The sequence below is a fragment of the Lactuca sativa genome, chromosome 5 (genome assembly GCF_002870075.4).
Source record: "Lactuca sativa cultivar Salinas chromosome 5, Lsat_Salinas_v11, whole genome shotgun sequence".
In the NCBI taxonomy this organism is placed as follows: Eukaryota; Viridiplantae; Streptophyta; class Magnoliopsida; order Asterales; family Asteraceae; genus Lactuca; species Lactuca sativa.
In genome coordinates, this window is record NC_056627.2 from 198,218,677 (window position 1) to 198,290,765 (window position 72,089).

General features: G+C 38.5%; 2 protein-coding genes across 3 annotated transcripts; both read right to left on the bottom strand.

The window, feature by feature from the left end:
- Positions 1-19,674: 19,674 nt before the first annotated feature.
- Positions 19,675-20,929, bottom strand: LOC111880585 (protein ALP1-like). Its single transcript, XM_023877018.2, has 3 exons — positions 20,230-20,929; positions 19,953-20,156; positions 19,675-19,871 (listed from the first exon to the last, which is right to left on the bottom strand). Exons 1-3 carry the CDS (start codon positions 20,927-20,929, stop codon positions 19,675-19,677), a joined length of 1,101 nt encoding a protein of 366 aa, XP_023732786.2.
- Positions 20,930-22,494: 1,565 nt separating this feature from the next.
- On the bottom strand, positions 22,495-30,137 carry LOC111880562 (protein VARIATION IN COMPOUND TRIGGERED ROOT growth response). Of its 2 annotated transcripts, XM_023876991.3 has the most exons (16): positions 29,644-30,137; positions 28,461-29,562; positions 28,296-28,364; positions 27,945-28,169; positions 27,102-27,851; positions 26,134-26,722; positions 25,948-26,045; positions 25,437-25,568; positions 24,808-24,897; positions 24,482-24,534; positions 23,857-24,338; positions 23,500-23,660; positions 23,214-23,414; positions 22,994-23,129; positions 22,776-22,845; positions 22,495-22,611 (listed from the first exon to the last, which is right to left on the bottom strand). In XM_023876991.3, the coding sequence occupies exons 1-15, from the start codon at positions 30,090-30,092 to the stop codon at positions 22,778-22,780; spliced, it is 4,605 nt and encodes a 1,534-aa protein (XP_023732759.1). In that variant the 5' UTR covers positions 30,093-30,137; the 3' UTR covers positions 22,495-22,611; positions 22,776-22,777. The 2 variants fall into 2 exon arrangements, with proteins under 2 accessions (XP_023732759.1, XP_023732758.1); XM_023876990.3 differs by having other exon boundaries at positions 22,599-22,845.
- Positions 30,138-72,089: the final 41,952 nt, after the last annotated feature.

Genomic DNA, 72,089 nt, shown 5'->3' on the forward strand with positions numbered 1-72,089 from the left:
GTTGTAGCCCTTCAACGTATGCAACCTTCCTAATTAAGAATTCTCCATTTGTGATCCTCCCACAACCTTTGATTGTGCCATATGAATTATTCTTGTATTTGACACAACCACCATCCTTGAGGGACCGAAACTCCCTTAACTCTTCCTTCCTTCCTATCATGTGACGTGAGCAGCCACTATCAATGTATCATTCGTTGTCAAACAGCTCGTCACTTATAACCTGCAAAAATTAAGCAGATTTAGGAACCCAAAGTTTCTTGGGTCCTCGTGAGCCTTTTACAGGACATGGAATAGCAACTGAAAGATCAACCATATATGTTCTCTTTATTAGTGTGGTTTCATCTTTTCGTTTAATAGTAAAAACTTTGCTTTTGTTATTTTCTTGATTTGGTTTGCCTAAAACTATTTTTTTGTTTTTGCTTAGATTTTCAAATAAGACTGTCTTTAGTTTTGGATTAGTGTCTAAGTCCATAACTATTTTGGTATGTTCTTGACCCGATGGTGCATGGTCCTTTTGGGTTGCCTTCACCAAAGCAACTTGATAAGATGAATTATGGAGAGAGAGAGAGAGGATTAATTATGATTTATTAATATATTATGAGCATAATATATTAAAGGAGAAATCATATTGTTTAATTAATATTAGTCAAAAATTAATAAGAATTAAGTTTGTGGCTACAAGACATTAATTAAACTTAAGGGACTAGAACTCTCAATTGTGTGATAGTTGAATATTGGGCTAATGGACTCCATATTAGAGGGTGGACGAATTCTATGGGGAAACCCATTAGAAATCGTCCTAGGCGTCTAAGGAAAGGAGTCCATGGGTTGCTTAGGGACTAAGCATCCAAATTAGGGTTTCCTTGTTAGATAACCCTAATAGCCTCACTATTTAAAGGACCCTTGAGACTCAAAAACGTGGTAAACTGGTTCCTTAGGGTTTCCACACGTTTTGGGTAGACTCCTCTCTTCTCATTCTTCATCCTCTTGATCTTAGTGTTTGTGAGCCATTAGAGGAGTGATACTTGTGACTCTAAGCTTTCTAAAGTCATTACAAGGACGATTTGAGATTGTTATTGCTACATAACAATCAAGGTAAGATCTAAACCCCATTCATAAGTTAATTTGATTAACTCTATGCTAGATCTAGGGTTTAAAGTCTTGGATGAATTGCATGTACAATAGAGAAACCTAGATCCAAGCATTAGGGTTTGTATGAGCACATAGGATGTTCTTATTGTTGGGTTTTGAGCATTCTAACACTCCTAAGTGTACATGCAACCCTAAATACCTTGGATCTATGTTTTCTCTATTATACATGCAAATAAGAACATCCAAGGTATTATCCTAATCTAGCATACAAAACAATGAGTGTAACAAGATAGAATACATACCTCTTTGATGTAGAAAGTCTTCATGAAGCTTGAGTGCCTAGCCCCAATAGTGTGGAAGCCTCAAATGGAATTACAATCATCAAAACACTTAGAATAACTTAAGAGAGTTCTACACTTCATGAAATCGGCTAGCCCTCCTCTTCACTTTCTACTGTGATTCTAGTGGCCGATTTTGTCAAGAATAAGATCTTTATATAGTGTTACAATTAGGGTAAATCCTTAATTGTCATGGCTTTCCATTTCCTTGGATCCATGGGTTCAAATACACCATGGAGCATCCATGGACCATCCTATGGGTTTTAGCCCAACTTGATTATCCATGGAGCATTAGCCCACTATATAAGTATGGATGATTTACACAATCAACCCATATATTTAATTAGTCTTCTTTTGATCACTTAATTAATCCTAGATTAATTCTTGATCAATACTAATTAAATAATCTTATTATTCTTATTATTAATATACTAGAACTTATAATATATTAATAACCATAAGTGTATTATTTCTCTCATTATAGTCTATCCAAGTGCATGATGGTATGCAACCCAAATGGACCATGTCGGGTCGAGTCAAGTCTTACCAATTATAGTTATGGACTTAGACATTAATCCAACAGTCTCCCACTTGGATAAGTCTAAAACTATTATTGTGTATGACTTCAGGAACCAACTGGCAATCGTAGCTCTCAAAAGCTTCTGTCGAACTCTGACCTTGTAAATGAACTCTGACCTTGTCAATGACTTGTCCATTAGATAAGGGATCATATAATCCTCTGTTCTCATGATATCAGCCGGACAAATACATGGAACAACGTCGTACTTATTGTCCAACAGTTTGTTTCCCGATTTTCGATTTGTTTGACAAAGAACTTAATCGAACACATCAATTCAGTTCTGACCGGCCGGTACATAGGTCACAACAAAATCATCGAGGGGCCCAGATATCGCTTCTATTTCTAGAAGGAACAGATAAACTTCGACTCATATGCTTGTTCTACTACTTGTTGAATTGTACACAAATGTACGTTTTATAACATCAAGTTACTGATGCGTTTACGTGCAATCAATGCACAACCAACTCATAGGTAACAACTCATATCTCTAGGTTTGAAGATTTATATGATATTACCGTCTCACGATCACTCGAGATAAATTCCATGAAGTGATACAAGTGAGCGTGGGTTTATTCCAATACTCATAACTTATGAGCACTCATGAATGTTGTAGCAACCATTGCCATGACTAAACCCATTTAGCCATCTACAAACCCGATTCATGACAGTCTTGATTCATACTTACTTCCAACATATGAACGACTGTGGAGTGTTTAAATAACATAGTCATTCAGAAAGAATAACCTAGCTATTTTGAAAGTCAAAACATGCAAAGTGAAACACTATAATAATCGAATCTAATATTGTCTCAGAACCCTTCTGAATATAAATAAAACCACCTTTCATTTATCACCATATTGATTACACATTATTCAATGTTTCAAATAATCAACTTAAGACTTGAATAAAACAATATTTATCCCATGCTCCTAGCATGTACACTTTGTTTTTCTAAACAATAGTTATGCCATATTTCAAGTATGCACACTATGTTTGTCTATGATCCTTAAATTGTGATGTAGATCAATTGAACATCATTCCATTGATACTCATTTCACAATCCCAAATCCTTATTGTAAATGTGAGAATCCCCGATTCCTATCATTTACCAAAAAAAACTGTTAGATTTTAAAACTTTTATGCAATGTTCCTCTTGTAATGATTATTCACAAAGTCACCAAAACCTTGTCACCAGTCATTACAGAGTATTCCAAAAAAGGTCAACTTCTATGGAACGGAAGTCTCATATTCAAAGTACATTTCTTTGAACATCCTTCTTGCATTAAGGTTTTCTAATCTTACATAGATTGAATAACTTCCACCTATGGAGACATTTCCATAGTCCCATTTGACTATCACTTCTGAACAAGAGTTACCTCTCTTCAGAAAATGTCAATATGGTCCTACCAAAATTAACACTAGACTTCCAAATTCCCCTGAGTAACCAATCTTTGGCAAACCTCAGATTGTCCTCGACAATTGCTTAATCACTTTAGTCATATCCAGTTCTAGACTTTTCCCTCCTCAATGCCTTAAGCATTTGGAAAATTTAGAAAAGATGAATATTATAGCACATGCAATCGATCCTATATCCGAAGCATATGGGACATGATTCATGATGTTTGACATAAATACATGATACTAGACCAGTCTTTTGCTACAATATTTTTATTTGCCATGTTTTCAAAATTTAACTATGAAGAGGGATGTCGTAAACATAATCGAATTTTGAAAACGCAATATATATAGAATTTCTTCAAGTTGAACCATTCCAACACAAAATTCATATATATTCTTGACTAAAGATGATTAAAATCTCAATCTAAGCTTCTAGAATTGAAATGAAGTATAATTTCCTCTCCCTTAATTATAGCAAAACAATTCTTTTCCCAATTGAAACCTTGTTTTCTATAATTAACATTGCTAACTTGCAATACTAATCATAATTATCATGCTCCCACTAACATGATGATTATTAGCATAACACTTATGCTCCCACTAACTCTAACATATTTCCAGAAATCTGCTGGACTTCTGGAATTTAGATTCATACACCCTTTCTTAGATAGCTCACATGTGTATAAACAATTTTCAGAACTATGAAAAGGGATGCCGTAATCATAGTCTCAATTGCTTAGGCATTTTCCATTTCTCACAAGTCCATGTTAGTGTGCCGGTTAACCACACGCGCTCCACCAACGACTTTTGAAAATGCAAATAACACAATTGCTATCTACGTAAAATCTACTTAGTGAAAGCGTTTCCTCACCATCATTTTCATGAATCGAAGAGAAACCTTATGACACTTAGATTTTATAGTGTATGAGTTCCTATCCATGCGAATTTGTCAAAACCATAATCACAAGATAAGGTTAGTGACAAATTTAGCCTTACATGGATTAAACTTATTCAATCTTACTTTCTTGTCACCTTGGTAGCACAAGGCCCACCAATGCTTCCAAGTTGAACTCTGATAACTCACATGCAAATTCAACTTATTTGAAGTAGGTACAGAAACAAGAATTATGTCAACACGATAGGTTACAAACCTTAAGTCGTGTGCTAGTGATAAATTACAGGTTTCACTCTTGATTAAATCTTGAAACTCTTTCAGGATCTTTAAGGCTCCCACTGTACCCTTGACATATAAGTTTTCCTAGTCAAGAACCATTCGTTGACAAAACAAATATTCAAGGGATAGTGCGGATTCTTATCAAGACTAACACTTCACACAATTGGTCTTAGTTGGTCTTTGTCTCATCCAAGACATCACAACTTACCAATCTCAAATGTACAAGAGTAGAAAACATTTTACTCTTACATTTGACTAGTGTTAATAAATCTTCCTTTATGTCACTCAAGGTTACAATCTTGGAGTATGACTCTAAGAATTGTTTTGGAACGAAGTATGACTCATCTTCTTGATTTTAACCAATCCAACAATTCATGACCTCTCTTCTTAGCCATAACAATCACTAAGACGTCCTTAGAGTATGAATTTGTGATATGGTTTCATAATCATTAAGATGATCATGAAATATGATACTAAAGTACTCTCCCATCCTTTAAGATTTGAGAAACTTTTATCTTTCTGCCTAATTTGATTCTTCTCATTTGTTTTGTCATACATTGTAACCTTTCCAATGTTACAGAGTTATACTTAACCTTATAAGTATAATCATATTTACTAATCTTTAGTAAATCATGACAAATCAATCTTTGTGGTGGACCTTGACCAGCGCACACCCAGTGTACCTAATTCCTTAGTCCTTCAATTGACTCACATATACATGTGATCAAAGAATTAGTCTTAATTTTCAAAAATGAAAATTCTCATTCATCATACAATACAACTTGTATGATTCCAAGTTTCTGTCCAATTGAAACTTGGGTGATGAAAAACTTTCTTCATTTGGTAAATTCAGACACTACCACAAATGAAAGAATCAAATCCACTTTCCAATATTGCTATTACTGGAAACATATAAGCAACAATTTTCCACAGATGTCATTGTAAGGATATTTTTAAAATAAATAAAATTAAAACCCTTTTTTTTCTTTTTTTTTAAACTTTGCGGAAAAACTTATCCTTACAATCCACATGAAAACCTTGTTGTTATCTATTCACAAGCAATATATTATAACTCTTAAGCAACAGCTCAAAATTCTAATTACCGAACCATGCGATCGAAACCCATCTTCGCAATCAAAATCAGCATATACTTCTTTAAGCTTCCTATCTTTTCTTTGATTCTTAAAAGACATCAACATGTGACCCATTCACATTATGTAATAAGAATCTCCAAATAGAAACTTAATAGAGTTAGACAGTGGACTTTACCCGAAGTAGAGTCAAACCTCTTGACTCGATCAACCTTATGACCTTTCAGGTGAATAGGGCAGCTTCGTAACCAGTGCCCCTTCCTTTGGCAACAAAACACATAGACCCTTTGGTAATGGCACATGAGACTATCTCAAACTTAGCCTTTCTCTTTACCATTTGGTCAACCGAGTTGACTATGGCCGATCCCTATCCATTGGGAAGAGAAATGCTTTTCTAGATATCCAAAGCTACCATTGCCAATGTCGATTTAAGATTTGGGAAGTTGATCTTCTAATAAAATTTGCTTTACTAGTGTTCCAAATCATTGCTGATTCCGCAACACAAAGCAAATAGATAAGATTATTAAGGCTCGTATCATAGTCTGTCTCATAGTAGTCCCAAAGAGACTCGCTATGTTACTAAGAAAGTGATTGAACATCCAACTTTCACGAGACTTTGACACCCAACTCTCCCGACTTGTCAATATGTGACTTTATCTCCAAGATGAGAGCACACATAGACTATGCTTGCCAATAGGGATTGAGTGACTTTAAACCTTTTCAAGAACTTGTGGTGAGGGAGAATAATTGGAGGAGATAGAGGAAGTGAAGCATGATGTTGAGGAACATCATCTTCAAGAGATTTGGAAAGATCATAGTTGTCTGAACCAGACATCTATAATGGGAGAAAATCAAGTTAGTTGATTCAAAGTCCTTAATATAACACCCAATATGAAATATTAAGGCTAGGACCCAACAAACCAATTTACAACTTAGAAGAGGTATGCCGTAATCCAAGCTATAAAATATTTGAAGGTAGGTGAATGACGATTCACCAATTTCCACCAAGATAAACGAAATGATTTATTAGGTTTTAATTGGATTTGAAATTCCTAGATCTTTTGAGATTCATTGAACTTTTCAATGGCATGTTTCAATCTCGAGTGTGCCCTCTCAAATTTTGTGACTGGGATGCCGAGGATCACAAAACAAGGTGTGAATAACCATACCAATTCACTTGGTACCCTTAATATTATCACCTAATCAATGTGCCGGTTAACCACACACGCTCCATTGATCTATGACAAACATTAAGTCACCCTTCGTGATCCTTACTAGTCCAAGTTAGTGTGCCGGTTACTCACACACGCTCCACCAACGACTTGGTAAGGTACAAAGTGTGAATTCCATGGGCTAGAACCAAATTCACATTTTTCCTAAAGTAACTAAGATTGGGAATTGAATAAAAATATTTAGTTACTTTATAATATTCATTATACTTTTAATGAGAATTTAAAGTCATTGTCCTACCCGTTTGGCTAACGACCCTCCACCGATCAAGCAAGCGGTGGGTGAGAGTATACACCCATTAAGTCGCCATTTTATAGGCAACAACCTTATACCCACCTTATAGACCGGCTTCGTGAATGAGGCCTACTAACGGTAAAACGACTTGTTCTTATACATATATATGATAATTAACCATTAATGTTATAAATAGTATAAGTGTTGAATTTTAACTCTTTAGAATTCTAAGGGCTAACTTGGAATTAAAGTATTCATAAGAGAAAACTTTTCAAATTCCAAAACTTGAGGGCAAGTTTTGAAACTATTCAAAACTAATTAATTCCATAACTTATGTGTTTAAAGTAGTTTTAATCCAAAAAACTCTTCAAGTTCCATTACTTATGGAAGACTTTAAACTAATAAAAGAACTAACTTTTCTTTATTTTTATAACTTATGGAATTAATTAAGGTTACACTTTTACTCTTTAATGAAGTGACTCCTGAACTTCCATAACTTGAGGACAAGTTATGGAGTCATAAAAAAAAAAATTCAATGACACAAGACTCTTCATTTTGTAACCATTACCAACTTTTATGAGTTATATGAGTCTTTAATGTGACTCTTCATGTAACTTGAGGACAAGTTACACAAACACATTTTATACTCAACTCTTAGATTAAAATGGATTGAAAGCAACTATTTCAATTAACTTTTCTATTAATCTAAGCAACTCATAAGAACAAGATAATTCAAATCAAACTTTTTCATGTAATTAGTCTAAACCTTAAACTAATACAAAACATGAATCTATTGATAATTATCTTTGAAAATGGATTAGCATGAACATTACCACATTAAAAAACAAGTTTATAAGTTCAAAAACAACTTAGGGTAATGTTCCTAGTCCATTTCTAGCCAAAAACCTCGAAAATATACTGTCTGGGGGTCCAACTCGTCGAGTGCATGAACCGACTCGGCGAGTTGGATCATTTTGATCAATTTTTAGGCATGGACTCGCTGAGTCTGATGATCAAACAGCAACACTTTCAATTTTTTAAGCATCTATTGCAGGTATAACAAGAAAACAAGCCTAGGCTCTGATACCACTGTTGGGTTTTGAGCATTCTAACACTCCTAAGTGTACATGCAACCCTAAATACCTTGGATCTATGTTTTCTCTATTATACATGCAAATAAGAACATCCAAGGTATTATCCTAATCTAGCATACAAAACAATGAGTGTAACAAGATAGAATACATACCTCTTTGATGTAGAAAGTCTTCATGAAGCTTGAGTGCCTAGCTCCAATAGTGTGGAAGCCTCAAATGGAATCACAATCATCAAAACACTTAGAATAACTTGAGAGAGTTCTACACTTCATGAAATCGTCTAGCCCTCCTCTTCACTTTCTAGTGTGATTCTAGTGGCCGATTTTGTCAAGAATAAGATCTTTATATAGTGTTACAATTAGGGTAAATCCTTAATTGTCATGGCTTTCCATTTCCTTGGATCCACGGGTTCAAATACACCATGGAGCATCCATGGACCATCCTATGGGTTTTAGCCCAACTTGATTATCCATGGAGCATTAGCCCACTATATAAGTATGGATGATTTACACAATCAACCCATATATTTAATTAGTCTTCTTTTGATCACTTAATTAATCCTAAATTAATTCTTGATCAATACTAATTAAATAATCTTATTATTCTTATTATTAATATACTAGAACTTATAATATATTAATAACCATAAGTGTCTTATTTCTCTCATTATAGTCTATCCAAGTGCATGATGGTATGCAACCCAAATGGACCATGCCGGGTCGAGTCAAGTCTTACCAATTATAGTTATGGACTTAGACATTAATCCAACACTTATGGCCAAAACCCATCAGTGGTATCAGAGCCTTGATTGGTTTCTATTGTATTGATGCATATTTGATCGAAATCAGCACTGAAAATCGAAATTTTTTGCTTCTGAGTGTTTGACTCGCCGAGTCACTTGGTGAACTCGCCGAGTCAGCTCTACTCGACGAGTCCAGGTCCAGACTCGACGAGTCAAAGCGTCTGACAGCTCATATTCGTGATTTTCTTCCTGTTTTGGCTTTGGATAATTACCAAAAACATGTTTTTGTTATAAAATCCAAATTTTATCAATATTTGGTGATTATCTTTACCAAACTAGAAGATAATTGTCAAAATTTAGATAATCACTTGTTTTATTAGATAAAGTTTGATTATTTGTAATTTAGATTTGAATTATCTTGTGAAAAAGTTTCAATATTTCCCCTTTAGGTTTTATAGTTTAAATTTGAACTTAAAAGTTTTGGTTTTGAAATTTAAATAGTTGAAACTCTAATGTTTTGAAATGTTTCAAAACTTGCCCTCGAGTTTTTAGAATTCAAAAGTTGATTAAAAGTTTAATTTAGAAATGTTAAATTCTAAAACCCTAATATTGTTTTGAAAAGTTCAAATCACACCCTTATGGTTTTATTAATTAATAAAAGTGTATAATTAAATGAGGTTTAATAAATCCATAAAGTTTTGGTTTACAATTTAATTGAATTAAAAGTATAATTGTTAAATTTGACCACCTAGTATTTTAAAAGTGTAAAATACACCCTATACTATATATATAACATTAAAAGTCTAACATTATATATATGTATGAGTAAAAGTCAGTCTTACCGTTAGTAGGCCTCATTCACGAAGCTGGTCTATAAGGGGTGTTTAATGAAATTGCCTATAAAATGGCGATTGAATAGGTATCCACTCTTACCCACCGCACTCTTGCCAAGAGAAGGGGCATTGGAGACGAAGCTTCCCTATTTACCTAAGAGGTCTAAGAGATGGGAGAGTCAAAGCGTATGGCTCTGCTTTAGGTAAAATCCATTAACTAACTTTTTTAAGTTCCTATTCTAGATCCTTAATACATGATGTGATAAGATTACATTTGATGTTTTGTAGGATCAAAGAAAAAGAGAGGAAGCTTAAGGGAAGAAGTGAGATAAATCTAATCATGAAGAAATGGATTACGATCGCATTGCTTGAAGATTAGATTCTTGAGCTACTACTCAGAGTTAGAAAAGTTTGTTAAGAAATATGTATTAACATAGTTTTTCGATGAGTTGCATTGTAAGGACAAATTTTTCCGCAATAAAATAAAATTTTGTTTTATATTATTTATTTATCCTTACAATGGCATGCATGAAAAATATTGATGTTTGAAGGTTTCTATTATTAGCAATAATGGATTTGATTCTTAATTATGTTATTTGTGGAAATGTCGAGACTTTACCAAATAGGGAGAGTTTCTTGGAATCATGCAACTTGGTTGCACGATGAATGAGAAATTTCATATTTGGAAATTAGACTAATTCATTGACAAAGTGTCAACTGAAGGACTAGGAGATCCAGTACATAAGGTTGTGTGTTGATCAAGTTTACCACAAGAGTAACAAAGATATTCGTCATGATTTACTAAAGGATTAGTAAATATGATTATACTTATAAGATTAAGTGTAATTCTGAATTGATTGAAAGAGTTTACATCAATGGTAGAATGAATAAGAAGAATCAAGTAGACAGATTGATAAAAGTTTCTCTATTCTAAGAAGAAGGGAGAGTACCTTTTATTATGTTTTATGATAGGTCTCAATGATTAAGAACCATATCTCAATTGATCCTCTAAGTGAGTCTTAGTACAAATGTATGTCTGAGAAGAGGAATCAAGAATTGAAGAAATGGTTAAATCAAAAAGTCAATCATACTTCGTTCCAAAACAAGTCTTAGAGTTAAGATTGTGACAATGAGTGACAAGTCTTAAGAAGGTTTATAACATTCATCAAATGTGGAATTTGAAAAAGGTTTCTTATTACTGCACATTTGAAATTGGAATGTTGTGATGTCTTGGATAAAACAAAGACCAACTAGGACCAATTTCATGAAGTGTTTTGTCTTGATAAAAGCTACACTAACTCTTGAATATTTTTTTGTCAAGAAATGTTTATTGACAATAGAATCTTATATGTCAAGGAGTCAGTGGGAGTCTTAATGGTCTCGAAAAGTTTCAAGAACTAATCAAGAATAAACCTTATCGATCATCACTAGCACACGAGTTAAGGTGTACGACCTATCGTGTTGACACTATCTTGTTTCTGTGACCGTTCCAATCGAGTTAATTATGCATATGAGTTCTATGAGTTCTCATTTGAACGCATAAAAGGCAAGCACCTTAATCAATGAAAAGTACATTGATAGGAAAGGGTTAGCTGTTTAACTACTTGGAAGACATGGTGGGCATTGGTGTTACCATAAGGGAAGAAATCAAGATTGAGAAAGTTCGGTCCATATGAGATTGGATTTGTCGTAAACTTTGGTTTTGACAAATTCACGTGGATAGGAACACATACACCATTAAATCTAAGTGTCATAAGATTCCCCCTTCATGAGAATGACTGTGAGGAAATGCTTTCACTAAGAGAGATTTTAAGAAGGTAGTAATTGTGAAAATTGGATTCTCGAATTCGATTATGGTTACGGTATCCCTTTCCATGATTCGAATTGTGAGATTTGGCAATTAGTCTTAATTGTTTAGACAAACATATGAGCTATCTAAGGCAAAGGTGTATATGCATAGATAAAGGATTATCAAAGCATTAGGTATTAGAAACATGAACTTAAGAAATTCAATAGGTATTGTTTTTCAGTTAAGCTAGTTCTGAATACATGTCAAAGCTAGTGGGAGCGTAAGTGTTATGCTTATATGATAATAATCATCATGATAGTGGGAGCATAAATGTTGTGCTTGTATGATTATTAAGGCAAGTATTGCAAGTTAGCAATATTAATTATAGAAAACAAGAGTTATACTTTGCAAAGTCGTAAGGGTTGAAAAGTTGTTTTGCTATAATTAAGGGAGAGAATATTATGCTTCATTTCAAATCTAAAGGCTTAGGTTGTGGAATGTTAATAAATTTAGTCAAGGATACCTAGTGCGTTCTCAAATTTCGATTATGATTATGGCATCCCTCTTCATAAATCGAATTGTGAAAATGCGACGCATAAAATATTATGGCAGAAGATTGATAAAATATCAGATCTTTATGTAAGACATTATGCATCGTGTCCTATACGCTTCGGGTAAAGGATCGATTGCAAATGCTATAATATTTGACCATTCTAAAATTTTCCAAATGTCTAGCGCATTTAGAGAGAAAAAGGACAAGAATCGGTTTTGACTAAGATAATTAAACAACTATCAAAGGACGATCCAAAGTTTGCTGAGGATTGGTTGCTTGTGAGTAGTTGGAAGTATAGTATTGGATGGACCATATCGACATTATTATGAATAGAAAAGATTCTATTAAGAATGAGTTGTCATATGGAAAATATGGAAATGTTTCCTTATTGGGAGTTAGATATTGAGAGTCTATGTCTAGATTAGAAATTTTATGCAAAAGGATGTTCAAAGGAATGTACTTTGAATCAGATACATCACGTCTATGGAATTGTATTGTAACAATCTCAAATAGAGAACTTTGTAATTTCATTGGCAATAGTCATTGTGAATTTTGTGCTATGACGTTACGAAAGGATCATTGCATAAAATGTTATAACCTACCATATTCTATAAGTGAAGAATTTGATATTCTTTCACTTATGAAAAGGATTGGGAGTTGTGAAATGAGTATGATTGGAAATGTGTTCATTTGATCTATTTCACAAAGTAAGAATCGTAGGTAAACATTGTGTGCATGCTAAGAGCATGGGACAAGTGTAGTAATAATTCAAGTAAGAAGTTGATTACCCAAAACAACAAATAATGACTAATCGATATGGTGATAAATAAAATGTGTTTTATTTATACTCAAAGGTTTGAGGTCATATGGGATTAGTATTGTTCTTGTGTTTCACTTTGCATGTTTTGACTTTCTGAATAATTTAATTGGTTCAGAACAGTCAAATTATTCGAACGGGTCACAGTCGTTCATATGTTGGAAGTAAGTATGAATGAAGACTGTCATGAATTGGGGTGTGAATTGTCTAAAGTGTATTAGATATAAGCAAATGTTTGTTGCAACGTTCATGACTGCTTATGAATATGATTTGAGCATTGGATTAAACCCACACTCACTTGGATCACTTCATGGATTTCATCACGAGTGATTGGTGAGACGATAACATCTTGTATTCTTGAAACCGAGATGTGTGAGTGTATCTTGCAAGTTGGTTGCACATTGATAATATGTAAACGCACCAGTAACTTGGTGCTATAAAACATATTGTTGTGTGTGATTCGGTAAGTGAGTGCAAGCGAGCATTGAGTCAAAGTTTATCCGTTCCTTTTATCCAAAGTAGGATAAAAGCGATATCTTTGGGCCTCTCGATGATTTAGTGATGGCACCTAAGCGCTTGGCCAAGCCGGGACTAATTTGATGTGATGAATTGTAGTCTGTTGTCAGTCATCATAAATCGGAAGTCGGGAGATAGTATACAGAGAATGATTAGAATTCATGTCTTATATCTATACGATATCTAGAATGGAGGAATATATGATCCCTTATCTAAAGGACACGTGTATCTGATAAGATCAGAGTTGATAGCGGCTTTTGAAAGCTACAATTGCATATCAGGATCTGAAGTCATACGCATAATAGTTATTGGACTTATCCAAGTGGGAGACTGTTGGATTAGTGTCTAAGACCATAACTATTTTGGTATGTTCTTGACCCGATGGTGCATGGTCCTTTTAGGTTGCCTTCACCAAAGCAACTTGATAGGATGAATTATGGAGAGAGAGAGAGAGAGGATTAATTATGATTTATTAATATATTATGAGAATAATATATTAAAGGAGAAATCATATTGTTTAATTAATATTAGTCAAGAATTAATAAGAATTAAATTTGTGGCTAAAAGACATTAACTAAACTTAAGGGACTAGAACTCTCAATTGTGTGATAGTTTAATATTGGGCTAATGGACTCCATATTAGAGGGATGGACGAATTCTATGGGGAAACCCATTAGAAATCGTCCAAGGCCTCTAAGGAAAGGAGTCCATGGGTTGCTTAGGGCCTAAGCATCCAAATTAGGGTTTCCTTGTTAGATAATCCTAATAGCCTCACTATTTAAAGGACCCTTGAGACTCAAAAACGTGGTGAACTGGTTCCTTAAGGTTTCCACATGTTATGGGCAGCCTCCTGTCTTCTCACTCTTCATCCTATTTCTCTTGGTGTTTGTGAGCCATTAGAGGAGTGACACTTGTGACTCTAAGCTTTCTAAAGTCATTACAAGGAGGATTTGAGATCGTTATTGCTACATAACAATCAAGGTAAGATCTAAACCCCATTCATAAGTTAATTTGATTAATTGTATGCTAGATCTAGGGTTTAAAGTCTTGGATGAATTACATGTACAATAAAGAAACCTAGATCCAAGCATTAGGGTTTGTATGAGCACATAGGATGCTCTTATGGCCAAAAACCATCATTTAGATTCCTAGGGTTAGCTAACTTCATTTTGACTTGAACTTCAGGATTCAAGACTAGCATTCCTTTTCCTTTAATATCCCTGACTGGATTTGGCTTCGGTTGTTTATTGGCTTTAGGACCAAAGTTGGGTTTTGTTTCATATTCCTGCATGATTCTGCACCGAAACTATCTATTCGGTTTGTTGGTTTGTAAGACTGACAGTGAGTTCATGGAGTGTTGTTCGTCTGAGGGCCAGCTTTTGCCGATGGATTTGATACTTTATGAACGCAATTAGCATTTTGGGAATTCTAGAATTTCTTTCTCTCTTTGAGATTCTTCTGATATCTTCTGTTCCTTTGACGTGCTTGCTCAGCAAGTTGCTTTTGAGATTTGTGAATGTTCTCTCTTTGGTTTTGGTTTGTCTTCACAAGATTCGCTTGACGATGATCCTCCATATGCTTTTTCCGTTTCGCCTGGAATATATTTAGTGTCACTTGTACTAGGCTTAATAAAGTTTGACGACTTGTTAAGAGGTTCAGCTACATATCTACCCTTGACTCTCCATGAGGTTTGCTCCCACAGACCTACTATTTCGTCTGCATTGTCAATGGAGGCTGACCAGAAAAAGTTATCACATCCATTAGCATTGTCTTCATCAACCAAGGAAGTCAGTTCAACTGTTTACTTTTTGGTAACTCCAGTGGTGGTATAAACTTGATTAGGTACCATTTACACCTTTTTTGAATACCACTGCGTTTTCTTTAAGGACTTTGGATTTGTCCTTTGATATACGAGCGAAAGCAACAGAGTTTTCAGATATGAGTGGTTTTGCTTTTTTGGGTTCGCTTTTGAGGAATTCAGAGCAGTCAACCTCATCCTCTATAGAAATTTCACTCATATCGGTGTCCTCATCAAATTCAGAAGAATTTTCAACATTTTATTTTGTTTTCTGAACTCAATTTGGTACTCATCGAGTTAAATTTTTGCACAACTTCGGTCTTTATGTTTAATTTCTCATTTTCGTCCAAAAAATTCCTAAGCATGTCCTTATGGTCTTTGGACTTTATAAAGGACTCAATTTTGTCTAGACCTATTCTGTAAGCATCCGAAATCTCATCTGATGATACAATTGATTCACAATTGTAGCAATCTACATCCACTTCATACTCCTTAAATTCAAGAAATGGCAAGATCATTTTGTGAACCTTTTTGCCAATATCACAATTTAAGTGCAACTGAGTAATATTAAAGTAAAGACATTTAGCTATTAAACAAAAAATATTCCGTTGTTTTAAAAACTTTAAATTGTCTCGCTGTAAATATATTAGCTCATCTCTCGTCCTAACTAACTCTAGTTCCGTCTTCTCGATCCACATTTTTTGCTCCTCACTTTTGGACGTCGCCTTGCTAAGTTGATCGGTTAAGTTAGCATTTGCGAGGCGAGTTTGCATTAGGCTTCCACTTAAACTAAAGAACTTAAATTTTAAATCGTCTAATTCCTTTTCATAGTTTGTTACAGGTATATTAAGTGATTCGGGAATAGATTGTACCTTCTTGATCAATTGATCGCAGTCGTTGATCCTTTTGCTCACAGGCTTGGCCTCAAAACACTTGTCCTCCTTCTGATTCGCCTCGTCATGCTCACCTTCGGTTGTATATCCCCTCATCTGTGACACTCCAGCTATCACCGCTAAGCATTTTCCTGCGAACTCATTGTTATCCTCTTTTGTCACAAACGCCTTACCATGCGAGGGTTTACATACCTCCTCGTCTTCTGAGTCTGTAGACCAGACTTCCACACCACCGAACTCGTCATCTATGATATTCTCCTGCACAATCAAAGCATTCAATGAATTTTTAGTAGCCTTCTTCTTCTTAACCTCCTCCAGCTTTCTCATATAATACGCTTCATCATCTTCACCCTCCTTCTTCTCTAACAACTTTCTTAGCATGCAGTCTTTGGCAAAGTGGTTTTTGCCATGACAAAAGTTGCAGTCATATCCATAGTCTCCTACCAGCTTGCTCTCCTTCTTCTCTTCTTCTTTTGGAGGACCGATTTTGTTATCCTCTTTCACTTTATCTGAGTTGTAGCTTCCCTGTCAGTTTCGGTTCTTGGCAACAGGAAACTTTTTGCGAGAAAATCTCTTTGGGTTGGAAACCATCATAGCATATTCTTCACTTGTCAGATCACATTCTGACATCTGTGATTCGTCTTCATCTTCTGCCACATTCTTTGCCTTAGAGATAAGGGCCAAAGATCCTATACCAGACACTACTTTCACTTCTTTTGTCACAATACTTTTGTGAGATTTGAGAATACCCACCATCTTTGCTAGGGAATATGATTTAAACTGCTCATGAGCCTTCACGGTTTACGCCACAACCATCCATTTGGGTCTTAAACCGTTTAAAAACATGACCTTCTGTTTAATCACTCCTCTTCCAATACCGTGCTTGATCATTTTGCTCAGCAGTTGATTGAAACGATCGAAAGCCTGAATGAGTTTTTCCTCCGGCTTTTGCTAAAAGGCATCGAACTCTAAAAGCAATAAAGTTTGGATGGAGTGTTCCAGGTCTTCATCAGTTGAGTATAACTCCTTGAGTCTATCCCAGATCTTTTTCGTTGTGGTACATGTGCTAACCAGACGAAAGGTATCGGATTGCAAGGCGAAGCTTATCATTCTCATTGCTTTCACGTTGCATAATAAGTTTTCTTTTTCGTCTTGAGGAATCTTCTCCACATCAGTCAAGAGATGGTTGTATTCCTTTTGAGTCTTTATTTTTCTATTTGTTCCAGAATGAACAAAATGACCCAATGTTATTGTTTCCCATATAAGATAGCCATTGTCTTCAGAACCGACGATGTAGTCTTCAAAGTGATGCATCCAAACTTCATAATCCTAAGTGTAAAGAATAGGAATCCTTGTTGTGGATCCAATACTGTTGGAGATATTGATCAGATTGGTTTGATAATCGTCAAGAGACATGATGATCTTTATAGATATCTGCTAAGAATCAGACTTGTAAAAGCTAAGTTAGGGTTTTATGAAAAGCAAGAGACAACGTCAACTGACAGACGATGGCTCCTACAGATTTGATAAAAGCGGAAACCCTAAAAAAATTCTTTCAACAGAAGAGATGCATATAAATTACACAGTCTCCTGCTCTGATACCAATTTATGAGAATATGAATCTCTTAGATCGATACATTCAGCAGATAATAAATAATGATAACAAGAATGGAAAACAATGAGCGCAATAATGAATCAAACGAGTGTCGAATGATTAACATGCACTATCTCAGAAGAATTCAATATGAATTGCTATTGTAGAGATAAGCTAGGGTTACAATACTTGATAATCAAAATAAAGATCTAGAAGCGTTAACAATATAATGCATGCATGCACTATATATACAAACCCTAACATTAAACACGGATGGACAGACCCAAACCGAGAGTACATAACGGACCGAACTAATAAGGCCCAATGACGCAACTCTTTAGACTCAACGGGATTCTTAAGTTCATGGGCCATGCTCCCTTTGATAAGTATCCTTTAGAAGTATACTCTTTGAGTTTGTCTGAACCGAACTAATTGTATGAGACAATGAGGATGACAAGATTGGTCCATTTTGTAACACCAACTTCATATATGATACAAAACACATCTATGACACCGATAATGAATGTGAACCTGTTAAACAAAAATTTTCTGAAAATCAAATGACATCTCTACAGTTCATCATTATGAAAATCAATGAATATAATGAAAATCTTTGCATTTTTCATAAACATGATATTCTGCCCAAGGCTACTCAAGAATTCAGATAGGAAGTAACCAGTGGGTACATCGGTGAAATCTTTGATCAAGTGTTGTCTTGTTTTGCACATTCATATTCTGTTTACATAGTGGAGGTTGTGTGCCTTTTAGAAATCATGGATGAGAGGTATTCTAGATGAAAACTCAAAGACAAGTCGTTTTCAATGGAGAGTATTTTCAATAGTCAATACAACTTGAAAATTTAATTTATTAGGATTATTTGATTTCAAGGGTTTTTTTCATTAAGATTTATTTTGATTAGGTTAAGATGTGGTTCTTTATATACTAAGAGGTGTTTAGTTAAACTTATGAAAAATCATAAACAAATTTTAACTTATAGCTTATAACTTATAAGCTAATAAGTTACTGGTCTCTTATTTATATATTTTGACTTATTATCAAACTAAATTATTTTTATAACACCCTAGTAGTTAAAAAAAAAAAAAAAAAAAAAAAAAAAAAAAAAAAAAAAAAACCTTAGCCAAACACCCCCAAAACCTCATAACCGCCACTAAAGAAGATTGGGTCAATCTCCGATTTAGGGGTGCTTTTCAGTTTACTTTATTTTGAAATCGAATAAGAAATAGCCAACGATAGTGCTAGGAAAGCGAGAAGTGTGAAGCGGTTTAGTGCTAGGAAACCAAGAGTTTTGGTTTCATTACTCTGATGGTGGCGGCCAAATCTGTTCATCAATTTTTAGAGTTTTGATGAGACAGTGGAGCATCTAGCGGAGAACGAATCAATCTCAGGGAAGTAGTTGCCGAGGTGGCGGCGGTAGGGGTGGAGGTGATGGTGATGGATACGGTGGTGGCGGGTAGGGCCTGCTGTTATGTCATACTCCCACGCTGATTGATTTTACATATTCTTCTATACATGTTTATTCTTCTATACAAGTTTTGTTACGCCTTGTTCCCGAGTTTAATTAAGTTTCATTAAACGAAAGAAAAGAAAGGGAAGTAAAATATGGAGAGAAAACAAAGGGAGGGGAAGGAAATGATTAACTTTTTCGTGTTCCCGAGTCCGAAGGAAAGGAATGGAAGCTTTTTAAAAAGTGTGTTCCCGAGTTCGAAGGAAAAGAAAAGAAAAGAAAGCTAAATAACAACATTACAATTTTATCCTATTTTTTAGCAAGATTATTACATACATAGTTGAAATTGAAAAAAAATTTTAAATAACACAAATGAATTCACAAAACAATGTTCAATAAAAATTCAAATTGCAAATGAAGTAATATAACGAAATACTCTTAAACTATGTTGACATATTTATTTCATTGTTTGTATTCAATAAGTAATTAGTCCACATTTGATTTGCAATTGAGTTCCTAAATTGCTCTGCCATGCTGTTACTCTCACGCGCACCACTTGAATTATGTCTAACTTCCTCTGTTGGTGCACTTAACACTTCCTGTAATACCTCATCTTCAAGATCTTTGTCACGATCTTCAACTATCAAAAAGTTATGCAAAATACAACACACCAAAAAAATGTCTGATTGTGTTTCACAAGAATAAAAAGGTTCTTGTGTACTTCTAATGATAGGGAACCTTCTTTTTAGAACACCAAATGCCCTTTCTATAGCATTACGTAATGAAGCGTGACGAAGATTGAACAACTCTCTAGCATTTTGTGGTGCCCGAGTGGAGTATTCTTTTAGATGATACCTAACACCTCTATATGGCGCCATTAATATAGTTGAGTGAGGCAAACCCGCATCTACTAAATAATAGCGACCTATAATTAAATTGTAATTAGTTTTTTAATAATAATTTAAACTAAAAAATAAAAAGTTGATACTAGAAATTACCATTTGGAATTACTAGTTTATCATCTCTATTAAGCGCATTCTTTAGTATCCTTGAGTCTGATGCAGTACCCTCCCAACCGGTTAAGACATACGTAAACTTTAAATCAAATGAACAAGCAGCTAACACATTTATCGTTGGGTAACCCTTGCGGCCACGATATCTAGGGGCATCTCTATTAGGTACTTTGACACGAACATGTGTACCATCAATTGCTCCTACACAGTTCTTGAAGTAAGGAAAGAATCTCTTTTTCTCTTGAATTTCTTTGGGGACAACATCACCTTGTGGTTGTTGAATATAAAGACTTTCTAATGCTATAACCGAGCGCAAAACTCTATGGAAACACCTACTCGTTGTGGATTTCGAGCGCCGATACATCCAAGAGACAAATGTGTTTCTCAAATCATTACCTACAATGTGCAAAAATCTTGCAACATGCTCTTCAACAGACATTCGTTGAGTAGGTCGAAGACCACCATCACGTCGTAAGATAACACATAGCTTCTTAAAAGCTTGCTCACTCATACGGATAAGCCGACGACATTGACCACCATTTGAAAGGTTATGTAACAACTCTTCTCGTACACGTCGACGTTTTAAAAGAGTTTCTCTAGTAGGTAAATTAGGACCATTCTTGATGGTAAGTTTGTGTTGTACCAGAATAGCAATCAACAAGCAAATTAGATGAACAACTTGCATTTGTCTTGATTTCAAAATATGAGCGGGTGAAGGAAGGTCAATATCCACTGAAATCAATGTGACCTATTTTACGTAAAAAATATGAAGGATTATTAAGAGGCAATGGAAAATTTAAGAAGAGCTTACGTGGATCATCTAACCCACCTTAATTTTTAAAATTATTTATAATTATTGTAGAAAAAAACTTAGGAACCACCTTTGAAAATTTTGAGGAATCACCTTAGCTTTTTGAAAAGTTAAAGTACATAAAAATTTACTCATAGTTCCTTTGGTAGGCATGAATTTTTGACTTGGGTTGTATCCGGTTTATATGAGTGTTGGTTATTTTAATCAAATATTTTGCAATACTTGTATATAAATTTTGATAAGTTGTTTATAGTTTCAATTATGTCATCATTTAGGCCAACAAAAAGCTTTATTATTTTCATCTTTAAACGTGTAATTGACCCACCTATTCATAACATTCTATAAAAATCAATAGAAAATTTTGTGTTTATTTTTTTGCAGCAAAAACAGCCATACATCCAAAATAAAAGCAAGGGCAAAATAGTCCAACAAGAGATACTTTGAGAATTACATTGAGTAATAGTTAATGCACGTATTTGCTATTGAAAGGAACTATCACAAAATGTTGTTGACATGTTATACATCCCTTGGTCGTCAGAATGAGTGTGTATGAGGATCGGATCAATGGATCTTGAAGAAGAAACAAATTCAGAAAAAAAAAAAAAAAAAAAAAAAAAAAAAAAGTTGTAAACATATATTGAACCTGAGGATACTTGTATTGATGCTCTAAATATAATATCATAAGAGGAAACATGTAATGGTGTTCTAAACATATTATTACAAATAACCTAATGAATCAATTCAACTTTAATAACAAAAAATGAGAAGAAACAAACTATAAGAACATATTATCACAAGTAATGTGATCTGAAACATATAAGAACAATAATGAACAGTAAACATATTATATGAACCAGAAAAAAAAAAAAAAAAAAAAAAAAAAAAAAAAAAGGTTGTAACATAAGTGTAACCTGATGAACAAGATTTAACAACCAAAAAATTCATTGGAGAAGACAGTGTAACCTGATGGAGGATTGAAGCTGCAGCGGACGTCCAAAGAGAAGATGCAGGATGATTTTTTTTTCTCTGTGTGTATGTACGTGATTATATAGATAGGTTAAAAAAACCGTGTGTTCTAATCTTTATCCTTGATTCTCTTCTCTCCAAATCTCTCCAATTTGGGAGGAAGATTAGGAGGGAAGATTATCCTCTGATTTCCTTTCTTTTCTGCCCAAATCATCCCAATAAAATAACTTGGGAACACGATCGTACTCCTCTTTCTCTCGGATTCCCTCCCTTTCTCTCAACTTCCCTCGTTAAATGACACTCGGGAACGAGGTGTTAATGTTAGTAGAAATTACAGCGAAGTTGTTCCAGTGCGTTTTTCAAATAATTATACAATTGAAATAAATGCACAAAACATAAACTTCTCTTTATTTATCTTGGCTCCATCAACGGAGTCTTACCAATTACTTCTTCATTATCATCAATCGGTGCAATGAAAATAACCCATCACTCCTGTTGCTGTTATTGCAATTCGATAAAGGGCCATGGGCGAAGCTATAGCTCTTTCATGTAATAAGACTTACAAGGGATCTTGTCGTCACACAGAAGAACTAAAATGTTTATTACACAACCAAATCTATGAGAATTTCAACAAATCTTTTCGTACAAAACAATTTAAACATAAAAATCTATGAGAATTTCACACAAATCTTCATCATATGAAACACTTCAAACATCAAAATCAGAAGTAGGGCAGCTGATAGAAGAAACTTACCCCTATACTTCTTCACCCCAACCAGAGAGATTAGAAAAGGGATCCATCTCTGCCGTTATTTGCAGTTGATCTGTACAAAATAAGCTTCCATAATAAGCAACAACAGATACTAATAATATTATATCAAATATATCCTTAGATCCAACGTCTGATTACAATATCACAAAAGGGTTGAGAGGTATTGTGATTTACAAAAAGGTTGATAGCATCTTGCTTACCTAAACTAGCAGTTCTAAGAGGATCACCATGAAGGTTAGTTTCTAGGACTCGAGCTGCGACCATTGATACATCATCTATCGGTAACACCCCCTCCAAATTTTTGTAAACTTGTTCCTTTAAAGCTTCCACCATAGACTGCAAAAACATATTACAAAATATTATTTTATGCTAAAACATGCATAGGGTTTACTAGAAAGAATTGAGGTATGAAATACAAACCTTCTGGGAATCAGAAAGCTCATTCATGGAGAGATGATATTTTCCATCAACGGTTGCCCCCACAACTTCCATAACAGAATTGAACAAAATCCCAAACCCATCTGTATTACTGTTGTATATGTAAAGCTTTTCATCTAAAACACATGTCTTTGCATGCTTGATAATCTTCTTCGAATTCTTGTTATCCGGCCCACCAAGTAGCTTTATTATCGAAATTAAAATTATAGTCATTCGATACAAGTTCATAAAAAAAATATGAAAAAATAAGTTATAAAGTATTTCTTACCCTACAAAGTAAGGACTCATTAGTATTATACAATCGTAGAAAGTCTTTCACGGTATATATTTTGTGTGATGACAATGCTTTATGCAAAACCCCATTTTTTGCTATCTGTTCCAAACGCCAAATCTCATCACCCAATCCTGGAGGATAGTTCTTGGTATATACTGAATCAAAAAAAAAAAAAATTAAAAAAAAAATTATTAACATATTGTAATAGTCTTAAAGGGTTATAACTTATAAATGTATAATCATATGAATTACTGTTCCCTTCGATTCAAGAAGCTTGTATCATTATCAATAGAGAAGTCTTAGAATGTAAAGACAGTAGAAAAGATATATAAACATAAAATGGGGGCTTACAATCTCCTCGCTTGTCTTTTACAATGAACGCTTGGCTTCTTGCTTCTCTAATTCTGAATCCAGCAGTTTTATTTTGGATTTTTGCCCCTAACCTATACACCCATTTCTTACTCCAGCTTGAATAATGAGTAAAATATACATTACCTAAAACAGCAACTCCATCTTTCAAAGTCACCACCAGATCACCTTTCAGCAATGGCCTGTTGCCATCTCTTGAATATATAACTTTGGCATCAAAATAACTCTGAGACCAATCTTCATTGTCATCAAAAGTAAAATCACCATCAAGAGCAACAAGCTCTATCTTCTGTGAAGATAAGGGTCCAGATGACACAATCTCATTAGAAGTAGCATCAAATAAGCCTACTTTTATACCACTCTTGTCCTCAGATTCTATCCTATTTCCAGTGAAAAATGTAGGAAGCAGCTTGGTCTGGAAACGAAGCTGCAGGGATGTTGTACTATGCGCATCAGACGGAGATCTACAAAAGAAAAAAGAAATGCACAACTATTATATATACACACACTGTAAAACTCATTTTATGCTCAAGCATGCATCAAAATCTTATCATAGAAATATGTAGTGGAAAAGTGCACACCCATGAAAATGAGAAAGAGATACAACCTTGGTAATGTACCAAAGATCTGTTGAGATGGAAGCTGCACCCCATCTTGCACCTATCAGAAAGAAAGTAAATTTTCATAAAATTAAAGGATTAGCAGATGATTTGCCAACTAGATTCATAAGTTCAGAAAGAAGACATGGTAGTTGTTGGAAATTAGCAAGTAGCTAAGTTTTCATTATCCCACATTGGTGGGTGGATGGAAATAAAACGTGTTTATAAGTTTTTTCTCTTGTTAAGCATTCATTGGCCTTAATTAAATCTTGTTCTTTGCTTCCATTTGGCGTTGTTTTATGCTTTGTATCTAATAAGCTTAATGTCGAATTACCTCCATTCCACCAGTAACACCATGTGTAGTCAGTGATTTCAACTTCTTACGAGGTGGGCTTGAAGTAGACTCCTGAATCTCATTTAATTCCTGAACAAAATCACAAGAACAGTTCATTGACTTTCTGTCCTTTTCTTTAAATAACCAAATGTACCCACATGCATGTAAGCAAAATGAAGGGAGAAGTAAGAAAATTAGAAAAGGGATTTTTCTTTCATTGGTTATGTATGAGGATCTATCATCTAATAAGGACATTAGTTAAGTTTTGTTAAAAGATAATAAATAGCTCATAAAGCTAATGGCCACAACATTGAAGGCATTTGATGGAATAACTAACAGAAGCATAAATCCAGTAATGTCTTGCATAGACCATTTACAAGTTTTAGATGAAAGCCAGATTCAAAGTGAAGTTCCATGGTTTTTTAGGCATTTCTTTTTGAAGGACAATAAAAGGGTTGTAGCTTTCCTCAGTCATGTTTGTGACTCAGGGAAAAAGTTCATATCCTCCTAAATTTTGTTCCTACAAATCCTCCTACCCATCTTAAATGGTGACATTTAAGATGGATAGGATATGTAGGAGGATATTTAATTTCACTTTCTTTTATATTCTAAACGTAATACTCAATTACCTTTATCGTTGTTTCACTAAATTTAAACGATGTGGAAGATTTCATCGTCTCCCCAAGCAAGCTTGATGTGAACTCCAATGTTTTATCTACAGAAGATGATTTTGACATCTCTGCAATCTTGTAAATGTCCTCCTATTTATTTTTCATAAACACCACAGCCAGTTAACAAAACCCAATCGTTACGCTACATATAACAGAATTAGCATCACGTACAAAAAGGTTAAACTAGATTACAATGGTTTGGACCTTGGATAATCTTTTCACTTATGTGAACTTATATAAGGCAACAAAAATGAGGATATGAGATGTATATCAATTGTAATTGAATTATAGATATATTATTGTAACAGTGGAGAGCCATAAAATCAACTATTATGATAAACCAAGTCACAAAAGTCCTATTCATCCTATACCAATTGCATATGCAGGGACATGGTACAAGATATGTAGGCCCTCCATATTATTCACATAACGAGTTAATGCCCCCAAAAAAAAAATTGAGGAAATTTACCGATTCAGGACCATGGATGATGCATCTAACAAACTTTAACTCAGAAAATGATGGATTCAACTGCATAGGTCGACCTGTCTTTCTCCATCCTCGTACCTCTGTAACAATGTGTCACAAGATAAGTCTTTTCTTTATTTGCTGCATAAATTAATAATCTAACTACAAATGCCAACAAGAGGGACATACCTGTACATTCGATGGTATCACCAACTAAGGTATTAAACCAATCAGGAGTCAGTCTACCAACCTCCATTAACTCAAAGAAATCACGTCGACAAAGATAGTAAGCTCGTGTGCTTAGTTGAAATCCAGACAAATCTCCTCCAACAACTTCTATCCATTCCATGTTCTCTTCCAAGGTTTCCTCGGTTACTTTATCATCAGTATAAATAAGGCTCACACCACATTTATGTACCTCCAGCCCACTGATCACAATGATAGAAACGTTGACATTATCTCCAGTGTCCAATGTATTTCCAATTGGCCAATAGCTCAACCATATACCAACTTCACCAGATTCAGGTTTGCCAAAGACTTTGGGGTTGTACATCAAATCAACACCATTGGTTGTACTGATCTTACAGAACCATACCCAATCATCATCACTTGATATTGTATATTTGAAAGTCACATCAAGTCCTTTGAGACTTCTATTCTTGGGAGGCGGAGGCACCTCAAAGGAGAAAGATGATAACTCAGATACATATGTAGGCTTAATGTTTGGATACTTCATGTCTGGCAGAGATGTGCTCATTATATTGAATTCATACAGCATCTGCGCCATGCAAAAGCACAATAATTCAGTTACATATAATCAGTTTGTAGGTGGTATGTGTTGAAGAATGTAAAACTGGACGTCATTATTGTAGAAGTTAAGTTAGTTAGCAGTTATGGCACATAGATAGAACCAGTTTTTTGTGAGGGAATAACGGTTACAAATTGGTAGTTAATTCTCAAGGGTTGCGACAGTTCAAAAGGAGTTATATATAATGGTTATATCATACATACATACATATATATTGTATCTATATTAGTGGTTGTTTTGTGATTAATAAAAGGAACTTTACGTTTTCTGGATTAGAATTCTCCTCCTATCTTCCTGTCTTAAATGCATGTCTTTCTCCAACATTATGTTTGAGAAACAAATAACGTACCTGGACACACGAACTTCTGCCTTTGGTGAGCTCATCATCACCAATCAGGTTCACCTCATGATTTTGATATTCTTTTAGCCACTTCATATGTCCCAAATCAATTTCTCCAAGTTTGGCTACAGGCACCAATTTGATAAAGCCTTCAATTTCACATAAACTAATACAGCCTTCATAGCCAAACTCTTGCAACGTGAATCGATGTGATTGGAAACTTATTTCCTCCAGTGATGTACAATAGTAAATATACAATTCTGCAAGTGTACTTGGGAGACACAGAAGCCGTTTAAGCCTTGAGCATAAACTCAAGTCAAGGACCCGAAGATTTTTAAGATGATCATAACAAGGCAGAAACTCAAATAAACTATTGCCTAAATTCAAGTACTGCAAAGATGGTTGATCACTAAAACTCAGAGGAAAAGAATCAGTACAGTCAAGATTGCAGTCCTTGAGGAATAACCGGTGTAACGAACGTGGGAAGAAAAAATTAGGCTGTTCTGCAACTTCTCCACCAGAGGTAGAAGCTTCTAGACCTAGTAACTGATCTGTTTTCTCACTCATGCACAGGTTTTTACACCCTGTCATGTTCAGTAGTACAAGACTTTTCAGGTCTCCAATGCTTTCACAAACACTAACCAGATTCTGACAGTTCCAAAGAATAAAAGTCTCCAGATGAGGGATCATGGACATGTTGCGGATTTGAATCAGATTGTGTGATCCTGTAAGATTCAGAATCTGGAGTGACTGAAGAACCTGTTGCAAAAGCAATAACAAGATTAATTAATGTAGCACTTGATGTCTGCATAAAGACCATTACTAAATTAAAGAGGATATTGGATTCCCTACCATGGGTGGTTCAAATACTTCCAAGCTGCTATAGCTCATATCTAGAGCCACCAAGTTTCCCATGAATAAGTCAGAGGGTATGGTTCTTAAGTGGGACCCAAGCCAGCATAGCCATCTCAAGTCTTTTGAAAAATTCTCGTAGGAACCAGAGAGCGGCCCAATGTTTAGTTGGAGCAATTTTAGATTATCCATCTTTTGAAGTGCATCTGTCTTGAGGTTTGATGACTGCAGATTTAGAAGAACAGAAGAGATATAGCAAGCTTAGTAGCTTACTATCAGATCCAGAAATAGATATGTGTACGTGTGTGTTTAAATATACATATGTTGATATGTACACACACACAATATTACCTTGAAGGCAAACTTCTGTTCCTCTAGCATTTGCATGTCAAGTGCTAAACCTTCCATAGTTTCTGAACCCTAAAAGGAAAAATGGATAAATTGTAGAATTAAATGAAACAGAAGGGCATGAAAGTATAGGATTAATTAAACATACATATAAAAAAGAATCTATACCTCTCCGTGAATCAATATCTTATAAGAGTCGCTACTAAGCCAGACTCTACTACGTTTTGCAGGGAATTTTGATTCTTGACGAACTATGTTTTTCCCCAACTCTTGGAGCAATCGATGCATCATGAGTTTGTTGTTTGGTGAAACAAAAAGAAGGCATCTGTTGGATAGGCTTTTGATCCCAGATAATGCAGAGTAATCATGCTCCAATATCTTTACCACGTAATCCATATCTTTGCCAACAAAGAAACAAGCGATATGCAAAAACAACTCTTTTTCTGAGTCGAATGACAATGACTTGTAGCTCATCATAAGAACATTCTGAATTCTAGAATGAATATCTTTTTCCAGTAATTTCAATTGGCTTTTCCAATGTAAGATGGTATTGTTATTGGATAGAGAAGAAGCCAATACTTCAAGAGCCAAAGGATTTCCTTCACAATATTCTACTGCTTGAACTGCAAGCTCCTCGAAACCTTCCTTAGGAGCTTTGGAACCAAAGGCATGGCGACTTAAAAGCTCTAACGATTCATCATCATTCAATAATGTCATTTTATAATCTTGACACCTCCAATTTGTGGACTTAAACCAATTCTCTGTATTTTCCCTGGTTGTTGTTATGATAATCTTGCTTTGTGCATTAATCTCCCCAGTTCCAAGTAAAGCAACTAACTGACTATCTTCAGCAATGTCATCAAGAACAATAAGCGACCTTTTTGTTTGTAAGGCCTCCTGAATCTCCCATGTACCTTCAAAAACACTAGGTATTTTCCTCTTCTTGCCTCCTAAAATACCTTTGAGAAGTTGTTCTTGTAGCATACGCAAACCATCAGGCCCTTCACATATGTGGCTAATGCCTTCAATAAAACTCATGTTTTCATAAGTTTTCCAATTTGAATTGTAGATATATTTGGCCAGAGTTGTCTTGCCACTTCCACCCATGCCACAAATTGCTAAAAATTCAACATTGGGTTTGTTTAACCATGAACTGATCTCCCCATATCGAGTGGCAATACCTGTTATATTGGGTGGAAGATTAACTTCTTTTCGATCCAATTTATTGTATATGATGTCAACAATTTCCTTCAGAAACTTTGCTTCAGACCTGAAACAACATGAGAAAATAAACAAATTCATGGCATAAAATTTAAATCTAAAATTACAGGAGATAAAGAGGCGGGCATACCCACACAAAACCATGCCGGCCAAATCCGCAACCTCTGTAAGAGCTTTCTTCCACAGGTTCACGTTGTCATCTGTCCACCTTGAACATGCTTTGACTTCGATAGAAAAAGTGTTACTTTGTTTCCTCACATCGGAAGGATCGACGTGATAAAAAACAGGTAGAACGAAGTGATTGCACTCCCTCCTTTGTTGAAGGATCAATGCAAGCTCATCGAGGCACCAAGTTGAAGTACCATACTTCTCTGAGAATACAACTACTGAAGCCCTACATTCTTTAATAACTCTCTCGATCTCCTGCTGTAGTTCTTCGCCTCTTTTGATTTCTTCGTCATCCCTAAATGTACTAATTCCTGCTCGCTTTAATGCCTCATAAAGATGATCAGTAAAAGAATGACGAGTATCTTCGCCTCTAAAGCTTAGGAAAACGTTATAAGCTCCAGGAGAAGCCATAATACTGGATCAAGAATCGGAAGCGATTGAAATGGATCTACAGGATGGAAGATGAAGTCAACGGATATCTAGTCTAGTCTAGTTTAGTATAATAAAGACAAAATTGCAAAAATGGTCCCTATGGTTGGCAAATTTATACGATTTTGGTCCAAAACGATACATTGGTGCACCACTAGTCCATAATTGAAATTTTCTATTGTTTTTGGTCCCTCAAAGTAACGTCCGTTGGAAACCACCTTTATGTACAAAAAAGAGGAGGGTATTTTCGTCCTTCCACTTGTTCTCCGCCTCCATCACTCGTTATCAGCTACCACCACCATCCATAACTCCATGCCACTTCCTTCGTCATTCCTATTCCCTAGCATCGCTAATCCCTCCTTTCCGATGACGGTGGTTATCCCACACTACCCACCTCTGCCGCCATAGCATTGATGTCACCTTGACTCACCCCCGTCTACTTCACCTCTCCATCGCCGAACATATTCGTCCCCACCGTCAATGTAATTTTGCTTACCCTTATTCAATTTTTGACAAACATCTATGAAGCAACCCAAATTCTGTAATTTTACCTACGTATGAAGATGTCAGAATGCCCTAATTTACCACAACCAGCCGTCAATGAAACCCACAACCACTTCCAGCGCCCTTCCTTTTCCCTAGCAGCAAAGGTTCTTTGGCAAGCACCGATATAGAGTCTGTTGGCATGGCTTAATTGTTCGAACTCCTTAGTTAATTTGTTGAATAACCCAAAAAAAATCACAAATCTAAGCCTTCAAACGACTTTGTGTTGAGTTGATATCCAAATACTAGTCGTTGTGAGTAGCATTTAGTTAAATCATTGAAATTGTTTCTCTGAATGACTCGATTTGAATTTCTCTCATCTATTCATGAATCGATTTGAGTTTCTCTAACGGAAATTGAAGCATTTTACTGTAAGTCGATGGATGATAATTTTTTTTTCTGAAAGTGCGTTAGAACAAATTAATAGAAATAACGATTTCATTTTGATGCTTCATTGATTTTCAGATATTCTTGAGGATAGATCGAGTCACATATTCTTTTGTTAATTGACGTTGAATTGGTTTTGGAATATGAGGATTTTGTAGGTTTTTTCTTGATTTGTTGAAATCAGATATCAGATGGCAAATTATTGTTGTGTTGATTTCAATTGGAGAATTGGTTTGGTGAGGATGGAGGATGATGAAATGGTTTTGATGATGCAGGGAAATATTCTGAGTTGGAGTTTGTTCAGCGGAAGATGAATGAGGAACAGAATTATGATGATGGCTGGAAAGATATAAGAGGAAATGGTGGGATGGGTCGAAACTGACCTTCTCTTTTGTTGTTCCATTGTTTTAGCAGGTAGATCAGTAGATGGTTGTGGATGGCATAATTGAAACAGAAAGAAGGGATCTATACATATGGAGGTGAAGAGAGGGGAATCGCATAGAGATATGGTGTTCATGTGTAGTTGGATGTTGGATAAGAGGGAAGATCTTATTAGGCTTTCTATTGAGCTCAAGTTTTTTACAAAAATGGTCCCTGCAATTTAGTATTTAAAACCAATAGGTGGAAAGATGAAAATACCCTTGTCTTTATTGCAGCTAACGACATATATGGATGGAAGTTAGTGTGAGGGACCAAAAACAATAAAAAAATCCAATTTTGGACCAGTGGTGCACCAAAGTTTCGTTTTGGACCAAAAGCGTATAAATTTGCCAACCATAAGGACCATTTTTGCAATTTTGTCTATAATAAATGAAGGGATTTTTTATTTATTTATTTATTTATTTTTTAAGTAAGTCATTTTCTCCTTTATTTGGACACATGATATTTTTTAAAATTTAAATATTTTTTAAAATTTTTAAATTTTTTATTTTCCACTTGTTATTTTATTGTATTTTTTATTTTATTAAATTAAAATTTCACATTTAATATTTAAGGTTATATATATATATATATATATATATATATATATATATATATATATATATATATATATATATATTTATAAGGTATTTATTAGAAAATGTTTATATATGTAATGTATTCAATATATTAAAGTCTCAAGAATTTTAATAATTCAAATTTTTTTTCATTTTTCTTATAAATTCAAACTTTTCAAATTTTTAAAATTTCATATATATTTTTTTAAATAAACTCATGTAATACATGAGTCTCACACCTAGTTTTCAATATGTAAAATAATACCCACAAACCACTTACAGACTGCAAAAACACATTATCTTGTATTTTAACAGAAAATAAAAATATTATATATACAAGACAAATTAAAATTTAGAGGAAGTACAAAAATGGTCACTTTGCAAATTGATTTGCCAAAGTCTAAATTCTTTTTTTTTTTGTTCTAATTTTTGTTTGTTTTTAAGTGATAAAATGTTTTTCTTTTTTTGTCTTTTTCTATTTTTACAATATAAGATATGGACCAAAAATTACGTTGTTTGTTTTTTAAAGATTTTATAAGAAAGAGCGGGTGGTGTTGGGAGTGGTGGTAGAGGGGTGGTTTTAGCGTCCCATTTTAACAATAAAAAATTTTCATTTTTATTAAGATAAAACTTCCCAATTATAAATTCATTATTAAGAAAACCATTTATTTCAAAATACATTTATTGAAAATCAAAGTAATATAAGAAACACGAAATCCTCAATGTTTATGATGAGTGTGTACAGTCTTGCCTTCGCCTTCCCACGAACATTGATAAAACCTAAAAAATATAAACAACTGGGTAAGCACAAAGCTTGGTGAGTTTCCCCCAAAATGTCTCATACAATAAACATACAAGCTTGCATAACGACCCACAATCATCAGATTAGACCCAATCAATCCTCGAACTGGAATGCCAACATGTAACGGGTCCAATCAGCCATCTGGCTGGAATACCCAAGGTTTGTTAGCCTACGACCTCAACCCAACCGCTCTTCCCAAGCCTTCGTGCTTACGACTTACAGCCCGCCTGCACCGGGTATCTTGGCCTACAACATAAAGCAGGATCACCTCAACTCACTAGTACCATATGTCAACATATAAACAATCAAGGATCAAGTAGGCACATAATACAAGCCAACAACAATCATACATCTCACTACCGCCTACTAGTCCTCTCACAGCATATTGTATCACTACCAACTAACCTCCATGAAATGTGTAACCATAAGTAACCAGAGGTGAGATAGCCACCCGAACAGATGATCATACTCTAGAGCCACAATCAAACAAGGAACATAAAAGAAAGCCTAGATCAAGAGTTCTCAGGCTATCCTACATGACTACATACGGCCCGTAAGGCACTACACTAGATGATAACAAGTATACCACTACTACAACATCCTATCATGTAAGGATATATAAACATAACTAGCAAATCACTATAGCACAACAACATCCTATATACTAGGATACAAATCTAACAGATCACTACAGTACAGTAGCATACTGAATACCAACTATCCAAAGAATGCATAACCATATATACTAAGAGGTGAGATAGACACCCGGATAGATGATCCGGCTCTAGAGCCACAACCAAACAAGGAACATGCAAGAAAGCCTAGATCAAGAGTCCGAAGTCTATCTTACACAACTATATACAGTCCCTATGACATCACTCCACTAAAAGATAACCAAAGCTAGTGGGCAGGCGTTGGTTGTAATATTTTAAATAAATTTATTCATCTTTATGAAGGGACTCAACGAGTTGGAGGCCCCAAACTCGTCGAGTAGGAATGGTTTTGGACGCGGGATTTAAGTCACCTACTCAACGAGTCGAGAGACTCGACTCGACGAGTAGGGATGCTAGAGTGAAACCCTAATTTTCAGGGTTTGCACCCTATTTAAACACCTTAAATGGCCTCAACTCCATCCTCCATCACCTCCAAGTCTTATTCACGAAACCCTAATCCATTTTGAGTGTTCTTGAGTCATTATTGTGTGTTTTTAGTGATTTGAAGCTTGAAGAAGGAAGGAAAAGGCTAGGGATTCAAGAGGAAGTCAGTAGATCTAGAGTTCAAGATGTATTTTGGACTCATTTGAGGTATAAAGCTTACACCTTGATCTTCCATTTCTTAGATCTTCATTTAGGGTAGTCTTTTACCCTTTTTAGGCCATATTGAAGTCATCTTCGAGATTTAAGTGTATCATGGGGTTGTAACTTCATATCCAGAGCCTGAGAGGGACTCCATGGCATAAAGGTGCCAACTTTATGGCCATGGGAGTCCTATGCATCTTGTAGACCACCTTTTAGGGCTTTGCAAGCTATTTAACCTATGAATGAACGTAAAGTTTGTAACTTTACGTGTTATATCGACCCTAGAAGACCATATCTGTGTTTTGGATGCATTAAGCCCGACTAAAATCAACTGTATAGATTTAGTATATGGGGGACTCGACGAGTTGTTTGCGACTCGGTGAGTCGGGTCGTGGTCCCCCAACCTTTTCTGGTTCTGAGTGAGCTCGTTGATTCTAGGAGACGACTCAGTGAGTTGGACATAGTTTTTGGACTTGAAGGTTGAAGAACTCGACGATTCCAAGGAGAAACTCAGCGAGTTATGAGCAAATGTCCCGGTTCTGTAAAGGAAGGACTCGACGAGTCCAAGGAAGGTGTAACATCCCAAAATTCAAGGCCAAAATTTCATTTTTAAATAAGTTATTATAAAACCAAAAGTATAAGAAAGCATCCATAATATCATGTCATGTCAAAACCAAAGTAGAAATAACAAAAACATGTTATCATAAACGATATCAGAGTCTAATCCCAAAGATCTCATGTGCAGAAAACCATAATGTGATGCGATGCGATTGAGCCGACTCCTTTCTTTTAAAAACGAAGTACCTAAAACCAAAACTGAAAACTATAAGCACGAAGCTTAGTGAGTTCCCCCATCATACCACATACTATATAAACACATAATGCCTAGCATATATGGGTGTTGGCCTCCCCTTCGGTATCTTTCAACTGGTAACTTCCTAGCATATCTAGGTGATGGCCTCCCCTTCGGTATCTTTCAACCGGTAACTGCCTAGCATATCAGGGTGTTGGCCTCCCCTTCGATATATTTCAACCGGTAACCGGGGACTATTTCACCCCTACCACTACCACATAATAACATAACACATATATCATAATCTGTCTAGCATAGTTGGGTACTAATCTACCCCTTCGGTCCTATCGACCAGTAACCGGGGACTATTTCACCCCCACCATCACTATCATGTAACATCATATCATGCTAGAACATAAAACATATCAAGTAGCAGCAAACCTATATGAATATCACAAAGACAATCATCTAACATACAACTCCTACTGGTGGGCCGACATTGTGGCCATAGACCCACCGCTATTGGAAGGTAACTCACCTCACACTATTGAAGTCCCGTAGACATACCCCCACATTGTTGAATGACAGATTCCCAAACTGTCAACACCAAAATAACACCCAATTAATAATTGGGTCCCAACACATAACCATAAATACATACTTGGATAATTACTACATTACCCCAAGGTTAGCTTTATTCAAGCCCAAGGCCCAATCCATAGGCCCAAAGGTCAAACTATGAGTCAAAGCCCAACATATGACCTAATTTTCCAAATTGGGCCCAAACCTTTACAAGGTCTTACCATAAGGCCCAACCATTTAGTCCAGTCCAACATTCGACATTCTAATGGCCCAATATCACATAATCATGAAGGCCTAATATCACATAATGGCGGCACCCACCCAATAAAATACACCCACCCAATAAGATAAACACACACAAGGCGGCACATGGCGGCAGCCACCATCCTATGGTGGTGGTGATGCCTTTTCCGAGAACTCCAACCAAACACCTACACACACATCAACTGAACACACACATCATCAAGCCTTCAGCCCAGAAAGGGAAGCCAACCACCCATTTGATGGCGTAAGGCGGCGGTAGTGATGATTTTATGATGGCAGCCACCACCTTACGATGGTGGTGGTGGTTTTTTTGTTGGTTCCCAGTCAATCAACTCACACAGCAAACCCTTCCTCGAGATTCTAGACACAACCACCAGCGGTAGTGCATAACGACAGCAGCAACACCACGAGTGGCATAACGGCGACAGTCATGGCGACGCCAACGAAGCTGAGACGCGGCGATGACGAACAGAAGAAGAAGAAGAATAAGAAGTGAATACAGCTGGGGATGAGGCAGTTTTTATAGATATAACTAACCCTCTAGTGCACGATTGTGAAATCTCTAAAAACTTATAGTCTTCATTGCTATTTCTTTACCAGAACATGCCTCCCCGTAGATCAGCACGCAGAAACACAACTCCAACACTACCTCCACCACCCCCTCCAACTATGGATGCAACTATTTTTTAGGCTGCTGTAACAGCCGCCGTAACCATAGCAATGGCACAAATGAGTAACAACGGGTCAGGAGGAGGAATAAACAGCTTTACAAATGGCCAAAGCCAAGGGCATTCCGGGGAATGTACTTACAAAGACTTATCCAACAGCAAACCCATCCCCTTTAATGGGACTAGGGAGTGATGGATCTATCCCAATGGATAGAGAAAACGGAAGCTGTGTTCGAAATATGCGCGTTCCCCAAAGAAAGCAAAGTAAAATTTGCCGCCTGTACTTTCTCCGAACGAGCCCTAACGTGGTGGAACGGCCACGTCAAGTCACTAACCTTGGTGGTGGAGAACTCCATGGGTTGGGAAAACCTAAAACAAATGCTCCTACGATAGTACTGCCCAAGAGGCAAGATTCAGAAGCTCGAACAGGAGCTTTGGGGCCTTACGATGGTGGGCTCGGACATCACAGGCTATACAAATAGATTCAGTAACTTGATAATACTTTGCCCAGGAATGATGAATCTGGAAAGCCAAAAGGTGGAAGGTATATTTGGGGACTGTTACCCCAGCTTCGAGGAAGTGTGCTAGCCTCCAAACCCACGACGTTCGACAGCGCCAAGGAACTGGCGCGATCTCTCGTTGACCATGGGGTCTGCCAAAGTGTCCAAAACCCTTCTAATGCTTGTCTATGACTTGGAATTTTGCATGCATGAAATTAGAAACCCAAAATCCTGCCTTTAAGGAGGTAAACATGAGTTTACAGTCCATGAACATTCATGAACCGTAAACACCCAACAAAGGGGTTTTGGTGCCCCAAAACCCTCTCAATGCTTGGATATGGACTTAGAAACTTGCATAAATGACCTAAGGACCCCAAATCACGAAATGGATAGAGTAACCATGATTTTACTGTCGTACACTCATGGGTTTACGGTAGTAAATCCCCAAGAACCATTCAAGAACCGTAAACACCCCAAAAAGGGTGTTTTGATGATCCAACTCCCTATCTAGCATGACTTATGGACTAGGAACTTGCTTGGATGGTTTAGGAACCCCAAAATTCGAAGTGAATGGATAGACCATGAGTTTACTGTCACACCCCCGAACCAGACGGCGGAAACGTCCGGGGGCTGTCGTGACTCAATTGAATACCATAACATTGAATATATATGAAACATAACAACATTCGTCACCATTCATCAACATAGTACAACCAGTAGTGTTTACATATCATCCATTGTTTAAACATTACATTCCCCAAAAATTAATTTGTTCAATTCATACAAAAATAAACTGCAACCGTCACTGAGTATGATTTCCCTTGATTCACTGGTTCCCTGAGAATACAAGTATTTTGGAAAATCGTCAACATATGAAATGTTGGTGAGTTCATAAGTAGTGTTTGAAATCGAATATTTGTATTGTTTGAAAAACCACCAGAAAATCCGATATTTTCTGAAAAGGTAAGCTTTTGAAAACATTTGTGAAGATCCATAGGTATGCTTGTTTGTTTCTATACTTGTAAAAAAAATGTTCATTGAAAATGTATGCATTTCAAATCTGTACGTATTGAAAACCCTAGGAAAACCCGATGTTCCCCTAGTTCCTTTGGAATCCATTAAGTTGCGTTGAAACCATTACGAAGATAGCAGTGTCAGTCCCAGGCGACGTTGGAAGGTTCTCGAGCAGGATTATTTACTACAAACCCGCGTTACGCAAACGCCCAGTTTGTAGATATACTAACGATTCCCGAAGGCGTCGTCAGTACTAATCGCGTTATCCAATCGCCCGGACAAGGTGTAGTCCCACATCCGAAGAGAAAGAGGTCACGAAGACCCCGATGACTCCATTAACCGGTTGGGGAAAATATGCGTGCGAGGGGTCCCCGACCCGCCTCGTAAAATATGCAGACTCTTCTAGCAATACCATGGACCCTTGGGGACCAGTGGTACAAGCCATTGAAAGTCACTCTACGTTGTGCCAAGTCGGTGAAACTCAACACTTCGTAGAAAATATGTGTCTTCGGGCCTTAAGATCAGGTCATTGGGCTAGCTAGGCCCAACAAGCAAGATTTTACACTTTTGGGGCCCGAAGATGGTGCGTAGACGTCTGTGCACACTCGTATGTATATGTATTACCAAACGTTATTTGTATGATTCGTAGTGTCGAAGAGTTAGTAGTTGTAGATTTCCATTGGCTCGAGACCGAGCCAATTCGTTTAACAACGACTTTTGGTATTGTAATGAGTTGTATTTCGTTGATAGTCGAGGTGTCATTATTTGATCAAATTGTACATATTGAATTAGCCTTGAAATATTTCTGTTTTCAGCCCCTCATTATTTGTAAAATTTACATTTTCAACCCTTTTTATGTAATATTCCCCGGTTTGGTCCTTAAACTATTTTTCTTGACATTTTAACACCAAAATTTATTGAAATTAATATTTTCCAGCATATTTTTCATAGAAAACAGTTTAAGTCCCTGAAAATGCAGTTTTTCTCGGTTTTAGCCCTTCTTTTCGCAATTTTGACAATTTTGGCCCAAATTGGAAAATTTTTGCAACTTTGGTCCTTTTTAAATTTAAAAAGCATTTTAAACCTTTGAAAAGGATTTGGGACACTTATAGTCCACTGTTTTACAGAAATTCACAGTTTTGGCCCTTCAAAACAGAAAAATTCGCATAATGGGCCTCCTTGGGCCGAAATTTTCATTTTTAGCCCAATAAGCTTGAAATTTATGTTTTTAATCCTCTAATTGAATATAATTCCAGAAATAGTTTTATGGAAACTGTTTTGGCACATTTCAACCATCAGAATCTGTGAAAGGTCAATTTGGGCCCTTAATTTTGTATTTTTCACATTTTTGGCCCAAAATGTGTGTTTTTAGCTTAAAGAAAATTGTTGCTAACCACTTAGCTATTTTTCTTGTATCACTTTATATGTAGAAATATATTTGAAGCTAAAATCATAAAACATAAGTTATATCTCGGTTTTGAGGGGTTTAATGGCTAGATCCAACATTAAAACACATATAAGCATACATATAAGCATGGAAATCATACAAGGCATACAAACACATATAGATCTACACTTTCACTTGTATTCCCCCCCCCCCCCCACAAAACTCATAAAAACAGAAAATAGGGGTATGAATCTCACCTTGGGTGTAGTTTCGGTTTTTGGAAGAAAAGATGGAAGAAAAATGAGGTGTTTTTGGCCTTGGCTCCCTTTGATGAAGATCTTGAGTTTTGAGATGGTTCTAGGGTGTAAGATCACGATTTTTGCATAGGTTAGGAAAGGATTTTGATAACAAAAGAATTTAAACCATAGATCTATGCATGATCTTACCTTAGATGAAGAATATTGTGGAGATTTCCTCTTGAATGCTTCCAAATTTTCGAGATTTTGGATGGAGGGGAAGAGATGTTCTTGAGTGATCTAGAGAGTGTTTGAGAGATTTTTGGTGTGTGTAAGTGTGTATGGCCGAGAGTGAGAGAGGAGAGAAGGGAGAAGTGATTTTGAAGTGATGTGCATGGAGGAATGGGAAATATTGCATGGATATCCTTTGGATATTAATGAGGTGGCACACTTAAGTCAACTATCTTCAAATCCTCTTGGGCTTGGGTATTGGGCCGAAACATGGAGGAAAAAAAAGAAATTTGGGCCTTTTGCTCCTAAGCCCAATATTAGAGTTAGCCTTAGGTATGTTTTTAGTCTAAAAGAATGTAGTAGGATTTTTATATTTTTATTGGACTAGTTTAGGTTATTCATGTATCAAGGCTTTTAATTTATTTAATTCTAGGCCCAATATGGCCCAAAATGTTAAAATAAATAAGTGTGGGTCCAATTAGAGCCCAATTAGGGTTCTAAGCCCATGATAGTCTAATTGGAAGCTTATTGGCTCATTTGGATCCAATAAGGAAGTTCTAGCCTAAATTAGACTTAACAAGAACTTCTAGGGTCTCCAATTGTTTGATGACTATTTGTAGTCCTAGCATGTTGTATTTGATTGAAGTTTTTGATTCACATTAACTTGAATGTATAGATTACATGGCTCAAAATTTACAGTTGTGACATCATCCCCCCGTTAGAGGGAATTTCGTCCCGAAATTCTGTTTGAAAGCTAGATTTGAGAATTGCTAGAATAGGTGAGGGTACTTCTGCTTCATTTGATCTTCGCGTTCCCACGTGAATTCTGGCCCACGCTTTGCGTTCCACCGTACCTTCACGATCGGGATGCGACTTTGTTTAGTACGCTTCACCTCCCTGTCCATGATTTCGATTGGTTCTTCGACGAACAGGAGATTCTCATTGATTTCGATTTCGTCAAGAGGAATGACAAGAGTTTCATCTGATAGGCACTTTTTCAGATTAGAAACATGAAACACGGGGTGTACACCGTTTAGCTCCGTGGGTAGTTGTAGTCTGTAGGCTACCGGACCTATTCGGGCGACGATTTCGAAAGGTCCAATGTACCGTGGGTTTAGCTTTCCTCGTTTTCCGAAACGTATAACTCCTTTCCAGGGTGAGACCTTCAACAATACTCGATCACCGACCTGGAATTCTAAGGGCTTTCGCCGTTTATCAGCGTAGCTCTTTTGCCGGTCACGCGATGCCTGTAATCGAGCTTTGATCTGGACAATCTTTTCTGTGGTCTCGCGAATGATTTCCGCTCCTGTCATTGCCCTATTCGACGTATGTGTTCTTGCTAGCTGTGTGTCACCTACTTCAGCCCAACATAACGGTGATCTACATTTACGCCCGTACAGTGCTTCGAAAGGGGCCACCTTAATGCTCGAATGATAACTATTGTTATATGAAAACTCGATCAACGGTAGGTGGGTATCCCAAGACTTTCCGAAGTCTGTCACGCATGCACGAAGCATGTCTTCAAGCGTCTGAATGGTTCGTTCGCTTTGACCGTCCGTTTGTGGGTGATACGCGGTGCTCATATCAAGATGAGTTCCCATGGCCTTGTGGAGCGACTGCCAAAAGCGTGACGTGAACCTACTGTCCCTATCCGAGATGATAGATTTTGGCACTCCATGAAGTCTTACAATCTCTCGTAGGTACAAACGCGTCAGCCTCTCCATCTTGTAGGACTCTTTGATTGGCAGGAAATGGGCAGATTTCGTCAGTCGGTCGATTATTACCCATATGGTGTCCAATCCGTCCGACGTCTTGGGCAGCTTGGTCACGAAGTCCATAGAAATCCCCTCCCATTTCCACTCAGGGATTGCCGGTTGTTGCAACAACCCGGAAGGTTTCTGGTACTCCACTTTCACTTTGGCACACGTAAGGCACTTACTAACATAAGTCGCGATTTCCGCCTTCATGTTAGGCCACCAATAGTGCTGCTTAATGTCCAAATACATCTTGTCCGAACCAGGATGAATGGAGTATCGTGTCTTGTGGGCTTCCTTCATAACGGTCTTTCTGAATCCTCCGATTTTTGGAACCCAAATACGGTTCATGAAGTAGTATACCCCATTCTCTTTGACTTCCAGGTTCTTCTCCATTCCGCGCAATGCCTCGCTAGTTCTATTTTCCGCTTTCATAGCCTCTGCCTGGACTGATGCAATTTGAGTGGTCAGATGAGACTGAATGGTTATCGAGTGCGTTTTCGTACGGCGATTTGTGTACTCCTTCCGACTTAATGCGTCAGCTACCACGTTGGCCTTGCCTGGATGGTACTTGATCTCGCATTCGTAGTCGTTTAACAACTCCACCCATCTTCGTTGTCTCATGTTCAGCTCCTTCTGATTCAAGATGTGCTGGAGGCTCTTGTGGTCTGTGAAGATGGTGCACTTGGTACCGTACAGGTAGTGCCTCCAAATTTTTAGGGCGAAGACCACGGCTCCCAGTTCTAGGTCATGGGTCGTGTAATTTACTTCGTGCGTCTTTAGTTGACGGGACGCATATGCTATCACTCTTCCACGTTGCATGAGAACGCAACCTAAGCCTTGATTTGACGCGTCACAGTAAACTACAAAATCTTCCGTTCCTTCAGGTAGAGATAGTACAGGAGCGCTGCAAAGAGCTTGCTTCAAGGTTCGAAACGCAATCTCTTGTCGGTCTGTCCACTTGAATGGCACGCCCTTTTGCGTAAGCAAGGTAAGCGGCTTGGCGATCTTAGAGAAGTTCTGGATGAATCTCCTATAGTACCCTGCTAGGCCTAAGAACTGACGAATTTCTGTGGGCGTAGTCGGAGTTGCCCATCCTTCCACAGCTTTGACCTTAGAGGGATCCACATGAATTCCATCTTGGCTAACTACGTGGCCTAAGAAATTCACACTCCGAAGCCAGAACTCGCACTTGGAGAGTTTGGCGTAAAGCTTTTCCGTGCGCAGAGTCTCTAAAATTTGTCGGAGATGACGGCCATGCTCCTCTTTGCTTCGAGAATAGACGAGGATGTCATCGATAAACACAATGACGAAGTTGTCCAGGAACGGTCGACAGATTCGATTCATTAGGTCCATAAATGCGGCAGGTGCATTTGTTAGACCGAAGGGCATTACAACGAATTCATAATGTCCATAGCGGGTTCGAAAAGCGGTTTTTGGAATATCCTCTTCTCGGACCTTGAGTTGGTGGTATCCGGATCGTAAGTCTATTTTAGAAAAATAGCTAGCTCCTTGGAGCTGGTCGAATAGATCATCGATTCGCGGGAGTGGGTAGCGGTCTTTGACAGTGAGTTTGTTTGACTCTCTGTAATCGATGCACATTCTGAAAGATCCATCCTTCTTTTTGACAAAGAGCACCGGAGCTCCCCATGGCGAGTAGCTAGGTCGGATAAATCCCTTGTCCAGAAGCTCACTGAGTTGGCTGGATAATTCCTGCATTTCAGCAGGTGCCAACCGATATGGTGATTTAGCGAGGGGAGTTGCTCCTGGAACGAGGTCGATTCGGAATTCAACCTGTCTCTCTGGGGGTACTCCTGGAAGATCTTCGGGAAACACGTCCGGAAATTCACACGCTACCGGAATGTCTTGGATGTTAGTTTCTTCTTTGGTCTTGTCCACTATGTGAGCCAAGAACGCCAAATTGTTCTTTCGCAAGTGTTTTTGCGCTTTGATGCACGAGATGAGGCGGAGATTCGTACTGGGTTTGTCTCCGTAAATTACTAGGGTTTCGTGATTTGGGAGACGAAGGCGAACGGCCTTCTCGTGGCACATAATCTCAGCATGGTGGGGGCTTAACCAATCCATGCCGATAATCACATCAAAACTCCTAATTGATACTGGCATTAGGTCTATTCGAAAGACGTGCTGGTTAAGGGTTAGGGTACATCCGATGTAGATCTCCCTAGTGGATTCGGTTTTCCCATTGGCCATTTCCACCGTATAGGTTTCATTTAGCTTCTGGGGTTGTTGTTTTAGTAAATGTTTAAACTTTTCGCTTACGAAACTTCGCTCCGCTCCGGTATCAAATAAGATGCATGCATAAGTGTGGTTTAGGAGAAACGTACCGGTCACAACTGCGGGATCTTGAACTGCATCACTCTGACCCATAGTCAGCATTCTTCCTGTTCCTCTGTTTCCTGAGTTGTTGTTGTTGTTAGGGCAATCTCGACGGAAATGTCCCGTCCTTCCACACCCGAAACAGGTGTGGCTAGGCCCTACGTTGTTGCCGCCGGCATTGGTGTTGTTGATGTTGCGGTGGTTGTTGTTGTTGTTCTGGTTGTTTCCCTGACTCTGGTTCTGAGAAGGATAAGTCCTGCAGAACTTCGCAGTGTGTCCCCTTCGGTTGCAACTGGTGCAATGGAACTCCTTACATTCTCCATGATGATGGAAACTGCACTTATTGCACTTGGGAGCGCTACCGGAATAGGGTCTTGAAGCATTTGAAGCAGCTGAGGCTGGAGCATGTGAGGTGACTGGAACCGGCGCAGTAACAGCGTTAACTGCCACTGTTTGTTGCCTTTTTGAGGTCTCGGGGCCCTGACGCCCCTTTCTTTTGTGGTTCCATCCCTTCTTACCATCCCCCTCCTTCTTCTTCTCGGTCTCCACTGGTTTTTCGCCCTTTTGTGGTTATGATCATATAGCCTCTTTGCCAATCTCTTCGCGCTGTCAAACGTTTCAGGGTTAGCAGCTATCACATTCCCTTGAATGGGGGATGTCAGTCCCCAGATGAATCGTTCAATCTTCTTTCCCTCTGATGTGATCATACCCGGGCACAACAGGGATAGTTCGCTGAATCTCGATATGTAAGCATCGATGTTCCCATTCTGCACCGTGAGATTCCACAGCTCCTGCTCCATCTTCTGTATTTCACCTCGGGGGCAGTACTCAGCCGTCAACATCTCTTTCATTTCTGTCCAGGGTATAGAGTTGGCAACAGGGAGTGTCATAGCTTCTATGTGACCATTCCACCAAGTGAGTGCTTGGTCCACAAAAGTGCAGGCCGCGAACTTCACCTTCATCTGCTCGGGGCACTCGCATATCTCGAACACCGACTCTACCTTCTCAATCCATCGCTTTAGAGCGATCACTCCCCCAGTGCCGTTGAAAGTTCGGGGTTTAGCGTTCGCAAAATCCTTGTAGGTGCACGTTTTAGTGAGCCCTTGGTTCGTCCCGTTGTTCGAACTTCCGGAGCCTTGACCATTGCCTCCTCCATTGTTTCCTCGGTGAAGTTGTGCCATAGCTGCCGTGACCGCAGCAGACACGGCTGCCTAGAAAGCAGTGGAGTCAACTTCGGGCGGGGTTGGTTCGGGATTTCCGCGAGTAGCTGGGCGAGGCATCTTTCTGTCATGAAACGGAAAGATGTTGAGTGTACGTGGTTTCGGTGAGGTTATGATCATACTAACTAGGTGTAGGGTACGAACCTAAACATTACTATCATCAAGCATACAATCATAACGCCTCAACATATAACAACTGAGAATATCATAGCAAAACACACAAAAGTTTATTAATATTATCCGTGTTTAGTACAAGAAAATTTGCTCGTAAGAGCATACATAAGTAACACTAATCCGACAGCATAGCGGCTCCATGAGTAGTGTAGTCACTTAAACATAGAGCCGGAGTACATAACATAGTTACTAATATCCTACTACGATAGGTCTATCCCTAACCGCGATGAGCTGCGTCAGGAGGTGGTGCCGAAGATGTGGACGCTCCCTGAAGACGAGCCACCAAGCGTTCTACATCCTGGAGTCGAGATTCCCACCTTACCTGCCTCAGGTGAAACTCCCGGAGGACGTCACGCGTCTCCTGTTCCGCACGCTCGACCCTAGTCCACAGCTGGCGTACTTGATCAGCAGTGTCCTGAGCAAGGTCGCCGGTGTCCCGTAACCGTCTCACCATGACCGGTAGGGCTCGGTCGGCCGGTCCTCCGTCCCTCAAGTCAAAGAACTCACGTGACATGCCAAACGGGGGTCGTTGTCCCTGATGTCTGCTCCATCTCCAAAGATCAATGCCCCAAGGAGGGGTAGGTCCAGTGGGTCCCACACGATAGAGTAACCATGATTTTACTGTCGTACACTCATGGGTTTACGGTAGTAAATCCCCAAGAACCATTCAAGAACCGTAAACACCCCAAAAAGGGTGTTTTGATGATCCAACTCCCTATCTAGCATGACTTATGGACTAGGAACTTGCTTGGATGGTTTAGGAACCCCAAAATTCGAAGTGAATGGATAGACCATGAGTTTACTGTCACACCCCCGAACCAGACGGCGGAAACGTCCGGGGGCTGTCGTGACTCAATTGAATACCATAACATTGAATATATATGAAACATAACAACATTCGTCACCATTCATCAACATAGTACAACCAGTAGTGTTTACATATCATCCATTGTTTAAACATTACATTCCCCAAAAATTAATTTGTTCAATTCATACAAAAATAAACTGCAACCGTCACTGAGTATGATTTCCCTTGATTCACTGGTTCCCTGAGAATACAAGTATTTTGGAAAATCGTCAACATATGAAATGTTGGTGAGTTCATAAGTAGTGTTTGAAATCGAATATTTGTATTGTTTGAAAAACCACCAGAAAATCCGATATTTTCTGAAAAGGTAAGCTTTTGAAAACATTTGTGAAGATCCATAGGTATGCTTGTTTGTTTCTATACTTGTAAAAAAAATGTTCATTGAAAATGTATGCATTTCAAATCTGTACGTATTGAAAACCCTAGGAAAACCCGATGTTCCCCTAGTTCCTTTGGAATCCATTAAGTTGCGTTGAAACCATTACGAAGATAGCAGTGTCAGTCCCAGGCGACGTTGGAAGGTTCTCGAGCAGGATTATTTACTACAAACCCGCGTTACGCAAACGCCCAGTTTGTAGATATACTAACGATTCCCGAAGGCGTCGTCAGTACTAATCGCGTTATCCAATCGCCCGGACAAGGTGTAGTCCCACATCCGAAGAGAAAGAGGTCACGAAGACCCCGATGACTCCATTAACCGGTTGGGGAAAATATGCGTGCGAGGGGTCCCCGACCCGCCTCGTAAAATATGCAGACTCTTCTAGCAATACCATGGACCCTTGGGGACCAGTGGTACAAGCCATTGAAAGTCACTCTACGTTGTGCCAAGTCGGTGAAACTCAACACTTCGTAGAAAATATGTGTCTTCGGGCCTTAAGATCAGGTCATTGGGCTAGCTAGGCCCAACAAGCAAGATTTTACACTTTTGGGGCCCGAAGATGGTGCGTAGACGTCTGTGCACACTCGTATGTATATGTATTACCAAACGTTATTTGTATGATTCGTAGTGTCGAAGAGTTAGTAGTTGTAGATTTCCATTGGCTCGAGACCGAGCCAATTCGTTTAACAACGACTTTTGGTATTGTAATGAGTTGTATTTCGTTGATAGTCGAGGTGTCATTATTTGATCAAATTGTACATATTGAATTAGCCTTGAAATATTTCTGTTTTCAGCCCCTCATTATTTGTAAAATTTACATTTTCAACCCTTTTTATGTAATATTCCCCGGTTTGGTCCTTAAACTATTTTTCTTGACATTTTAACACCAAAATTTATTGAAATTAATATTTTCCAGCATATTTTTCATAGAAAACAGTTTAAGTCCCTGAAAATGCAGTTTTTCTCGGTTTTAGCCCTTCTTTTCGCAATTTTGACAATTTTGGCCCAAATTGGAAAATTTTTGCAACTTTGGTCCTTTTTAAATTTAAAAAGCATTTTAAACCTTTGAAAAGGATTTGGGACACTTATAGTCCACTGTTTTACAGAAATTCACAGTTTTGGCCCTTCAAAACAGAAAAATTCGCATAATGGGCCTCCTTGGGCCGGAATTTTCATTTTTAGCCCAATAAGCTTGAAATTTATGTTTTTAATCCTCTAATTGAATATAATTCCAGAAATAGTTTTATGGAAACTGTTTTGGCACATTTCAACCATTAGAATCTGTGAAATGTCAATTTGGGCCCTTAATTTTGTATTTTTCACATTTTTGGCCCAAAATGTGTGTTTTTAGCTTAAAGAAAATTGTTGCTAACCACTTAGCTATTTTTCTTGTATCACTTTATATGTAGAAATATATTTGAAGCTAAAATCATAAAACATAAGTTATATCTCGGTTTTGAGGGGTTTAATGGCTAGATCCAACATTAAAACACATATAAGCATACATATAAGCATGGAAATCATACAAGGCATACAAACACATATAGATCTACACTTTCACTTGTATTCCCCCCCCCCCCCCCCCCACAAAACTCATAAAAACAGAAAATAGGGGTATGAATCTCACCTTGGGTGTAGTTTCGGTTTTTGGAAGAAAAGATGGAAGAAAAATGAGGTGTTTTTGGCCTTGGCTCCCTTTGATGAAGATCTTGAGTTTTGAGATGGTTCTAGGGTGTAAGATCACGATTTTTGCATAGGTTAGGAAAGGATTTTGATAACAAAAGAATTTAAACCATAGATCTATGCATGATCTTACCTTAGATGAAGAATATTGTGGAGATTTCCTCTTGAATGCTTCCAAATTTTCGAGATTTTGGATGGAGGGGAAGAGATGTTCTTGAGTGATCTAGAGAGTGTTTGAGAGATTTTTGGTGTGTGTAAGTGTGTATGGCCGAGAGTGAGAGAGGAGAGAAGGGAGAAGTGATTTTGAAGTGATGTGCATGGAGGAATGGGAAATATTGCATGGATATCCTTTGGATATTAATGAGGTGGCACACTTAAGTCAACTATCTTCAAATCCTCTTGGGCTTGGGTATTGGGCCGAAACATGGAGGAAAAAAAAGAAATTTGGGCCTTTTGCTCCTAAGCCCAATATTAGAGTTAGCCTTAGGTATGTTTTTAGTCTAAAAGAATGTAGTAGGATTTTTATATTTTTATTGGACTAGTTTAGGTTATTCATGTATCAAGGCTTTTAATTTATTTAATTCTAGGCCCAATATGGCCCAAAATGTTAAAATAAATAAGTGTGGGTCCAATTAGAGCCCAATTAGGGTTCTAAGCCCATGATAGTCTAATTGGAAGCTTATTGGCTCATTTGGATCCAATAAGGAAGTTCTAGCCTAAATTAGACTTAACAAGAACTTCTAGGGTCTCCAATTGTTTGATGACTATTTGTAGTCCTAGCATGTTGTATTTGATTGAAGTTTTTGATTCACATTAACTTGAATGTATAGATTACATGGCTCAAAATTTACAGTTGTGACATTTACTGCCGTAAACTCATGGGTTTACGGTAGTAAACTCCCCAAAAAGGGTCTGATGGAACATCAGCCTCCGACGCTTCTTCTTGTCTTCTGCTCCGACGGAGATCTGACATCACAGTGCAAACCCGTTAGAGCCGCCCCAGGGACTGTGCCCCAGGAGCGGGCTCCGACGGTCAAGTTAGATCAGCTAGAAGATCTGAGATGGTCCTCCATGGCTGGAGAGAACCATCTTGGTGGTGGTGGTGGTGTATGGTGGCTAACGGCGGCGGGTGGCGGCTGAGCCACCCGGCCGGAGTATAGTGGCGGCTGAGCCATGGGGGAACATCTAGGGAAGGGTCCCCTCCATGGGAGGAGGTACTGTTTATTATATAGAGGACAATTAGGTCAGGCCTTGGGCCTGCCCAAATCAAGCCCAACTAGCAAGGAGCTGGGCAAGGCCGTCCGGGGCGCCGGGCGGGGCTGGCGGGCGCGCCCCAGGCAAGGCTGGTGGGCGCGCACCAGGAAAGAATGGCAAGGGAGTGCCAGGCGAGGGAGTGCCTGGCTGAGCCGGCGGGAGAGTCCCCAGCAGGACTGGCAAGGGAGTCCCTAGCAAGGCTGGCAAGGGAGCGCCAGGCAAGGCTGGCAGGAGCGCGCTAGGCCAGGCTGGCATGCTAGAGCAGTCTAGGCCACGCCAGTGGACCATATTTCATCAAGTCCCCCCAGTCTGGTGTTATTGGTACGCGACCAATGACATCAGACTGGACTTAGTCATATAATCGGTCGTCAAGTCCCTCTAGTCTGATGCGATTGGGTTGCTGACAATCGGATCGGACTAGATAAAGCACCAAAGCATTTAAATAATAAAGAGAAATGACCGAACCTCGCCCACAAAAGTCGTGGGGTTGTGGGACGAGCCAAACACTGCTTGAGCTGACTTAATACTCCTTCATTGAGAGGAGTGTGAGCCGGTCTGTGAGATGCAACGTAACTGTTGCTGCGATCATGCGGACCGAGGCTGGTACAGAGTGTTACACGACACTGATGTCGATGGAATGTCGGACCGGGGTAGCTAAGAAGCGTAAGCTTGCCATTCAGTCCCTGAGACTGTTATTCGACGTGATTGTAATGGTAGCCATGTGAGATGGGATGTCACCAGTAACCATCTACATAGTCTGCATTGCGGCGTACCAACCCTATTCCCTCCCTCTTTCTTAGAGGATGCGAGGAATATATTCCTAGAGCTGGGCGACTAGGTTGCTAGCGAGGGTCACGTAGTAAGACTATTGTCGATAGCCAGACAACAAAATTGTTGAGGGATAAGCAGTGAGGCTATAGGGTGGGGTTGCATAGCAAGAACATTTCCGAAAGCCAGGCAACAAAGATGTCGTTGGGTACATGGCGAGGCTATAGGTAGGGTTGCACAGCGAGACCATTTCCGAGAGCCAGGAAATAGAGATGCTGTGGGGTACGCGGCTAGGTTACAGGTAGGGTTGCACAGCGAGACCATTTCCGAGAGCCAGGAAACAGAGATGTCGTGGGGTACACGACGAGGCTATATGTAGAGCTACACAGCGAGACCATTTCCGAGAGCCAGGAAACAGAGATGTTGTGGGTCGTAGGTAGCAGGGCCGCTATCAGGATGACCTTCTTGCCGGAGAGTATCCTCACTAAAGCAGGTTGTAATGTGGATAACACTTCATCGATCGTCCGAGCACAAGAGAACCATGATGACTGTGAGAGAGGAAGCGCCAAGATCATGGTGTGGAAGAAGCTTGTGATGCGCGAATTATGAGAATAGCTTGGGCTTAGCAGCCAATGATCATGGAGGTGTCATGCGGGAAAGCCTCGCGTGTAACATATCGGGTTTGGCTGCTAACGATCGTAGATAGATCGTGCGAGAGAGCTTCGCGTGGAATGGATCGGGCTTGGCTGCCGACGATCGTAGATAAATCACATGGAAGAGCATCGTGTGGAATGGTCGGTGCATGTTGCTATACTAGAGTCGGGCTGAGAAGCCAGGCGACTCGAGGCAAGGGTACTGAACCTCACATGCGGAGCTTGCCGCTATAATGGAGTCGGGCTAAGAAGCCAGGGGACTCAAGGCGAGGATACTGAACCTCGTATGCGGAGCTTGCCGCTATAATGGAGCCGGGCTGAGAAGCCAGACGAATCGAGGTGAGGGTGCTGAACCTCGCATGCGGAGCTTGCCCCTGTAACTGAGTCGGGCTGGGAAGCCAGGCAACTCGAGGTGAGGGTACTGAACCTCACATGCGGAGCTTGCCGCTGTAATTGAGCCGGGCTGAGAAGCCAGGCGACTCGGGGCGAGGGTGCTGAACCTCGCATGCGGAGCTTGCCGCTGTAATGGAGTCGGGCTGGGAAGCCAGGCGACTCGGGGCGAGGGTGCTGAACCTCGCATGCGGAGCTTGCCGCTGTAATGGAGCCGGGCTGGGAAGCCAGGCGACTCGGGGCGAGGGTGCTGAACCTCGGATGCAGAGCTTGCCGCTGTAATGGAGCCGGGCTGGGAAGCCAGGCGACTCGGGGCGAGGGTGCTGAACCTCGGATGCAGAGCTTGCCGTTGTAATGGAGTCGGGCTGGGAAGCCAGGCGACTTGGGGCGAGGGTGCTGAACCTCGCATGCGGAGCTTGCCGCTGTAATGGAGCTGGGCTGAGAAGCCAGGCGACTCGGGGTGAGGGTGCTGAACCTCGCATGCGGAGCTTGCCGCTGTAATGGAGTCGGGCTGGGAAGCCAGGCGACTCGAGGCGAGGGTAACTGAACCTCAAATGCGGAGCTTGCTGCTATAATGGAGTCGGGCTAAGAAGTCAGGCGACTCAAGGCGAGGATACTGAACCTCGTATACAGAGCTTGCCGCTATAATGGAGCCGGACTGAGAAGCCAGGCGACTCGAGGCGAGGGTGCTGAACCTCGCATGCGGAGCTTGCCGCTGTAATGGAGTCGGGCTGGGAAGCCAAGCGACTCAAGGCGAGGGTACTGAACCTCGCATGCTGGCGTAGCACCCTACAATCTATGTGTCTAGCTCGTGTAACCAGTCTGAGTTAAAGCGGAATGGTACCTGGTGCTTTGCTGCATCTCTAGTCATACTAATAATTGATGCCTCAGTGTCCTGGTTGTTTGCGGAGAGCTATGTGGCAGTGCTACCTAGAGCTCGATAGTGTAGCTATTGTTAAGAGGTGCATAGCGAGACTGCTGTCAAGAACTGGTTAGCAGGGCCGCTGAGCTGTTGGCGATAGGTGAGCAACACGACTATTGAGAGTTGGGTAACAAGACTACCGAGAGTTGAATTGCGAGGCTACTCTTCAGAATATTGATGTCACCTTGGGGATGCACCATCATGCGTAGTGTCAGTTCTTCATGTGCTTTAACTCTTTCCCTTGGGAATAACAGTCACTTCTACATAGTGTCGTACCAGCCCTATTCCCCCCCTTTTTTTCTTTAGAGGAGGCGAAGAAAAGGAGAGACAGATGTGTATCCGCTGAAAGGCGAGATACATAGCTGCTGGAAAGAGCTAAGCAACCTCAAGTACTAACAAAACCGAGTAGCACGGCTGACGAGAGCTAAGCAGCGCGACTGCTGGGGGTCAGACAAAGTAGTTGCTGATGGTTGGGCTTTGCAGCTGCTGAGTTAAGTTGTGTCGCTGCTGAAGGTCGAGCTGGGCAGTAAGACTAGCGGGTTTCGGTCAACATGAATGTGAAAGTTGATTATCGAGACTTCCCGGGATTGGTCAACACGGCAGCTGATGACCGCGCAACGCAGTTGCTGATGGCTATTTCAGACTGCTTCATGAGTAGTAGTAGTAATGTACTACTCTTCTCCCTCCTTTCTTTTTTTTTTTGAAAATACCAAGCGTATTCTAAAATGTATTTGTTGAGCGGGGCTTGCGGTGTGCGAATGTAAAGTTGCTGGTTTTTGTTGTTGAACCAGTCCATTAAAAATATAATTTAATGGAGGCTCAAAAAATTGATGAAACCCAAAAGCTGCTGAGCCCAAAAAGGATTGCTTAGCCCAAAAACCCCAAAATTACACTATTAAGAGTCCATTTAAAATACTTAGCCCGATTTCTCTTTTTTTTTTTTAAATACCAAGGGGTGTGGGTGGTAGTGTCTCTTCTAAAGTTGGTCTTATTGGGCCATTTGATGCTTATTGAGACAACCCAATTAAAATATCAATGAATTACTTGACCTGCTTGTAGCTTGTGAGTCCAAGATGAGAAGTAGTAGCCCAATTACAAGTTGTGAGCCCAAGTATTCGCAGCCCATTTGATTAATTAGCCCAAATACTGATTTAGGGTACGCCCAACATTGTGTTCAAATTTTGGAAACAAAAGACCCGTCGTTTGGGACTCAACGTCAAACGAACAGGTTTGAGGTTGTCTTCTCGTTGAAATCGCACCCAGTGCAATGGCGAATGATCTTTGGTTCGTCGCTGGAGAACAACCATCGAGAGTGGATCGGAGCTACAGCTCCGACAGCGACGTTTGTCTGGGGTCCTCAATAGCTGTTTTCGGAGGCTTCTCAACTGGGTCAGAAGCAATTGGCGGTACTCGGGCTTGATTGCTCTGATGGGGAAATCGTTCCAGTTCGTCGACGGTGTAGACAAGATCGGAACATCAGACTGCGCTAGGTATAGGTCAGGGCGACGCTTTTCTGGCAGAGTTTCGCTCTGATGGGTCCGGTGGCGGTAGTTCTTGGCAATGACAATGGCGATTGGTGGTGTTGGCTCTGTTGGCATCGACAAATCAAAGGCGATGTTGTGACTCCGGACGTCAGTGATTGTGTGAAGAATCTTGGGGTTGACGAATGGTCCTTGTGGGTCGTCTCCTGAGGACGATGGTGGATCGGGGTTACGACTCCGACAGCGACACTTATGGTTCTGGTCATCTGGTGATAGCGATATATCGAGGAAACAAGCAGCCGGAGACTGGATATGGTCCGGCTATGGTGGATCTGCAGTTGGCGATTGGATGTCATCGAACATAAAGTAGGTCGGAGCAATGCTTTCGTCACTGCTAGGGCTTCCGTGGTCGCTTGTTATGGAGTAACGAGTCGACCGGTGATGGACTGATTAAAATCACTGACTGGGTGTTCCATGGAAGGGATGGATCAGGTCGGCTCCAACTCTTGACTTTCTACCAGCTTTTTTGACCTTGTAGGGCCCGCACGCCTTTTTATATGGGTAATTCTATTTGCACGAAACAGATTCTAAATGCACGAATACACATGTCGCATCACTCAAAAGTAGTTTTAATATGAATTTGCAGTTTTTACCCTCCCACTTTTATTAAGCTTTCAATAGGTTTCTTTTACTATTTCAATCAATATGAATTTTCAGTTCTTACCCTCCCACTTTTATTAAACTTTCGATATGTTTCTTTTACCATTTCAATATCTATACTATATTTTATATTATTATTTTAGTTTAAATTAATATATTAAATTGCAAAAGATAACTTCTAATCTTTTATGATATAATATTAACTTAATACAATTTCTAATTTTTTTTAAATAAAATTAAACTCAAATAATAATTAAGTTACTAGTTTAGGTTTTTAATTTATTTTATTATGTTTTTGTATAGTACTAATTTTCTTATCATTTTCCATATGTTTTTTTTTTTTTTTTTTTTTTTTTTTTTTTTTTTTTTAATTTCACATGATGTATATGCTAATTACTAATGATTTGGTTGTTACTTTTAATTTTTTTTTAAAATGAAAACCTCTAAGAATTAGTATGTATACTATAGATGTTAACAAAATAGTCATTTTCTTTGTATTAAACAAATAAAAAGATATTTTAAAGTTTTGGTATCATGATTATAAAATAAAAGGGTGTGATAAAAAAAGCTTAAATCGAATAACTGAACCAAACCAAATGATGGTTGGTTGATTTGGCTCGAGTTACTCGGATATTTGGTTCATTCGGTTTAATTAACCAAATAAAGATACCTTATTCGGTTAAACTAATAAAACTAAATAAACTATTTAGTTAATATATATTTTTTATAATTTATATCTATAAATAAACATTTTATATTTAAACTTATGGATTAGTTACCAAAAAAGATTTTGATAACTCATTATTTAATTATTAACCATTATAAATTGATAACTCAAAAGTCAACCATTTAACCATATAGCCATTTAACCATATGGTTTGACCGTTATTAGAAACCAATTATGTTTAATATTTGTATGATTTTAAACGCGAGATGAAAAGAATCTTTCTAAAATTTATCAATGGAAAAAAAACAATTTTTTTTAGAGATCTTAATAATTATAAACAACAAAATATAAACTTGATTTTATTAATTATCAGATATTATAACTGTAGAATTGTTACAATTATTGTGTGTTGCAAATGGAGAAATATATGAATTCAGACGAGCAACATAAACAGTTTCCCATCCAGCAAACCGTAATGATCTGTTGTGACGCCAAAGCAGCATAAACAGTTTCCCATCAAGTCAAATTTTTTCCTCATACTTTTGTTTTACAGGGAAACCGAGTCAAAAATCCTATATATTTAATTATTTGTAAACGATTTAGATACGGAAAAATTCCATAGCAAAAACATGAAATTTCGTAGCTAAAACCAAATAACTATGGAATTCGCTACATAAAATTTCAATTAGACTCCGTAGTTTTATTTCTTGTAGGAAACTGTTTAGCTACGAAATTATAATTTCATAGCAATTTTGCTATGATAGTTTCAATGACATCTATTCGTTACAATTTGAGTTTCATAACAAGTTCCATAACGAACTAGTTACAACAAAAAATTATGTAGCATATTTTATAGTAAAATAGCTACGGGTTTCGATTTCGTAACAAGTATTCATGATTTAGCTACGGAATGCAATTCCGTAGCCATTTTTGTAGCAAATTAGCTACGACCAACCATTTTGTAGCATATTTTATAGTAGAATAGCTATGGATCTTGATTCCGTAGAAACTTTACGTAGCTGTTTAGGATTTAGCTATAGAATGCAATTTCGTAACCGTTTCCGTAGCATTATAGCTATAACAAACCATTCCATAGCATATTCCATACTAAAATTGCTACGGATTTTGATTCCGTAAATATTTTCCGTAGCTATTCAGAAATTTTATTGTATTATTATTATTATTATTATTAAGATAAAATGACAATATTTAAAAGTTAATGGGCCAATATATATTACTGTTATAAGTTATAAGGTTTCAAATAAAAGTGATTGACAACTAAAATGGATTGGAACGAAGGATTATAAAGTTAAAGGGCCAACATATGTTATTGGTATAAGTTATAAGGTTTTAAATAAAAATAGTTAGACAAATGAAATGGATTTGACGTAAGTCAAGGTAAAACTACTAAATTTTATGCCCTACACGAATTCATTCGTGTATTTAGGAGGAGCAACAAATGTCGGGAAAAGCTATAGTTTTGTCTTTGTGTATCGAGAATTGGACCAGGCGATCCCAGCCGAAAATGCTTTTGTCTTTTGGTTTTTAGTATATTGTATACACCCGTACTACCTTTTTTTTTTTTTTTTTGAACGGCAGGAATTATATTAAACAAGAAACTAGCCAGGGGCTAGAGATTACAATTGTTTGACAGACAAAAAAGAAGTAAATTAAAATAGAATAGGAAATAGAAATACAAATACAAGAATTCTGTAGATTACAGTGGCAATCTCATATTGGGTCGAAGCACCTGGATTTCTCCATTCCTCTTTCGTGTCTTTATCCATAATTGGGACAACCTATATTCCAGCAGCCAACCCCGATTTAGATGATGACTTTGTTTTTTATCCGTGAGCCATATCCTTCCATTACGTTTGTACCTCTCTCTCAAGATCCGAATCCATCTTTAGTCCACTGCTTTGTCTATTGGGGTGATAAATCAATTATTTGATAAGGTTGCTCTTCCTCTTCAGTTTAGATTATCTACTGCAACAGAATGTGAGTGAAATGAATTGTCGATCCCACCAAATCAGGGGCAAAATTGTCCAATTTGTCCAATTTGTCCAGAAACCATCCAGAATTTTAGATGCAAGCTTAGCTTTTGACTAGAACTTGCAATAGAAGCATGATCTTGTTGTCTTTGCCGGCTCCAAACAGCAACACATATGTTGTCTTGATCCAATTTCCTTCAATACCTGCAAATTAGGATGAGCTTTTGACTAGAACTTGCAATAGAAGCATGATCTTGTTGTCTTTGCCGGCTCCAAACAGCAACACATATGTTGTCTTGATCCAATTTCCTTCAATACCTGCAAATTAGGATGCAACACCAGAAAAGGAGAAGAAAAAAAAGCACGCACACCAAGAATTATTATAATGTCCCCCAACCCGCAGCCCTGCTTTCACACGAAAGGAAACCACCACGAAAAAGAACCTAATCACAGCCATTCCCTAAAGTATGTCTACCCACTGAAAGAGACTCACACCAAACACACGCTGGCTGTAATTAGGAGCAACACCAAGGACCCCAAAATATCCACATCCAGCCCCCTCCCCCCCCTCCCCGTTTCTTAGCTAAAACACTCAGCTATCGGATCACAACACCAATTCTCCCATCTAGTTTTTCTATTTTTGCTTCTTGAGTTGATCCACAAATGACTTAGTATGTGTATTTCGTTTACCAGGATTTTATGCGATTTGACTATGTTTGAGTGGATTCTATCGTTTCTGAATTTCCAGATCACCCACATGTATATCAACATAATTGCTTCCTGAATTTGTTGAAGGCTACCCCTGCTCGGCGCTAAGTTTCTACAGTGTAGCATTTCGTTCAATGAGTCAAAAGATGATGGGAACATATACCACCATTTTTGTACACAGCTCCAAACTTCTTGTGAGATAGAGCATTCAGTTAGTAAATGAGATTCGGATTCCTCAGCTATATTGCATAGTGGGCAGGTAGTCACAGATACAATACCCCTTTTATTTAGATTTACCCTGGTGGGAAGCCGGCTATGACAAATTCGCCACGCTAGGATATTCACTTTACCAGGGACCAGGTTGTTCCATTCCCAAGAACAAGCTGGTGCTTTTGGTAAAGTTGTTTCATCGATGAATCTCCTGAGGGAGGCCACAGTATATATCCCTGAGGGTTCTAGGTTCCAGGTCATGTTGTTTTCTTGCCTTGCTGTCGATATTGAGAAAAGATTACAAAGGTTCAGATTATCTTTGGACAAGAGGTTATGGAGGTTCACAATGTTACCCCAGCAGTATCCTTTCCTCTTAGCTCTGGAAGGGGCATTAAATCCCCCATCATTCCCATATATTGATTTTATGACATCTTTCTAGAGCTCATGTTTTTTGGAATAGAAACGCCACCACCATTTACCTAATAGTGCTAGGTTGTGAGCCTTCAGACTGCCTATGTCAAGTCCTCCATCTTTTTTCATTGCCAAAATTTTATCCCATGCGATCCATGTTATCCTTTTTTTCTCGGATGACCCTCCCCAGAAGAAGCGGCATCTCAATTTCTCAAGTGTTTTTAAAACCTTAACTGGAGCTTTGTAGAGCGAGAAGAGGAATGAGCCGAGGCTCCCCAACACTGATTTGCATAATGTTAATCTGCCCCCAAATGACAAATTTTTGGCTTTCCATTTTGACAATTTTGCTTGGAATCTAGATATGAGGGGATTCCAATGGACCACTCTAGACATACTTGCACCCACAGGCATTCCTAGATATATGAAGGGGAGGTTCCCAACTGAGCAGTTAACACTTCTTGATAGATATTCTAGTTCCACCTCTCTAACTCCAATGCCAAAGAGCTTGCTTTTGGTTATGTTGACTTTCAGACCTGAGGATAATTCAAAGCACCTCAGAATTCTGACTAGATTTTTTGCGTTTTGTATTGACCAGGAACCAAGGAAGATTGCGTCGTCGGCGCATTGAAGATGTGATATGTTAGGTCCATTGTTTGGTAATTGAACTCCTTTAAATATGCCCTTCTCTATGGCCTCTTCCAGCGCTATGTTAAGACCCTCTGCAGCCAAAATGAATAGAAATGGAGACAGGGGGTCACCCTGTCGTACTCCCCGCCTAAGTGGAAATTCTTTGGAGGCGGATCCGTTAATGATTACCGAAGCACGAGCTGAGGAGAGACAGCCGAAGATCCACTTACGCCATTTCTGGCCAAAGTTCATTTGAGCCATTACCGAATCGAGATATTTCCAATTGAGGCAATCGAATGCCTTCTCGAAATCGACTTTGAAAAGAAACGCCTTCGATTTACTCTTCCGAAGCCAAGATATCACTTCGTTTATAATCAGCGGGCCATCAAGAATATTGCGGTCTTTGATGAACGCCGTTTGTGTATGACTAACAACTTGTGGGATATATCTTTTCAGTCTTTCCGCTAAGACTTTGGCTATGATTTTATATAGACATCCAATTAGACTGATCGGACGGTATTCACAGAGGGAAATCGGGTCGGATGATTTGGGGACAAGAATGATGAATGAGGAATTGCATCCCCTATTAATTACACCTGTAGACTCGAAGTCTTTGATTGCTAGGTATATGTCACCTTCCATTGTGTCCCAATGTTTCTTAATGAAAGCAAAGGTGAATCCATCAGGTCCAGGGGCTCTATCATTTCCGCATAGCCACACAGCCGATTTGATTTCTTCCGCTGTAATTGGGTCTTCTAAGCTTTGAGTTTGAATAGGGCTGAGCTTTTTGAATTTTTGACTGAGGAATTGAGGTCTGTTGCTGATTTGTTCAGTGAACTTTTTGGAGAAAAAATCAAACGCTTCTTTTTTGATTGTTTCTGGGTTGGATGTCCAGAAACCATTGATGTTAATGCCAGATAATTTTTGAGATTGATAATTTTTATTGATCCGCCCATGGAAATACGCCGAGTTTTCATCACCTTCTAGAGCCCATTTACAACGGGATTTTTGTTTTAGGTCAAGTATGCGTTTGGCTTCAAGATCCATCAGTTCTCTGTGTAGATTCTTTCTGAGTTCGATCTTCGAATCATCTATTGGATACAATTCTGCGTTAATATCTATTGAGTCGATTTCCTTTGTTAACTCTTCTACTCTTTTTTGTTCCTTCACATTTTTAGAGTTCCTCCATTCCTTGATTTTCTCTTTGGTATTTTTTAGTTTGCCAGCCACCACTTGTAACGGGACAAGGGATGTAAAGGCTCCTATGGCTGTGTTACATACCCATCCTTGTTTAACAACTCCTTCCAGTTCATCATCTAATAGCCAGGAATTGAAGAATCTAAATGGGGGTGCCCCAAAGTCACTATCTGATGATGAGAGGATTAGTGGGCAGTGATCAGAGTGGAGTCTCGGAAGGGCCGTAACTATCAATTGAGGCCAATCATTAGAGCAGTTATGTGAAATTAGGAATCGGTCAAGTTTGCTATGTTTGGAGCAGTCTGAGCTCATATACGTGAATTTCCGCCCACCGATAGGAAGATCAATTAACCCCGCAGAGGCTATGAATTTATTGAAGTGATATGTAGTGGAAGAGCAAAATGAGGACCCAATTCTCTCTTCCGCTGATCTGACTGCATTGAAGTCTCCGAACACCACCCATCGAGTGTTATCCTCTGTGCATATGACTCTTTCCAGGTTTGACCATAGCGTTTTCCTTCGAGATGGGTCATTTGGGGCGTAAACGTTTATAAATCCGTATGTTGACTTCGAGGCGATCCAAGATCCTTTCACTGCTAAGAAATTGTCCCCTTTTATGGTTACAGAGCATTGAAATGTTGATGGATCCCATAGTGTGGCTATCCCCCCTGACAGTCCGATCGAGTCAATTGTTTCACACAAGAATGGTGATGAGCCCCAGATTGCCTTATCTACCTTGCCTTTAAATTCTGAGGTTTTTGTTTCTTGAATTCCAAGTAGCGATATATGATTTTTAGTTCTAAGGGTTTTGATCCATTCTCGTTTTACCTCGCACCCGACACCTCTGCTGTTGATGGAGAGAATCTTCATTGATTAATAATGTTGACACTCCTTTTCTTGATGATGTTTCTTATTTCCTCTTGAAATCCGTTGATTTGAAATCCAATCCTCTCTCCAGTGGCTATAGTCTGTTCTATTTCCTCGTTTGTATTTAGAGAGGTTTCTCTTCTATTCGACTCCATTGTATGGTGGTTTGGGGATTTTGGTTTATCGTGTGATTCTGTGGTTTTTGGTCTTACTGGAGATAAGTTGAGGTCTATGTATTTATTTATTTGTGCTGTCGGATGGAGGATATGGTAATGTTGGGATTGGGGATTGGTTTGTGATCCGTTAGTATCGACTGGGACTTGGGATTGGGCTCCATTAAGCTGTTCGGATATGTTGTGTTGGGCTACCGAGTTATAGGTTTGGGCTTGCCTGGGGTGGTTTTTGTCTTGAGGTGGATTTGGGGATAAGGGGCGAGAAGTGTGATTAGCATTAGGTTGCGCCGATTCCAGTATATTGTTTGATTCCCTAGGCGATGGTGATTCGTCGCTTGCTTGGTTATGAGTCGGTGACCTCGGGATCTGTAGTCTTTGTGGTTTACGAGGATGGGTAGTGTTTGGGAGTGACTCTTCCACTACCGTTTGTGGCGATAGAGGTGTCGATTCCCCTTCTGTCTGGTAAGCATTGAGTTCCGGCGAACCCGGCGAAGCCGCCGGGATGGGTATACCATCAATCTCTCCCTCCGCGTCGATTTCATAGTCTCCGATATCGTCTATATCTTCGCCGACGGATCCTAAATCATCATCATTAACGTTCCATAGGGTGTTAGGGTAGAATTCGAAGTCGTTTCTAGCCAGAACTGGACTTAGTCTGGAAGATTCGAATATGTCCTCCATGATTGTGATTTGGTACGGTAGATTGTCAACTACTATGGTGATGTTCTTATTGATGAGTCCTGGGTGGGGTGTAAGGATACCTACTCGTCCAAATGCCATGTTTGGGCAGTCCGTTTGGCATTCATCTGGGATTACCACCGTGCCCCAATTCTTGGCTATTGCTGAAAATGCTTCTTCACACCATGCATGTTGAGGTACCCCAAAGATCATGATGGAAGCAATTCTCTCAATGAAGTTTTCTTCCGGTTTCCAGTGGTATAAATTTTTGAACCATGGTCTCCATATATGTTCTCCTTCTGTTAACATTTTGTTCTTCTCTGCCTCACTCTCAAATTCAACCAGCATCTTAAGGCCCCCCAGATATCTCATAACAATGTTTGGGCATCCTTCGACATCATTGAAAGCTTTCACGTTCATTAGGGCTTGAAAGTTTTCGGTTTCACCTACGAGTGCTCTTTTCAGAAATTCCCTGGTTTCCGGAGTGGAAGACATTTTGACCATTGGCACTTTGTTCTGTGGCGCTTCTGGATGGTTTGTAGTGGGTGGTGAGGGTGGGTTGGGAGGGATTCCTTGGACTGCTTCGGCATAGGTTTTGTAAGGAGGAGGATGTTGATTGGAATGATTGATTCCTCTGTGGTTTTTTGATTTATGGTGGAACGGTTCTGATTGATGATGGTTGTGTTTTTCTTGTCTGTCAGCGTTGATAGGGTAGGGTCGTTCTGGGTAGTCATGGGGTTGGTGTCGGGGTGGCGGTTTCCTACGTTGGAATCTTGCTAAGTTTATGCGAAGCTTATGTTGCCCAATCCAAATATCGTTGAGTTTCATTTCAAAGCCTGCAGGGTCATTTACCCTGATGAATCTTACGAATCCAAACCTCTTGTTTTGGATGTTCTTTTTCTTTGCGATGTATACATCTACTACTAGTCCATATTCTTGAAAGATCCTCCATAAATCTCTTTCTTCCAACTGATACGGAAAATTCTGGAAGAAATAGGATATTGCTGTTCTGTTTATGTCTTCATTGTCTTCTTTTCTCCTTCGACGCCGGACTTCTTGCCACGCTCCTGTTTCTCCTCCTGTCTTCATTCTCTGGAACCCCCGTTATTTTTTAATTTGCCGAAAGAAACATGGGACATACTAATACCCGTACTACCCTTTATTTTTCTTTTTTGGCTCTGTTGACACCAACTATTTCTCTGTTTTTTTATACTCTTTCTTGTGCTGTAAACTGTGACAATGATATGGTAATTTGTATTTTTTTTAGTATAGTAAAAGATAATGAGATGTATCTTGTAATAAAAACATGCACTACTTTCTTCTCTTTTTTTTTTGAAAACCATTAACCAAAATGGTAAAGCTATAGGGTAGAAGTAAATTTTACCTTTTGAAATGTGCAAAAATTAAATATACTTGTGCATTTAGACTTATTACTGAAATAGTCCTTTGATGATATGACATCTGAAAGATGGTAAAAACTCATAAGAATTCTCTTGCTTTTCAAAACTGCCGGGTGGCTCCGCGATTTCTTATGGGCACAGGCATCCCAGGTAATTCAGTCTTATGGTTCTTCATTATCCGCATATGGCCTTTTTTTCCTAGGTGCTCATTTTGTATGGGCTTTTAGTTTAATGTTTTTATTCAGTGGACGTGGTTATTGGCAAGAACTTATTGAATCCATCGTTTGGGCTCATAATAAATTAAAAGTTGCTCCTGCTACCCAGCCGAGAGCCTTAAGCATTGTACAAGGACGTGCTGTAGGAGTAACCCATTACCTTCTGGGTGGAATTGCCACAACATGGGCGTTCTTCTTAGCAAGAATTATTGCAGTAGGATAATGTATGAAGTGAGGGTGGGTTAAGACCCATCGGAACTTCTCCTCTCTTTTTTTTTTTTTTTGAAAGTTCTGAGATGTGCACCACAACATAACTAGGTTGTGTACAACCAATTATTGCAGAGATAGAACTAAACACCACAAATCATAGCTAAAAACGATTTTTGATAATATATGAACTGAAGATGAAATAAAAACTCTTAAAAACATCTTTTCTCCCCATTTGCTGAACAAATCCCACAAATGGCGCCAAATGATGGAACATCAGCCTCCAACGCTTCTTCTTGTCTTCTGCTCCGGCGGAGATCTGACATCACAGTGCAAACCCGTTAGAGCCGCCCCAGGGACTGTGCCCCGGGAGCGGGCTCCGACGATCAAGTTAGATCAGCTAGAAGATCTGAGATGGTCCTCCATGGATGGAGAGAACCATCTTGGTGGTGGTGGTGGTGTATGGTGGCTGACGGCGGCGGGTGGCGGCTGAGCCACCCGACCGGAGTATAGTGGCGGCTGAGCCATGGGGGAACATCTAGGGAAGGGTCCCCTCCATGGAGGAGGTACTGTTCATTATATAGGGGACAATTAGGTCAGGCCTTGGGCCTGCCCAAATCAGGCCCAACTAGCAAGGAGCTAGGCAAGGCCGCCCGGGGCGTCGGGCGGGGCTGGCGGGCGCGCCCTAGGCAAGGATGGCGGGTGCGCACCAGGAAAGAATGGAAAGGGAGTGCCAGGCGAGGGAGCGCCTGGCTGAGCCGGCGGGAGAGTCCCCAACAGGACTGGCAAGGGAGTTCCCAGCAAGGCTGGCAAGGGAGCGCCAGGCAAGGCTGGCAGGAGTGCGCCAGGCCAGGCTGGCGCGCTAGAGTAGTCTAGGCCACGCCAGTGGACCATATCTCATCAGGGTCCAAGGACCATAAACTCCAAAAAGTGGGAAATTCATGCCCTAACCACTTCCTAAACCCTTGAAATCAACCCTAGAACCTTCCTTGGCGAGGCATGAAGCTTAAAAGCACACAAATACACCCCTCCCATGAGTTTACGACTGTAAACTCATGGGGGAATGGGTTCTTCAACCGCAAACTCACCTAAGAAGAGTAATTGAGGAGAAAACTCCATAGTGGGGCCTTACACTCCTTCCTTGAAACCCAATAGCCTCCTAACACTTGACTAAAGAGTTTTCTTCGCATTAGGATGTCTATATGTGTTTAATTAGTGTATTAATCACTAATTACTTGTAAACATATGTCTTCATATGTTACTAGGATCATAAAGTGTGTTCAAGTCTTTACTTGACACCAAGCGCTCATCCAACACTTCCACCCGATCTACTCGCTATAGGTGAGTTCATACCCTTTAATTAAGCTTTTCAAATGTTTTTACATGTTTTAGGGAGGGAATACAAGTTAAATACAACAAGTTATAGTATCAAATCATATGTGATTTATAACTTGCAATCAAAAAGGATTTTTCTATACTTTTAGCTACTGGTCAACAAAACTGTTTTAGATAATTATCAAACGCATTTTCTATATTAAATTGTATCAAACTAGTTTCAAACTGTTTTTAAATTACTTTTCCTTTAAATTATATCTACACCAATATATTTATATAAGTAAGACTTGAAGGACTTAGGACCGATAGCTCGCCTTACTTCCTGTTCTTGTTTGATTGTGGTCTTAGGGTATACTGTTATCCGTCCGACTGTCGTTGAATTCTTAGTTATATATCATATATATTTGTGTTAGATATGAAAGTCTTCATCTTACTCAATACCTTTGTAAATCAAAGGCATGCAATCCTACACTCTATTTAACTATAATAGGTATAGTTAAGACTACTGCTCATTACCTCTATCACTATGATACTCAGTATAATTACTACTATTACAAGTTAATGCACGTTAAAGAGAACACTTTACATACTATACTAAAAGTTTACTATACTATAATACAAGAAATACACTAATCCAAAAAGTGACACACTATCCCTTTATATGACACTCTACTGCACGAATACCATGTAACCAGAGCTTCCCGGAAGGAAAGCAACACTACATATATAGATCTATACGAGACAGACGCTATTACATCCCGACTGTTAACTACAGTCCGAGCCGACTAGGCCCAGGGATGACAAAATATCGCTACACTACGTATGACCGGGAAGGTCATCGGACTCTCTATCACTCAGTTTGGTTACATGAGAGATCACATTCATATCCAAAATTTACACACTAACGATCAAAGTCTAAGCTAACTTCCCGAAATAAATAAATATATATTACTAAATGAAGTTTGCAACACTACTATAGCCAGCCGGCAATATCTTTTCTCATCTACTTTACTTGAATGAAATCTATTACCTTATATTTATAACTGAAAGTTTCAATGGAAATACTTTCACACCCTCGAAGGATCAAACTTACAACTGCTCGAATCTGGAAAATATGGGATTTTCTAGGGGTTTTTACTATTCTCAACATAAATTGTAGCTTTTATATTACGTGATTGTAAACACTTTTAAACAAGCAACGACACTAAATTCTTATGAACTCACCAGCTTTATGCTGATACTCGTTTTCAAAATAACTTGTATTCTCAAGTCAAAAACAGACAGGTACTGGTGCAGCTTTTGAGAAGATGGAGCACATACAAGACCCATCTTTTATTTTGTTTATACTTTTGGTGTCTATCAAACTGTACAGAACACATTTGTAATTACAATTACTATACTAATGCAATGGTTGTTGTTGCTTGTTTTTACTATTATGCAATTGTTATGATACTGTACATGACTTCCTCCACCCCAGAACGTATTCCGCCGTTCCTGGTTTTGGGGTGTGACAATACCCCTACTTTTCACGTCTTTTCATGTTTTAGGGGGGGGGGGGGAATACAAGTGTAATACGAGAAAACATATCGCTTTATATAGATTTAAATACAACATCTATATTATTAAAATGCTTCGATATCAACATTTTACTTTGCATGAAAAGTTAGTATTTCATCGAGTTATTATCACCAAATGGAACACACTTTCGGAAAAACTATAATGGGTACAGTTGCGGGTTATTCATTACATTCTTACGTAAACATTGTGAAAAATGAAATATTTTCATCCGAAATAAAATAAAGACTTTCTTTTCGTAAATCTATTTATACTAAGTGTTGTGAGATATTCAACTTCATTCAACTTACTCTCAAGTATGCATTTCAAGTCCTGTATTATAAACCATAATCTCTTGGAGGGAGAGCGTGATACTTGTGTATATATCTACACGGGATCGACAATCCCGCACCTAAACTATTAGCTACAATTAGACCGGCAGGTCTGGGGTGACAAATGTCATAACACTACAACACCTGAAGAACGTTGTTACAGGCAGTCTGTGTCAATAGCATGGTTATAAGACTCACACGGAAGTATAAAAATAAGCTTGATTTACGAGACTCATGAATGCATTCAGTATTTACATTATTTTGAGTATAAATTCACCTTCATCATTTGAACACGAAAGATACTAACGCCCTCCAACTTTTGGGACTTTTTCAAACTATATGTAGAAAATATTGGATTTTCTGGAAACCACATTCACCTATTTTCTTCTAAAAGACATACATTTTTCAGTACAAAAACGCTTATGAACTCACCAACTTTATTGTTGACACTTTTTCGAAACTACTTGGATTTCTCAAGGAATCAGTAATACAGGTAACTACCAGCTTTTGGAGAAGGAACGCTAAAGCATCTATTATTAAATCATTTTAAATCATCATATTTGTAATATTCTTTTGAAACACGTATTACGCAACAATGTACGTTTTTGTTATATATATGATGGTTGTGTTACTTTCTTTACGATATTCAATTGTTATGGTACTACGTGAAGTCACCCACCACCGAATGTTTCCGCCATTATGGTTTGGGGGCATGACACAATATAATGCATGCATGCACTATATATATACAAACCCTAACATTAAACACGGCTGGACAGGCCCAAACCGAAAGTACATAATGGACCAAACTAATAAGGCCCAATGGCGCAACTCCTTAGACTCAATAGGATTCTTAAGTTCATGGGCCATGCTCCCTTTGATAACTATCCTTTAGAAGTATACCCTTCGAGTTTTTCTAAACCGAACTAATTATATGGGACAACGAGGATGACAAGATTGGTCCATTTTGTAACACCAACTTCGTATATGATACAAAACACATCTATGACACCGATAATGAATGTGAAGTTGTTAAACAAAAAATTTCTGAAAATCAAATGACATCTCTACAGTTCATCATTATGAAAATCAATGAATATAATGTAAACGATGGGTTTTTTGCATTTTTCATAAACATGATATTCTGCCCAAGGCTACTCAAGAATTCAGATAGGAAGTAACCAATGGGTACATCGGTTAAATCTTTGATCAAGTGTTGTCTTATTTTTTACATTCATATTCTGTTTACATAAGTGGAAGTTCTGTGCCTTTTAGAAATCATGGATGAGAGGTATTTGAGATGAAAACTCAAAGACAAGTCCTTTTCAATGCAGAGTATTTTCTTTTTTTTGAAAGAGCCAAAGCTCAGCAAACTATATTAAAAAAAAAATAAAAGAGTACATCAAAAAGAAAACAAAAATACAAACACCACCCCTAACAAGACCTACCAATCCATAACCACCTATCAAGCCATTTCTTAATCCTCATAAAACACCCTACTTTACCCCAAAAACCCTTACAGGTCCTAGAATTAGTCCAAAGACTTATTTGATGTGGGAAAAAAGGTAACTTCAACCCATTGCACCACCAAACCCTCATCATACCAAAAAAGCTAATGCAAGGGGAAAGGCCCTTAAAAAAACCCACTGTCTAATAGACTAATCCTAGGACCTAACCCAACAACCAATACAAAACAGTTAAACTACCAAAAACACCAAATTTAACAAAATTATAACTACACAACTCTCCATCCCTATGAATAAAGAGCACCCACAAAATCACACTCCAGCTGCTATTCCAATGCTTCCAGCAATCAAACCTCCATCTTTTACTTCTCTGCAACACTGTCCAAGACTTGCTCCTCCTCCCATAATCCATCATACTCTCCACACGAATCGACCACCCTTCCCAGGTCTGCACAGTCAGCAACAAAAACTTGTACAAAACACTAAACCAAAAGGGAATAATCCACCAAAAGAACCAGTAAAGATTCACAAACAGTTGCATACTGGACACGACATCAATCACATGTCCAGGAATCATTACTTGAATATTCTCAACAAAGATCATATCCAAATAATAATTCCCAAAGGTACAAGTTACTAAATACAGGAGCAAACTCCCAATCCAGTAACATAAACCGTCAATTCTAGAAGTAACACAGAAAATCTCCAATCTGTTAATCCAAACATGCAGCCATATCTCCCAACATAACCAATTCCCATTCTTCCTAACTTTCAACCAATCAACCAGCCCCACCCTGTTTCTAGAATTCATTGTCCTTATTTCCATTATCAACATCATTATGTCTATCTATACCCCAACATCTCCACACTTTCTCCTTAATAACTTTTGATTCATACTTTAACCCCCAATAACCTCAATTGAATTTCTTTCTCAATACAAAAAGTAACAGAAAATGGGGATCTAAAACTATTTCTAAAGAATCTCATATTTCTTTCATGCCAAATATGCGACACACAACCTGCCAAAACCAGTTTCTTTATAAAAACCCCAATAGATTTGCCCTTCACGTACTCACAAAACTTAGAAATAAACTCCTTCCAATTACCATAACTCACCCTGATATCAGCCTTATTAGAGAAGTACTCCCAAATAAGCTTAGAGAAATCACACTTAAAAAATAAATGCTCATGGGAATCATTAATCTTCAAACATAAAGGGCAAAACATATTACCTTTAATTTCCCAGCTAAGCAGCCTGTCCTGAGTCTTTAATTTACCAAGAACTGCCATCCAAAGGATAAACGCATTCCTTGGAATGTTATTACTGAACCAAATTGTGTGAAACTAAGGGACCTTTGGGCCAAAAAAATTGACATCCGACCACACCTGCTTGCAAGAAAATCTTTTACACTTTCCATTATTATCTCTCTAAATTATCTTATCTTCAGTTCTTTCATTATTAACAAACAAAGGCCAATCCATCAAACCATGATAATTTTCCAGCCAATCAGTCGACCAACACAATTGGCCATTCACAAAAATATCCTTCACTTTTGACATATCATTGAAACCATCCCTAATCCACTCACTCTTCGAAATTAATATACTCAATATCCCAATCCGGTGCCACCAGTCATGCCATAAGGAAGTATTCTCACCGGATCCAATACAAGAAACAATATGGGGACGAACAATGTTCCTAGCATTTAAAATCCTTTTCCAAGTCCAGCAGAAATTCATTTTGACTTGAATATCCCAAAAATTCCTTTCTTTCAAGTGAAACTTATAAACCCACTTCACCCACAAAGACTTCTTATTATTAACAATATTCCACACATGTTTGGATAACAACACATCATTCCATCTTCTAAGGTCTTTCAACCCTAAACCCCCATTCTCTTTAGGAATACACACCATTTTCCACATAACTTTGGCTTTACCCTTCACAAGATCACCACCACTCTACAAATAACCCCTACAAATCTTCTCGATCTCAGAAATAGTGGCAACAGGAAGCTTAAAAACCGAGGCCCAATAAACATGCATAGCTGATAAAACAGAACCAATGAGTTGAAGTCTTCCGACATAAGACAAACACTTGTACCTCCAACTTAGGATTCACATTCTAACTTTATCAACCAAAACTTTACAATCCCTTCTAAACAATTTATTAACTGTTAACGGCCTACCCATGTACTTGAAGGGAAACTTCCTAACATCAAAAGGCAGAGTATACTATTAATAGTACACCACACAGTAGGATGAACACAGCTGAAAATAAAATCAGGCTTTTATTCATACTAGCACTCAATACAGAAAGGTCTTTGAAACAATCCAACGAATTCTTAATCACTCTAGCAGACCCACTATCACCATGACAAAACTTCAACAAGTCATCTGCAAAACATAAGTGAGTGATTTTCTGAAATTTGCATCTACTATGGTATTTGAAATTAGGGCTATTTTCAATATTATTTTTCAACAAAAGATTGAATATTTCCATGACAAGAGTAAACAGATAGGGAGATAAGGGATCACCCTGTCTCAAGCCTCTCTTCCCTTCAAAGAACCCATTATCCTCTCCATTAATATTCACAGTAAACCAAGTTGAAGTAACACACATCATTATCCACTGGACCATAACTAGATGGAATCCAAACCCAATCAAAGCTTGCTTAAGGAATTTCCAATCAACAGTGTCATGAGCTTTTTGAATATCTATTTTCAGGGCACACTTAGGAGGGCCATCCTTCCTATTATATCTCACCATCAAATCTTGAACAAGAAGAATGTTGTCCAAAATAGATCTACCAGGAATGAAAGCCGATTGATTAAGATCAACTATCATCCCTAAGCAATTTCGAATCCGATTGACAATAACCTTGCTAATGCATTTGTACAAGGTATTACAGCAAGCAATTGGTCTAAAATCAGTAACTTTCCGAGGGAACTCAATCTTACGGACAAGTATAATTCTAGTAGCATTAACACACTTCGGAATCTTCCCAACCCATAACACCTCCCTGACAGCCCTGCAAACTTCAGGACCCACCACTTTCCAAGAAGCTTTGAAGAACTTAGAGGAAAACCCATCAGGACCCGGAGCTCGATTATCTTCAATTTCAAACATAGCTCTCTTTATCTCATCATCCGACACAACTCTTATCATTTCAATGGCAACACCTGGATCAATTTTATTAACAAATAATTCACTATCCAAAATTCAATCCCCGGTGTTGCAATTCGATCCAAGAAACGCTTTATAATGACCAACAAATCTTTCAGTCATATTTTTCCCACTCACCCATCTACCCTCTTCATCCATAATCATTGAAATTCGATTTTTATTTACATGGCTCTTGACAATTTTATGAAAAAAGCTCGTATTTCTATCACCCTCTTTTAACCATTTAACTTTAGCCCTTTGCAACAATAACTTCTCCTCATTCTCAGAAGCCATATTATAGTCCATTAACATCTTGGCATGCTCACTCCTCAGAGACAAATTATGCGTATTATTATCAGTATCAACTTGCAATTTATCTAATATGTCTCTTAATAATTGTAACTTCTTTCCTGAAATATAAGAATTACAGAAAAGCCTTCGACATGGTTTCTTTAAAAGCTTGAGCTTTTGCGTAACATTAAAGATGAATCCTCCAGCAACCTTCAAACTCCATACCTCCTCAACCATA

Bases quoted from the DNA above. Each gene is read 5' to 3' on its own strand.
- LOC111880585 (XM_023877018.2), bottom strand. From the start codon at position 20,929: ATGCAAGTTGTTCATCTAATTTGCTTGTTGATTGCTATTCTGGTACAA. The intron at 20,157-20,229 runs GTAATTTCTAGT...ATTTAATTATAG, and splicing joins TAAACTAGTAATTCCAAATG to GTCGCTATTATTTAGTAGAT. The intron at 19,872-19,952 runs GTACACAAGAAC...ACTTTTTGATAG, and splicing joins AAGGTTCCCTATCATTAGAA to TTGAAGATCGTGACAAAGAT.
- LOC111880562 (XM_023876991.3), bottom strand. From the start codon at position 30,092: ATGGCTTCTCCTGGAGCTTATAACGTTTTCCTAAGCTTTAGAGGCGAA. The intron at 27,852-27,944 runs GTAGGGAATCCA...CTTTTGCAACAG, and splicing joins AAGTATTTGAACCACCCATG to GTTCTTCAGTCACTCCAGAT. The intron at 26,723-27,101 runs GTACGTTATTTG...TGCATGGCGCAG, and splicing joins GCAGAAGTTCGTGTGTCCAG to ATGCTGTATGAATTCAATAT.